General features: G+C 46.4%; 2 protein-coding genes across 3 annotated transcripts; one reads left to right on the top strand and one right to left on the bottom strand.

The window, feature by feature from the left end:
- Positions 1 to 14,666: 14,666 nt before the first annotated feature.
- Positions 14,667 to 62,216, bottom strand: LOC149866513 (tetratricopeptide repeat protein 38-like). 2 transcript variants are annotated; one of them, XM_090043815.1, is made up of 14 exons: positions 62,112 to 62,216; positions 55,654 to 55,731; positions 55,301 to 55,382; positions 50,321 to 50,492; positions 49,695 to 49,868; positions 46,507 to 46,582; positions 43,935 to 44,054; positions 40,522 to 40,578; positions 38,904 to 38,942; positions 37,963 to 38,044; positions 36,754 to 36,919; positions 17,944 to 18,103; positions 17,643 to 17,716; positions 14,667 to 15,692 (listed from the first exon to the last, which is right to left on the bottom strand). In XM_090043815.1, the coding sequence occupies exons 2-14, from the start codon at positions 55,675 to 55,677 to the stop codon at positions 15,599 to 15,601; spliced, it is 1,320 nt and encodes a 439-aa protein (XP_089899941.1). In that variant the 5' UTR covers positions 55,678 to 55,731; positions 62,112 to 62,216; the 3' UTR covers positions 14,667 to 15,598. The 2 variants fall into 2 exon arrangements, with proteins under 2 accessions (XP_089899941.1, XP_089899940.1); XM_090043814.1 differs by lacking the exon at positions 62,112 to 62,216 and adding an exon at positions 61,968 to 62,067.
- Positions 62,217 to 63,050: 834 nt separating this feature from the next.
- On the top strand, positions 63,051 to 71,132 carry PKDREJ (polycystin family receptor for egg jelly). Its single transcript, XM_090041614.1, has one exon. The coding sequence runs from the start codon at positions 63,051 to 63,053 to the stop codon at positions 71,130 to 71,132; it is 8,082 nt and encodes a 2,693-aa protein (XP_089897740.1).
- Positions 71,133 to 71,827: the final 695 nt, after the last annotated feature.

The following is a 71,827-nucleotide window of genomic DNA, read 5'->3' as shown; positions in this document are numbered from 1 at the left end:
TGACCAGGTGTAGCAGTGGATATAGTCTTTCTGGACTTTCCAAAGGCCTTCAACACTGTCTCTTATCCCATTCTCATTAAAAAACTAGGGGACTGTGGTGTCGATACCTACACAGTCAAATGGGTCGCTAACTGGCTAGAGGGCCGCATCCAGAGAGTGGTGGTGGATGGGTCATTTTCGACCTAGAGGGATGAGGGGTTTGGGGTCCCCCAGGGCTCGGTCCTCAGGCCCACACTGTTCAACATCTTCATCAGCAACTTGGACAAGGGGGTAAAAAGCACCCTGTTCAAAACTGTAGATGACTGTGGGGGGATGGGGTGGACTACCTGGCGCTGGTCCCCCGTATCCCCTAAATGGCCCCTGAAGAAGAGGGGGAATCTGCTGTCCGTGTTGCACTTCTGCCGATCTCGCCTGCCACGACTTGATGGAATTTTGGGGGGTTCACCCGTCTGGGGAAGCGGGCAGTCCGGACGCGATCCCCCTACTCTAAAGTCCAGGGGTCCTGAGGGCTCCTCCTCCCCTACACCCTCACCAGGTCCTCCGGGTCTGTCGCCACCGGGGTGGCTCCCCACCGGGGCTAGCCCCTAGTAGTTCACAAGGTCAACGAAACAAGATAATATAAAGTCAGTCCACACGTAGACGCCCACTTCTCTGGGGCGGAGGTTACTTTCCTTCTCCCAATAGCCTTCGGCCCCAGTCGGGCGGGGACCCTGGGTCCCTTAGTCTGTCCACCAGTCCCGCAGTGGGGTTCCATCCTCCCGCTGCAGGACCCTATGAATCCTCACGGTACCTGGCTTAGGCCGGGTGCCATTGCCTCCTGCGGCCCTGGGGTCAACGTACCCCTACCGCCTGTCACTTGTGACCCGGGGGCACGTTGGGGCTTACCTCCAACCCCGCGGGTCTTGTTAAGTGGCCAAATGGCCTGCAGCCGCCGGGGAAGGGTCTTTGCTTCGGGGCTCCTCTTAGCCGGATCCTCCGGATCTGTTGCCACCAGCTCTGCTGCCGCTGGTTCCGCTGCCACCGGCTCCGCCGCCACCGGCTCCGCGGCTCCCGGCTCCGCTGCCACCGGGGTAGGCTCCCGCTGGAGCCTCTCTCTCCTTCTGTTTGGGGTTGGGGGGCTCCTTTTATCTTTCCGGGCTAGTCCTGGCCCGGATCTGTCCGGGTTCCAGGAAGGGAAAGGCTCCCGAGCCCACTTCCGGGTTCGCACCCGGAAGTTAGGCGGAACTCCGCCGTTTTCCACCCGATCCTGGCCCCCCGGGGCCTTGACCCCTTCACAATGACACTAAGATGATGAGAGAAGTGGGCACATTAGAAGAGAGGAATAGGCTGCAATCGGACCTAGACAGGTTACAGGTGTGGGTGGATGAGAATAGGATGGGTTTCAACACTGACAAGTGCAGCGTACTGGACCTGGGGAGGAAGAACCAGCAGCATACCTACAGGCTGGGGAACTCCCTTTTCGTCAGTGCAGAGGCAGAAAAGGATCTTGGAGTCATTATTGATGCCAAAATGAACATGGGCCGACAGTGTGGGGATGCGGTCAGGAAGGCCAACTCTACCTGATGTACTCAAGCACGTCCAAGGTGAGCCTCCCTCACTATGCAACACTTGTCAGGCCGCAGCTGGAGTACTACATCCAGTTCTGGGCGCCACACTTCAGGAGGGATGTGGAGAACATGGTGAGGGTCCAGAGGTGGGCCACTCGTATGATCAGGGGTAGCAGGGCAGGCCCTACGAGGAGAGGCTAAGGGACCTGAACCTGTTCAGCCTCTACAAGAGAAGGCTGACGGGGGATCTAGTGGCTGTTTACAAACTAGTTAGGGGGGACCAGCAGGCACTGGGGAAATCCCTGTTCCCCTGAGCACTGCCAGGAGTGACCAGGAATAACGGTCACAAGCTGGCAGAGGGTAAATTCAGATTAGACATCAGGAGGCGCTACTTCATTGTCAGGGTGGCTGGGATCTGGAAACAACTTCCAAGAGAAGTGGTGCTGGCTCCTTCCCTGGGGGTCTTTAAGAGGAGGCTAGATGAACACTTTGCTGGGGACATTTGACCCCAGGACTCTTTCCTGCCATGGCAGGGAGTTGGACTTGATGATCTGCTCAGGTCCCTTCCGACCCTACCAACTATGAAACTATAGTCAGGCATGATCTACCTGCTACGAACCTGTGCTGGTTTCCCCTCAGCATAATTTTTCCAGCTGGGCTCTCACATATATGAGCCTTAATAATCTTTTCAAAGACTTTACCAAGGATGGAAGTCAGACTGTAGTTGCTTGGATCCCATGTTAAACCATTCATAAATAACTGCATATCCTTATGTGACTTCTTGCTGATGCATGTTCCCTTGATTAAGGAATATTTCTCAGAACAGGCATTCAATGCCTGTCTTGGATTTTGTAAATGTCTCCATAGACTGTCTCCAGTGAAGACTATTGTGGATTCTGCCCTGTTGTTAAAACAGCTACCCAAAGACCGTGTCCTGTGATCAATGCCCCAAGGTATTCTCTTCAGCCAACTAAGACCCACGGCTGGCCTACAGTTTTTTGGGCCCCCTGCAATTTATACTTTTGGGGCCCCCTGATGTGGAGACACTGTCAGTCGCAGGGGGGCAGTGGTGAGTACCTGCAGAAGCTAGTGGTGGTGGCAGGAGGGTTGGGGGGGTGGCGTTGGAGTGTTCATGGCCACAGGGGGGCCCTTGGCTGTGGGGCCCCCTGCAGCCACAGGTTTCACAGGACAGGCTGGCCCTGTCAAGATGCATCCCATTTAATTGAAGAGTAACCTCCAGGCTGGTCAAAAACTTGCAAAAACAAGTTTTACACCTAGATGATCCAAAACAGGATCCAAGCAGTTAGCAATTGTAACGTGATGGTCCCTTCCTACCATGCTTTGTTTGGACTTTAATCGATCAATTATCAAGAAGGAATGCTTTAAAGCTATAAAGTTCAACAGTATAAGACTGAAATAGAGTTGACAGCAACATGTGTACTCCAGGAGAGACAGATAAATCATTCTGCACCCAGCTTATCACTCCTAGGTGATGGATCCATGCTCAGTGAAGGCTGCAAAGACAGAAACCACATCCTGCCTGCACTGGTGAGACATTCCTGATACATGACTTTTGTGATAGATCGTTTACTGAATATTGGGAAAGGAGTCTTTTTCTGTCATTTAGTTTTATACCTTGTATATAATGTATTGTTATTAAAGCCTTTTCGCCATTGATTGAACAAAGTGTTGTGTCAATCCTTAACTGCACTAGGTTTAAATCCAGCTTTTGACTGCAAAAGCGTCACGCAGTTGTACAAAAGGCAAATGCTGTATCAATAGGAACATTAGGTACAAGACACACATGGTGATACTCTTTGCATGGCACTGGTTAGGCCTCTTCTAGAGTACTGCCTACAGTTTTGGGATTCACATTTTAAAAGGTTATGGAGAAGTTAAGAGATAAAGAGCTTGGAAGGTAAGCCACACAGGAAGTTGAAGTAAGCATGTTCAGTTTATGGAGAAGGTGCTGAAGAGGGAACATGATAGCAGATTTCAGATATCTTAAGGGCTGCCATAAAGATGAGGGAAAATACCTTCTCTCTTCAGGTGTAGAGAGAAGGACATGGATGATGGAAACTGTAACAAAGTAGGTTTACAGACTGTCAGGAAGAATTTCTTCATTGTAAGAACAGTGAGGCAGTGGAGTAGACTGCCTAGGGAACCTGTGGAATCTCCAGCATTGGAGAAATTATCCAAGAAGAGGTTGGATAAGCATTAACAGGGATGATCCACTCTAGGAGCAGCTCTGCCTATATTAATCTATGGGTATTTCCCATGCTTGTGGGCTTTGCTAGTTGCTGCATGGGGTCAGGCCAGAATTATTTTTCCCCTCCTGTTGCTACATGTGTCAAGGTTTCTTTTTTTCACCTTAGTCAGAAACATTTGGTGGTGGCTGCAGATTTTAACTGGGGTGTACCCATGCACCTGCTGGGACTAGAACCTGGAGGTTTCTGGTTAGAGGGTCTTGCCCTTCTGCTCAGAGTCAGTCCAATCACCACATTTTGGCTCTGGAAAGAATCTTACCCCATGGTCAGATTGGTATGGACTGTGGGGGTTTTGCTGATGATTATTAGTGAAAGTGAAAAGAAGGGTTTAAGTATCAACTGTAGAAAAACAAAATGCATAGTAATTACAAAGATCATTCCTGTATGCAACATCGAAGTGGAAAAAGAACAGATAAGGCAGGTCAATAAATTTAACTACTTGGGAAGCTGGATAATATCAAATGGGAAATGTGATCATGAAATAAAACAGGGAATTGAGATGGCAAAAGACACATTTCTGAAAATAAAAAAGATACTGACAAATAGTAAAATTTCTATGGCGATGAAGTTAAGAGTTTTGGATTGCTATGTTATACCAGTTATCATGTATGCGTCAGAATGCCGGACAACATCACCAAGTATGGAAAAGAGAATTGAAGCAAGGGAGATGTGATTTCTTAAGGCACATCTTGAAGGTATGTTGGACAAGTCACACTTCAAATGAAGATATTTTGTTAAGAGCAGGCTGCAGGAAGAAGCTGCTGATTAACAACAGAAAGAGACAGTTGGACTTTCTTGGACACATGATGAGGAAAGAGGAATTTGAAAGTTTGGTCATAACTGGAAAGACTGAAGGAAGGAGAGATTGTGAAAGACAGGGGTTGACTCATTTCAAGAGTCTATCTAAATGGATGAATTTATCGACCCTGGAAATTCTGCATGCCTCAGAGATCTGTGGAAGACCATGGTCACCAACATCTTGTTTGGTTATGGTACCTAGAGAGAGAGAGCGCATTATGCAGACAAGCCTTTCATCTGTATTCTGGGTGCCCACAGGAAAAATGCTGGATCCCCTACCTTCCTGCTGAACGTGTGCTCTGGTTATCTATGTGAAAAGGAGAGCTCTCTCATCCCAGCAGTTGGCATAATGAGAGTTCCTTTCAAAACCTGGATACATCTGGGAATGTCTCCTTACTAAAAAGGAGGCTTACACCCAATGGAAAGAAGGGGTCATCACCAGGGAGGACTATTCTGCAGTTGCTCGGAGATGTAAGGGGGTAGTTAGGAAGGCCAAGGCAGAGATGGAACTGGGACTAGCTTCCCAAATTAAGGACAATAAGAAGTCCTTTTTTAAATACATACAGGGTAAAAAGAAGGTCCCGGGTAATGTGGGGCCCTTGCAGGACGCGTTGGGAAATTTGGTCATCACATCAGACGGCAAAGCTAACGTTTAACGATTTCTTTGCCTCCGTCTTCCTAAGTAGAGACCAGAACAGCCACCTCCCTGCTAGGCCTCCCTCAGGCCCCAGGGGAGGCACACCTGGGCCAAGGGTTAGCGAGGATTTAGTTAGGGAGCTTCTGGACGGGCTGGACATATTCAAGTCAGCCAGTCCGGATGATCTCCACCCTAGAGTTCTAAAGGAATTGGCCGAGGTCATTGCAAGACCCCTGGCATGGCTTTATGAGCACTCGTGGTGCTCAGGAGTGGTGCCGGAGGACTGGAAGGCCAACGTGGTTCCCATCTTCAAAAAAGGGAGGAAGGAGGACCCGGGAAGCTATAGGCCAGTTAGTCTTACTTCGATCCTAGGCAAGCTGTTCGAGAAAATTATTCTGGCACACATCCAGGAGGGGCCAGCAGGGGACTGCATGCTTAGGGACAACCAACACGGGTTCATCAGTGGCAGGTCCTGTCAGACCAACCTGGTGGCCTTTTACAATCGGATCACCAGATCATTAGATGCAGGGGTAGCAGTGGATATAGTCTTCCTGGACTTCCGGAAGGCTTTTGACATTGTCTCTCACCCCGTTCTCATTAAGAAACTGGGGGGCTGTGGTGTAGGCACCCACACAGTCAAATGGGTCACCAACTGGCTGGAGGGCCACACCCAGAGGGTGGTAGTGGATGGGTCCTTCTCAACCTGGAAGGATGTGGGCAGTGGGGATCCGCAGGGCTCGGTCCTCGGGCCTGCACTGTTCAACACCTTCATCAGCGATTTGGACGAGGGGGTAAAAAGCACCTTGTTCAAATTTGCTGATGACACTAAGATGTGGAGGGATGTGGGCACACTAGAAGGAAGCAACAGGCTACAATCAGACCTAGACAGGTTACAAGGGTGGGCGGATGAGAATAGGATGGGATTCAACACCGACAAGTGCTTCCGCCACTTGGAGGTCAGGAGCAGGGGGGAGAAGAGGGACACAGGCGCACGTGTGTCCTTCCCACTCGTGTGCCTCCTTTCTGGACCCGGAGCGGAGGAGAGTGCAGCAGTAGCAGCGGCGGCGGCGAGTGGAGCAGCTGAGGGGGCAGCAGCAGCTGATCCCCCTAAGGTAAGTGGGGCTGAGGGACTGAGGGGCCGGCGCAGCTGAGCCGGATCCGGAGGGGAAGCCCCCCGGGTCCCTCTTAGCCGAGCCGGTAGGGAGCCGCGCTCCCGAGCCGCGCGAACAGAGCGCGCCGGTGTTTGCGGCGGCGTTCGCGCCGGCGGGCGAGCAGGCGGGGCCCAGAGGCTGACCCCTGCTCTGCTAGTAAGGGCAGCAACTCCTGCAATGGTGTCGACACGGAGTTCTGCCAGGGCCCCTGCCCGGGGGGCGCGGCCTTCCCGGGGCTTGTCCGAGGCCTCCACCCAGACAGAGCCCTCGGGGGGGCTGCCGTCCTCCAACCCCCTGGCCTGCGGGAACTGCCCGGCAAGGTCTGGGGGGGCAGGGACTGGGGACTCCTGCACCTGTCCTGTAGGTATCCGCCTTAGGACCCTGGAGGAGCGGGTGCAGGAGCTCCTGGAGGAGGTTTGCAGGCTGAGGGGAATCCGTGAGGCAGAGGAGGAAATTGATAGGTATTTTCTTTCTCTGCAGGGTGGTACGACAGAGGAGAGGGCAGCCCGGGATGAGCCCTCCACTGCTGAGTGGCAGACGGTCTCCCGCGCCAGGGCTATTAACCATGTTGCGGCACCAGTTCCTCCTGTCCATCTGGAGAACAGATATGAGGTCCTGGCAGCCCTGGAGGAGGAGGGAGCAGTGGAAGATTCCAGGGAGGAGACTTTGTGCACACAATGTCCTGTGCAGGCGGCGGGAGTCAAGAGGCCTAAGAGGAGGAAGCGTCGCGTCATCGTGATTGGTGACTCCATCCTGAGAGGTACGGAGGGCCCCATCTGTCGCCAGGATCCCTCAGCACGTGAGGTCTACTGCCTGCCCGGAGCGAAGATTCAGGATGTGAAGGGGATGCTCCAGTCCATCATCCAGCCCACCGATTATTACCCCATGGTCCTTGTCCATGTGGGTACTAACGATGCGGCCAGGAGAACCCCTGATCACCTGATGGAGGACTACCATGCTCTGGGAGGCGTGCTGAGGGAGATGGGCGCACAGGCGGTCTTCTCTTCCATCCTGCCAGTGAGCGGTCGAGGCAGACGTCACGAGATGTGCATAGCGGAGACCAACTGGAGGCTACAGGAATGGTGCTTCGAGGCGGGCTTTGGCTTCCTCAGCCATGACCGGCACATCGTGATGAGAGACATGCTGGGATGGGATGGGCTCCACCTTTCCCCTAAAGGTAAGCGTGTGTTCTCTTCCAGGTTGGTGAACCTCCTTCGGCGGGCTTTAAACTAGGCTCGTCGGGGGAGGGGGAAGATGAGGGCGGAGGAGACGATGAACTACCAGGCCCAGCAACAGCCAGCGAGCCCAGACCAATGGTCAAAAGGGAGAAACAGGTAAGCGATGGGGGACGGGGCATTGCTGAGACTAGGGGGTCAGTGGGCACAACCGTTGGAGGCCTCAAATGCCTCTACACGAATGCTCGAAGTATGGGGAAGAAGCAGGAGGAACTCGCCCTCCTCCTAGCTGTCACCAGCCCTGACATAGTAGGGATCACAGAAACGTGGTGGGACTCATCGCATGACTGGGCGGTGAGTGTCAAGGGCTACAGGCTATACAGGAAGGACAGGATAGGAAGGAAAGGTGGAGGAGTAGCACTCTACATCAAGGAGGAATATACTTCCTCGTTAATTAGCAAGGGGGTAGAGGGGGGGCACTCTGAGGTGCTCTGGGTTAGAGTAAAAGGCAGTCCAGGGGAGAGAGACTTAACGGTGGGAGTCTACTATAGACCTCCCAACCAGGGAGAAGAGCTCGACCAGGAATTCTTAGGTCAGCTTACAGAGGCAGTGAGAGCTAAGGATGTGGTCATCATGGGGGACCTGAACTTCCCAGACATCTGCTGGGAGGAGCAGTCAGCCAAGTCTGATCGCTCACGTCGGTTCTTAGCCAGAGTGCAGGACCTCCATCTAACCCAGGAAGTGCACAGTCCCACCAGGGGAGACGCCTTGTTGGACCTGGTGCTGGCCACGGGTGATGACCTGGTGAGGGGGCTGCGGGTGATGGGCCACCTGGGAGACAGTGATCATCGCTTGCTGGAATTCACCATCCAGCGTAAGGTGGCAAAGGGCTGCAGCAAGGCAACAGCCCTAGACTTTAGGGGGGCTGACTTCAACAAGCTAAGGAGGATCGTTGGGGAAGCGCTGAGGACCCAGAGGGGAAGGGAATCAGATGTCGAAGGTGAGTGGTTGCTCCTTAAGGAGACGATCCTCCATGCCCAAAGGGAGGTAATCCCAACAAGGGTCAAAGGGAGCAGGAGGGCACATAAACCCCCATGGCTCACTAAGAGCATCCGGGAATGCCTCCTTGCTAAAAGGGAGGCATATACCCAATGGAGAGATGGGGTCATCACCAAGAAGGACTATGTTACAGTCACCCGAGGATGTAGGGGGGCAGTCAGGAGGGCCAAGGCAGAGTTGGAGATAGGACTAGCTTCCCGGATTAAGGACAATAAGAAGTCCTTCTTCAAATACATAGGGGGTAAAAAGAGGGTCCCGGGTAATGCGGGGCCCCTGCAGGACACGATGGGCAACTTAGTCATCACGCCAGATGACAAAGCTAACATATTTAACGATTTCTTTGCCTCTGTCTTCCTAAGTAGGGACCAGTTCAGCCACCTCCCTGCTGGGCCCCCCTCGGGCCCCGAGACAGACACGCCTGGCCAGGGGTTAGCGAGGAGTTAGTTAGGGTACTTCTGGAGAGGCTGGACATGTTCAAGTCCGCTGGTCCGGACGATCTTCACCCTAGGGTTCTACAGGAACTGGCCGAGGTCATTGCGGGACCCCTGGCGCGGCTCTACGAGCACTCGTGGTGCTCTGGCGAGGTGCCGGAGGACTGGAAGAGGGCCAATGTGGTCCCTATCTTCAAAAAGGGAAAAAAAGAGGACCCGGGAAATTACAGGCCAGTTAGTCTTACCTCAATCCCGGGTAAGCTCTTTGAAAAAATTATCCTGGCACACATCCAGGAGGGCCTTGCGGGGGAATGCATGCTCAGGGGCAACCAACATGGGTTCACCAGTGGCAGGTCTTGTCAGACCAACCTGGTGGCCTTTTACGATCAGGTCACCAAATCATTAGACGCAGGGGTTGCTGTGGATGTAGTCTTTTTGGACTTCCGGAAGGCTTTCGACACTGTCTCTCACCCTGTCCTCATCAAAAAGCTGGGAGACTGTGGTGTCGATGCCCACACGGTCAAATGGGTCGCCAACTGGTTGGAGGGCCGCACCCAGAGGGTGGTAGTGGATGGGTTCTTCTCGACCTGGAAGGACGTGGGCAGTGGGGTTCCGCAGGGCTCGGTCCTCGGGCCCGCACTGTTCAACATCTTCATCAGTGACTTGGATGACGGGGTAGAAAGCGCCCTGTTCAAGTTTGCTGATGACACTAAGATGTGGGGGGATGTGGGTGCACTAGAAGGGTGCAATAGGCTACAAGCTGACCTTGACAGGTTGCAACGGTGGGCGGATGAGAATAGGATGGGGTTTAACACTGATAAGTGCAAGGTGTTGCACATGGGGAGGAAGAACCGGCACCACACTTACAGGTTGGGGAACTCCCCTCTTGCCAGCACGGAGACGGAAAAGGATCTTGGAGTCGTCATTGACTCCACGATGAACATGGGCCGGCAGTGTGGGGAGGCAGTCAAGAAGGCCAACCGTACCCTGTCATGCATCCACAGATGCATCTCGAGCAGGTCCAGGGAGGTGATCCTCCCCCTCTATGCGGCACTGGTCAGGCTGCAGCTGGAGTACTGCGTCCAGTTCTGGGCGCCACACTTCAAGAGGGACGTGGACAATATGGAAAGAGTTCAGAGGAGGGCCACTCGTATGATCAGGGGTCAGCAGGGCAGGCCTTATGAGGAGAGGCTATGGGACCTGAACCTGTTTAGCCTCCACAAGAGAAGGTTAAGGGGGGACCTTGTGGCCTGCTACAAACTGGTCAGAGGGGATCAGCAGGTATTGGGGGAGTCCCTGTTCCCCCGTGCGCTGCCAGGAGTGACCAGGAATAATGGTCACAAACTGGCGGAGGGTAAGTTTAGATTAGATATTAGGAGACGCTACTTCACAGTCAGGGCGGCTAGGGCCTGGAACCAGCTTCCAGGGGAAGTGGTGCAGGCTCCTAGCCTGGGGATTTTTAAAAGGAAGTTAGATGAGCACCTTGCCGGGGTCATCTGACCCCAGTGCTCTTTCCTGCTAAGGCAGGGGGTCGGACTAGATGATCTACCTAGGTCCCTTCCGACTCTAGCTACTATGAAACTATGAAACTATGAAAGGTGATGCACCTGGGGAGGCACAACTGGCACCATACCTACAGGTTGGGGAACTCCCCTCTTGTCAGCACGGAGGCAGAAAAGGATCTTGGAGTCATAATTGACTCCAAGATGAACATGGGCCGGCAGTGTGGGGATGCAGTCAGGAAGGCCAACCGCACCTTGTCATGCATCCGCAGATGCAGCTCGAACAGGTCCAAAGAGGTGATCCTCCCCCTCTATGTGGCACTGGTCAGGCCGCAACTGGAGTACTGCGTCCAGTTCTGGGCGCCGCACTTCAAGAGGGATGTCGACAGCATGGAGAGGGTCTGGAGGAGGGCCACTTGTATGATCAGGGGACAACAGGGCAGGCCCTGTGAGGAGAGGCTACGGGACCTGAACCTGTTCAGCCTCCAAAAGAGAAGGCTGAAGGGGGATCTCGTGGCCTGTTATAAACTAGTCAGGGGGGAACAGCAGGCATTGGGGGAGTCACTGTTCCCCTGAGCACCGCCAGGACTGACCAGGAATAATGGTCACAAGCTGGCAGAGGGTAGGTTTAGGTCAGATATCAGGAGGCGCTACTTCACGGTCAGGGCGGCTAGGGTCTGGAACCAACTTCCAAGAGAAGTGGTGCAGGCTCCTACCCTGGGGGTTAAGAGGAGGTTAGATGAATACCTTGCTGGGGTCGTTTGACCCCAGTACTTTTTCCTGCCATGGCAGGGGGTTGGACTAGATGATCTGCTCAGGTCCCTTCCGACCCTAGAAACTATGAAACAAAAAAAATCGGAAGATTTGTAATGTCCCTCCCCATAAAAAAAACAAAGCACTCTCCTGGAGGGCACAATTGGTCTTGGTTTGTTGAAGGGTAACATGACAGAGTGCTTGATTTAATAGAGACGGTATGTGACAACCAGATTTGGGGCACCTATACATTTGCAGGGGGGCTGCTCCAATGCACTGTAATTACAGTGCATCAGAGCAGCCCCGATTATTCGAATTTGCTCTAGCATGGTAATTACCATGCTCCCACAGACTCCAGCATCATGTGCATCAGTGTTCCCACACTGAAATCTGGCGGCAGGGGATTTTAAACTAAAGTTTATTTGATGAGCTTTAATTCAAAGTGCCCTGCTGCCATTTTTCAGTGTGGCGACGCTGATACACATAATGCTCCAGGCGCTTTTAATTAACATGGCTTTTGGAGCAATGCTAAAGCATGCCCCCTCCCCCAAGCATGTGTATAAATGCCCTTGGGAGTCTATCCTCTAAGCTGTGGCACTGACTCGCAGGCTAGCCCTTGCTAGGCTAAGCTGTTTTACCCACTTTACAGATAAGGAACCAAGGCTGAGAGAAAACTACTTACCATGCAATGGTCTCTTGGAGAATATTGCAAAATGATCACTCTTGGGTTTCTAGCTTGGTGGAAATTAGCTAGAGTACTCAAAGCTAATGGGTTTATTATATATCTGCACTTCTCCAACATGCCAGCAGTTTTAAAAATGGCAACTTTTCGATATTACTTGAGATAATTAGCAGTCTTAGTTGAGAAAGTGAGTAGATAGAAAACTATCATTATGTTTCAAATGAAAAAGTAACATTTTTTGTTTACAGAATCAAAAAATACTTTATCATATTCCCCCAACTTCTCATTCCATTTTCAGAGGGAACATATGGAGCTATAGCACAGCTAAGGATTTTAACAAAATTATTCTTGGACAGACTGAGGGTTGAGGTGGGTTGGGACTCTACTTCAGGAGTAGATTATACAGACTTCCTGATGAAGTCTACACAAATCTCTGGTGTATAGTGAAAGGTTTCCAAACTCAGCATGGATATAGGTGTCAGTATGGATATAGGTCTCAGAAACAAGCCCATGCTGGCTGTCCCTCATGATGTTGCCATCAGCCAGCTTATCAAGAAGGGTCTCTGATAATTTTCTCCAGAATCTTACCGGGGATTGAGGTCAAGCTGATTGGCCTGTAATTTCCGGGATCTACTTTCTGCCTTTTCTTGAAGATGGGTACCACATTGGCCTTCTTCCAGTCTTGAGGTACTTCACCTGAGCGCCACAAGTTTTTGAATATTTTTGCCAATGGTTGGGCTCTGACACCTGCCAGGTCCTTGAGTACTTTAGGGTGTAATCTGTCAGGACCTGCTGACTTGAAGGTGTCCAGCTTCTCAAGGTGTTCCTTTACAAGGTCTACATCAATGCTGGGTATAAATATGCCCTCACACTGGCCGTCCCGTGTCATGCTAGGCAGGACGTTCCCTTTGGGCTGATGAAAGACCGACACGAAATACCCATCAAGCAGGTTGGTTGGCTTTTTCCTGGGTGTCGTTTATCAGTTGTCCCATTTGGTTCATCAGGTCTCAGAAAACATGGAAATAGTCATCAGACATATGGTTGTCTTGTTGACACAATATACAATGGAACCAACATTGGAAGAAACAGATTTTAATGCCTTTGCATGTTTTCAGACTATATGATTCAAATAAAAATTAAGAAGGAGAATCTCCTTCACAGGAGCAAACAGGCTTGGCACACCAACAAATAACTAGGCATATTCAAGCATGCCATCCATAGCACTACAAATTCTCAACTGGGTATATCGACATGTGCATTAATGCACTTTAGTTAAGGCACATGAAATCTAGTACCTCAGGGTGCTTGTACATGAGCATGGAAGCTGCTCCAATGCGCTGTAATTACAGTGCTTCAGAGAGGACTCAATTAATCCCATCTCCTGCAGCATGGTAATTACTGTACTTCAGCCAGCCTCCACATCTTGCAAAACAGTGTTCCCGTGCTTCAAAATGGCAGCAGGGGCACTTGAACTAAAGCTCATTGAATGAGATTTAGAACAAGCAGCCCTGCCACCATTGTGAAGTGCAGGGGCACTGATACATGAGAAGCTCTGGGTGCTTTAAATAGAACAGGTCTCAGAGCCACTCTAATTAAAGCTCCTTCGCCCCACCGCCAGAGTATATGTAAAAATTCCGCCCATTGTGAGGTACTAAGAAAATGCACATTAGCTCGTCTTAACGTGCACTAACTAAAAAGCACGGGGCTCCTATACACATGCAGAGAGGCTGCTCCAACGTGTTGTAATTACATCAAATCACTGAAGCTATATTTATCCATCCCTCTCCCGCTGACTAGTTTAACAGAGCTAGAGTGTTAGGCCCTGCTGCACATCAGTGAAACCCCGCCACCCGTCAAGCACTGTTAGGTTTTTTAAAGCAGCTTGGAAAGTGTTTGTTAAATGCACTAAGTTAAAATTGTTCATTAGTCCATTGGTAGTTTCACTTGTGCTTATACGGCTCACAGTTTCTGCAGAGGGAGAAACGAAGTACTATAATCTATTTATTTATTCTCTTACCTTTCTCCTTCAAGAAAATTAATCTTACAATTTGAACATTAATATTATTAGCACATGACTGTCTAAGTAGCAGCCAATGGTCTGGGTTCATTTGCAGCTCTCCATGTTCTCACCCAACCTCCATTCCCCTTTTTGCTGTGGCTGCAGCAGTAGCTAGGGGCTCTGAGCTTCAAGCTTCTGCTTTGACACCCATCCAATCATGTGGGAGTTCATGGTTTGGTACACTGGGGTGGGAGGGGAGCTGCAGCTAAGCTGATAAAAGTAGCACCCTGCAGTTTACTCTATTTGTGGTGATGAGATCTTAAATAGGTTCTGTCTGCATGGCATGGGTAAATTTGCTGAATATTGCTTCAAGAAAAAAGAATTAATGTGTGCTGTTATTTTCAGAGACAGATACCCACCCACATTGCTTTTCCATTGTTGTTGTCCATTTGCTTGTTGACTGCTTGTTGGTGGCAGACAGGAGTATAAATGACTCTTCTGGGAGGTCTGAGGAGTCTAATGTTGCTGAACTTGGTCCTTACCATTTTAATTCAAAATTCCCTCACCCATGCTGGGTGTATACTTGACTCACCTTGCAGTTTTGCTTAAGAAGCCCCATGCTGAATATTCAAAAACCACACAGTTCAATAAATGTATGTAGTCACTTCTCTGGTAATACACTGAGCACAGGATTAAATTTATTGACAGACTATAGGAGAGCATCAGTCACACCCTGTAAATGAACGGGCAATACAGTTGTAAGAATTTCATTCTTAAATGTATCAGTAATGTATTCAAATCAAGACTTAATTCATTGGCATCAGACTCGTAACTACTGTTCCCCACCATCATTACTCACCGATAGAGCTGTTATAAAAATATGCAGCATTATTAGGATTAAAAAACCCCCTGAATCTTAAACCCTCATTAAAATGCAATAAAAAACCCAAGAAACATCTTTAGAGTAACAGAAGCAAAGAAAATCTTAGATAGACAGCAGTGTAAAATATCTCTGAAAAACTGAAAGCCAAATCTGTGAGGCCAGGAAAAGGGCAAGATTTTGGCCCATAATTTTGTGCTGAGATGTGACTCTGGGCCAATGTCATCTTGTCCATTTCCTAGAACTTTGGCACAACCCAGCCTTCTCTAATATATCCCACACGATGTTGTATTTTGTGAAAAACAGTTCAAATCTCCTCCCTTTCCTATTTACGGACGAGAATAGCAAACGCACTGAATAATTTGACAGCCTGTCTAGAGTACTGTTATCCCACAACCCAAACAGCATAAAACCCATCCACATTTCCAGAAAGCAATAGCTCAGCAGGCTGTAAACAAAGACTGACAGACCTCTACTTTTCCTGCTATTGCTATCTTTTCCCAGGCATAACTAAGCCAACTTCTTGTTAGGACTGGAGCTGCTGCAGGAAGTTAAGCAACAATGTTGAATCACCAACAAGAGCATTCCAAAGTTCAGGCAAGCAGGAGATCTGGCATGGCTTATAAGGCAATAATTCCCTCCAATTTGATTCCTTTAATTCCATGGGAAGCTATTGATTAACAGTGCTAATCATGATTTCATTGGAATGACAGAGACTCAAGTCATTGCATGAACAGCTGATGCTTTCCGAATAAGCCGCTCAGTCAATGGTGAATTTGGTCTCAACGCATCACGTTCCATCAAGAGGCACCTGTAGGTAGAGAGGCAGGAAAAAGAGGCCTTGAGTACAGTGTTCAGAATTACAGAGCAGGCTATTTTTTGTTCCCTTGTTTAGTAGCCATGTGTCATGTATCTAAATGGCTGGTAGATGGTGACCTATTTCAGTAACTTCACTGTCACTCACCAGCATTACCTGACAGCAGTGTTTTTTAAGGTCAGTACTGTATACTTGATCCACAAATATACAACACAGAGCATTCACTAACTGGATGGACTTAGGTTTTCCACACTTCTGCCTCACCATTTAATTCATTTTCATGGTCACGTGGCACTGGAAGTAGCACTGTGCTTGCACAGTGCAGGCTGCCCTTTGCCTAGGAGGTCAGTTCTAAACAAGTCTATTCTCCTCTCACTAAGCCTCCACATTCCTAGCTTGTAATCTAGAGATGGAGGCAAAAGAAATACTCTAACCTGGTTAAGATTCTTCTAGTTCCAGGACTAGTTCACACAAACCTAGCTTGAAGTGAGATTGCATGATGCTACCTTTTGCCATACAGATGTAGCCTGCTCCTCCTATGGACAAGAGGACCACCACAGGCAAGTCTGTCCAGTGAATAGATCCAGATGGGAAAGAGCAAGTGAGGGAGATTCACAGGGTAGGGCTAACAAAGGCAGAAATGCTCATCTAGAAGGCCCTGAAGCAGATGGTTTGAAGGAAAGAATGTGTCATCCTGTCAGTAGTGAAGGAAGCCAAAGGAGAAGTCTCTGCATGCTGTTTCCCATGGTGAACAGAAAAGTTAGCTTATTCTGATATTTTGCCTAACACTTAATTATCTTTTGAAGAGTATATTTTTAAGCTTTTGAAGAGTATATTTTTAAGTATATTTCCTCCCTAAGAAAATACAGTGGTGCACAATTGGAAGGAAAGTCCTTTATAGAGGGACTATAGACTGCCAATCACCTGAAACAGTTAACCAGCCCAGGCTTTGGTAGCCTAATTGCATGCAGTGGAACTAGAACATTTGTTAGCTAATAACACACTTACTTTGCAGCAGGTTACCAAATGAAGAGTGGGTTTCTCAATGCTTTGCTGTGAATTTTACTTCTACTGGCATTTCTCTACTCAGCTGAATCTCATCAGCAATTCCACCCAGCTGATAGGAGAAGAGGCACTCTGACATAATGCCAAAGCAAACAGCTGGAGCACCTCAGCAGGCTCATGCAGCTTTTCTGCAGCTGTATACACCTCCAAGTTGGCTTAAAACCCCTCTTTTTTGCAGGAACTTTAGAGACCTGATCCTGCAAAGAACCCAGGTTCTACTGTATTTGGCCAGTGCTGCAGACTGTGCCCATTATATCAAACGTAACAACATTTAGGTTTGCTTTTGCTTGCTTGAGCATAATTTCATTTGTCATTTATAACATTAAACACTGGTCATTTCAGCTTTCATAAACAGCATTCTTGCTGTTAAATATCACAAGCCAGAACACAATGGCTGTGTTCAGACGAGCATGGACATGCAGTATGTGGTGCCGCAGACCCATCTGTGGTGCCACACAATCCACATGCAAGCATTCCTTGCACTCCTACCTTGTAGCGTGTGAGGGTTTTTTGACCCCAGGAGATTCCAGGGTAAAAAAAAAAAACCCACTCCAAAAGAAAGCAGGGAGCACTGTCCCAAACTGGAGCTTGGCTGGCTAGAGCCATGTTCCAGTTGCTGGCCAGGTTCCCAGCTGTAGAAGCGCTGTAGCTGCAGCAACCTGAAGCCCTCAGGACCCCAGGTAAGGCTGCTGGGCCAGCACAGTCACTGACCCTAGTCTCCCCTCCCAGGGTAATCTGCCATCCACCAGAGCGTGCATGGCACAGGTGTTCCCCAGGGACAAGTAGTAGTGGCACAAGTGTGCTTTTGCTACTTACCCCCAGGGAAACAAAATGTTTACACTCAACTGGACACGACTGATAACTGCAAGTGGCACTCACCTAGCCAGTTTCCGATAAGTTTTAGATTTACAATTCATTGCAGCGTGGATCAACAACTGGTTGAAGATATCTTTCTGGAAAGAGAAAAAAAATACACTATACTATTTGGTAACAAACATTGTAGGTAGCACTTTTTCTTGCTGATGGAACACATTAACCAGCTGAAATGTAGCACTTGCACTTCAAAGAAAATTCAGGAATGGGCTACATTATACTGTAGGAATTGAAAATTAAAAAAGGAATCTTACACATAACATAGCGCCCAGAATCTACTGAAAGACAATTTAATAATGGTACTTACCTGAGCATTGCTGCCACCTATCTGTGGGATCTGATACCGAATTGGATAAAGCAGTTCTACTGCCTTGTCATAATTTCCATTGTCAAATTCTACAAAAGCTTGGCAAAGGGGCAATCCCAGATTCGGAACCAGGCCAAGCTCATAGTCTTCACCAGGATTCCTGTGAAACAACAAGATATTTAACTTCCAACAAGCAGATCTTCAGTAGTTGTTCTTTTTTCAGTACTGTTGTCATGTTCTACTGGTAGGTAGTGTTGCTCTACAGCAGCCCAACGTAGCTGAAGGATTAATCATGAACAATGCCAGACATACAAACATGCTTACAAACATCCATAGCTGCTCTTAACATTTTTTAAAATCTCAGCTGTTTTAATTATATGAGCAAACCGTGTTTTGATGACATTACTACCTTGCTGGACCCAAGAACCAGACAATATTCAGGGTCTTGTGACTTTTTTTTTTCCCCTTAAGAGGGGAAAATAGGATGGATCAGGTATTTCTCTCATGAAGTATTGTTAACTTACATGTAGAAAATCCTATTTCCCCTCACCAAAGGAGGAATCAAACAACAGGATGTATCCTGGCCAAAATCTCTTCTTCTAAGCAAATTCCATGCTTTTGGCCCAGTGTTACAGTACAAGTGCTGCTTTGCCTATTTATTTTGTGCTTGTTTTGTTGCTGTGGTGGTTCCAGTTGCATCTCATATGAACATGCAGCTCCAAAAAAATATCCAGCAAAATATCCAGTTTTATTTAATATCTTTATCAATGACCTGGAAGACGGGATGGAGTGGATCCTCAGCAAGTTTGCTGATGGCATCAAGCTAGGCAGAAGAGTAGATATGCTGGAGGGTAGGGCTAGGATCCAGAGTGACCTAGACAAAAGGAAGGACTGGGCCAAAAGAAACTTCATATGGTTCAATAAGGACAAGTGCAAAGTCCTGCACTTAGGATGGAACAATCCCATGTATCGGTACAGGCTGGGAACCAAGTGACTAAGCAGCAGCTTAGGACCTGGGGGTTATGCTGGACAATAAGCTGAATATGAGCCAACAGTGTGCCCTTGTTGCTGAGAAAGCTAACAACATACTGAGCTGCATTGGTAGGAGCATTGCCAGCAGATCAAGGGAAGTAATTCTTACCCTCTATTCGGCACTGGTGAAGCCACATCTGGAGTACTGTTGTCCAGTTTTGTCCACATCCACTACAAAAAGGACGTGGACAAATCGAAGAGAGTCCAGCAGAAGGCAACAAAAATGGTTAGTGGGTTGGGGCACATGACTTATGAGGAGAGGCTAAGGGAACTGGGCGTATTTCATTTGGAGAAGACTGAGAGGATTTAATAGCAGACTAACTTCCTGAAAGGTAGTTACAAAGAGGATGGAATTAGACTGCTTTCAGAGGTGGCAGATGACAGAAGAAGGGACTATAGTTTAAAGTTGCAGCAAGGGAAGTTTAGGTTAAATATGAGGAAAAACTTTGAGGGTAGTAAAGCACTAGTACAGGTTACCCAGAGAGGTGGTGGAATCCCCATCCTTGGAGGTTAAGACCCAAGTAGACAAAGCCCTGGCTGGGATGATCTAGTTGGGGATGATCCTGCTTTGAGCAGGGGGATGGACTAGATGACCTCCTGAAGTCCCTTCCAACCCTAATTTTCTATGATTCTAAACCTCTCTGTCCACACAGCTCAGCATTGTATATGACCCATGTTTAGGGCAGTAGATACGTATACTTTTAGTCTTGCACTTATTAGTTCAACAAACTTGGCTTCATCCAATCGCAACTCGATGTTACATGATACATTTGCATTTGAGATTATTAGCCATTTGTGGGCAGATTTATCCAACCAAGACAAGGGAAAAGCAAGAAAAAGATGGAAAAACTGGAATTATTTCGACTGAAGAAGAGATGACTAAGTGGAGCTCAGCTAAAGATCTTCCAATGAAGAAAAGATTGTTATAAGAGGATGGCAGTAGATTATTCTATGTCCACAGGGGACAGGACAAGAAGAAATATTATTAATTAATTTTAATGTTAGAATTTAGGTGGTGGCACTGAAGCCATGAAAATAGTTTCAACAAGAATAGTCCATTCTCTGAATAGAGCATTTATCGAGTACAGAAAGTTACAATTTAAGCACAAGACAAAGAAACAACAGAAATGTTGTCCAATTTTTGCCCAAATGAAGAAACAACAGAAACTTTGCCTAAGACAAGAAATGTAAGTCTTGAATAGTCCTGAGGATGGTGCGCCTCTCTGCAGCTGGCTAGGCAAAGTCTCTGGGACCTGCAGTTCTCTTCAGCAAATGGGCCAAGGGCACACAGTTTTCATTTTTGCTTGCTCTTTTAAGGATGGTCTGCACCTGCTTTTCCCTCATGGTTGCTTTGAGAAGGGCACATTTGGTTTTGCCCCCTCTCAAGATGTATAACTGCTGGTTTGCTGCCGTTCTATAAGGTTTTCCTGTTTTCCCTGGCTCTTGTCAGATTTAAATTGCAACAAGGTACTTTCTTACTATGGGGGTGGTTAAGTAGTGGAATAGATTATCTCAAGATGTTTCTGAATTGCCATCACTGGAAGACCTTACCATATTTTTCTCACAGAAGAGACACCCCCAAATAAAACACGTACCTTGTTTTTTGGAAGGCAGAAGGTAAAAAAGATTTTCCCAGAATCATGGCCAACTGTGTGATAAAGTAGGTCTTCTTGGGAACACAGAGAGTCTAGGAAGTATGACTTCCCAGCAGACAGTCTGGAGGCAGCAAAAACTTTTGGTGAAAACTGTCTCATTCAGACCATCTCCTCTGATGCCACACTTCCTGAATGCTATGTTTCCAGGAGGACTGATGTCATACATAGTAAGGCCCCAAGCCCTGGCACGAGCAGTAGCAAAACTGTTAATTCTTTATTGTAAGTAGTTCTTTATAGAAGTTCTTGTAAATAAAATGATTTTTCCACATCACAAGCCCCAACAAGATACTGCCAACCGTTTGCCTGCTGCTTCAGGCACAAGCTACACTGCTTGGGCAATAACTATGGCTGTGAGAGGTTTAATGCGGGACTCTGTCCCTTCAGCTTGGTGAAACAAAAGTGGCAGCCATCTTGGCAACTGCATGGCATGCACAGTGTCTCCAGGTGTGATTCTTTTCAGCAAAGACAGCAGCCACCCTGCTTAAACCACACACCCCAAATGAGGGGGGAGAGCATAGATTGGGGAGAAAGGCAAGTATGTATGTAAGAAAATACGGCAAGAAAACATTAGCCCAAGGGTGCCTAATCTGTGGCACAGATGTCACAAGCGGCAGACACCTCTGTGTGTGGCATGCAGCAAAATGGAGATGGAACAGGCCTTCTTACCGACAGATATGGTGGGGGGTAGAAAGAAGAGCATCAGATTAGACCGGGACAAGAGGGCAGGAAGCAGAAAGCAAAGCAACAGGGCTGTTGCTGTTTGGAGCAGGGGATTGGCCTAGATGACTTTTTGAGGTCCTGTTTTCTATGACAGATGAAGAAACATTGCTATCAAATGAATATCCAACTGTGACAGGGGTCCATCCTGTCATGTCTAGTGTAGGCCAGACCCTCTGTCTCTGGGCTACCTACCATTCTTTCTCACCTGCCATGCCTTGATAGTGTTAGAAATATTATTAAAAATGCATTATCAATAGCAGATTTAGAAAAAAAAAACACAGCTGCTACCCCTCCTTGTCTCCTTAATGGGAGAGGGAAGGGGGGGGTTGGAAATTGAAGGGAAAAACCACCAAAGGCCCTTTGTACTAAGGTATCACTCCCTCTCTGTCCTGCAAATTTACTGTCTCTTTGTTACACTAAATCACACTTTCTTTCATGACCCTCACATTCCTAGGCTAAGATAAGAGCAAATGCCATTTTTGCCTTCAGGTTGAACCTTGAGTAACCTTGGGTCCCATCTACGCACGCGTGATAACCTAATGCATATTAAGCCTACCCGCCCCGCATACTTAAGTAGTTAATTATAATGCACATGGGACGTATGAAGCGACATGTTTACATATATGTTTGTATGAACCGGAAATGAGTTGTAAAAATTCCTCCTTCTGCACACGTGGTCAGGAGAGAGGGGATAAAAGCCTGCTAATGATTGTGCCCGGGGGCAGAGTGATTGATCTTTTGTCTCTCTCTCTGACCCTATTTGCAAATATATACCTTTTGTGTTGCTAATAAAGTGTGTCTGTAGCTGAAAGTTTTTTCCACCTCCCGAGAAACGAACCACGATTTTTTTAATTCAACAATTGGCGCCCAACGTGGGGCTTCTCGAGGACTACCCCGGAATTCAGTGACGGAGCACCTCCGGTACCAGGGATTTGTGCACACCGAGCCGACTTTGGACTCACCCTGGTATTTGAGGTTTAAGTCCAAATATCCGGGAAGTTAAAGGAAGTATCCTATGTAAATTCTGAGTTTCTGGAGAGGCAGACACACTTTGGAATTTGGATTGAGATCTCTGGGGTATCTGAGTGAGTACACAAATTCCCTTTGCCCAATCTGGTGTACGGATCTAAAACAAAGGATGTGTAAGTTTGCTGAGAAATTCTAGGCTTAGCTCTCATTGTAAATCATCTGTTGTTGAGATCTTTTTGGTATTTGGTGTGCATTGGGCGCATTTTTGTGGGCAAATGGGTACGAATAGCTCTCGTGTAGAAAACAATATTGATACCCCTCTAAAAGTCTTATTACGTCATTTTAATAAATTTGCAAGGCCGGCCGATTATGGAATAAAAATGAAAAAAGGTGATTTAACTAAGTTTTGTCAACTCGAGTGGCCAACATTTGGGGTCCACTGGACCCCGAAAGGATCCTTTGTGCTAAAAGAAGTGATAGCTATCCATGAAATTGTTATGCAAAATGGGTATTGGAATCAGTTTCCTTATATTGATTGTTGGTTGTGGGTGGTTCAAAATCAGCCACCTTGGATTAAGAATTACTTAGCAAAGTCTCATGTGATGCTTGTTAAGAAAAAGGCTCGGGGGGGGCCGCCTGTACTTCCTGAGTCTAATGAGGGGGGGGATTCTGAATTGGCTAAGTACCGGACCCGTGCTCCGGTTGCCCTGTCGGGTAGCGAAGATGAGTCAGACGCCTCCTCGGCATCCAGTCCTTCTGCACCACCGCCCCCTCCCTTAGAGAGACCACCACCGACGTACCAATGCATACCTAATGAGTTAGAGCGTGAGCCTCAGCCAAGTGCCTCATCTGAATCAGGAAATAAGGGTTATTATTTGCGCAAGCCTGTAGAGTCACAGCCGGTGTTGAACTGTCCGATGCGAGAGGTTATTGGGGAAGGAGGCACTGCAACTTTTGTCTACACCCCATTTAGCACTTCAGATTTATTTAACTGGAAAAATCAGAGCCCCTCTTTTCGTGAAGACCCTGAAAAGATGAGGGATTTGTTTCGATCTATTGGGCAGACTCATCGACCCACTTGGGCTGATGTCCAGATGATGCTCCAGACCCTCCTAACTCCGGAGGAGAGGAGATTAGTGTTAGGTACAGCAGAGCGTATTGCGGCAGCCAGAGTTGAGTCAGAGGGTGCTGCTGGTCGTACTCTGCGTGATACCTTCCCTGTAGAAGAGCCGAGATGGGACAATCATACTGCAGAGGGCAGAGAGCTGAGTGCACGGTATTTGGGAATTATAGTGGAAGCAATGGGAAAGGCAGTGCCTCGGATTACCAATCTGTCTAAATTGTATGAGGTGAGACAGGGAAGAGAGGAGGATCCCTCAGCTTTCCTTGGGAGGCTGTATGAGGCGTTTCGCAGGTTTTCGGATCTGGATCCAGAAGCCCCAGATAACCAGCGCATGGTAAATCTTATGTTTATTGGTCAATCTGCTGCTGATATCCGTAAGAAGTTACAGAAAACTGAGGGAGGTGCTGGGAAACCGATTTCAGAGCTGGTGGAAATTGCATATAAGGTGTATGGGAATCGTGAGCAAGTGCAGGAGCGCAAGGAGGATAAAAAGGCTCAGCGACAGATGGCAGCACTAGCAGCTGCTATAACTGGAGGGAACCCTGGAAAGACTGGGATACAGAAGAGGAAGGGAGAAAGAGTGGGAGCAGATGTTTGTGCTTATTGCAAGGAGAAAGGACACTGGAAGAGGGAATGCCCAAAGTTGAAGGAGAAGAGAGAGGGGGAACCGAGAGGTCACCTCATGCGGGCAGAAGACAAGGGTGAGGATTCAGAATGAAGGGGACAGGGATCTAAGACCACTACCCTTCGGGTTGGAGCCCGAGAAGATCCCATGGTAACCATTAGGGTTGGTGGCAAAAACTTTGAAGCCTTGGTGGATACTGGGGCTACATTTTCAATGATTCCAGAAAAACCCCCCTGTGCAGGAACTAGTGAACAGCATGTACTTGTAGAAGGGATTGAGGGAATGCAAACTCGACTCCCTGTTTGTAAACCACTCCTCACCAAGGTGGGAGACCATTTGCTCGAGCACTCCTTTGTGTATTCTCCAAGTTGCCTGGTTGCACTCCTTGGGCGGGACTTACTCACAAAATTGCAAGCTGAGATCTTTTTCAGAGACGATCAGATGGTGGTCCAGCTACCTGTCAAGCAGAGCTCGAACTATCAGATGGCTCTCCTGGAGGACCGACGCCCTGCAGTAAGTCCAGAAGATCACATGACTGGAGTAGACCCCTCAGTATGGGCTGATGGAACCCCTGCGCGAGCTAAGTTCGTCTCCCCGGTAAGGATCGTACTCAAGGATGGGGAGGGGCCCGTTCGGGTAAAGCAGTACCCACTCAGCCGAGCGGCCAGAGCTGGACTCAAGCCGTTAATAGAGAAATACAAGAGGTACGGATGGCTAGTGGAAGGGTCTTCACCCTATAACACCCCCATTCTTGGAGTGCCAAAGGCAGATGGGGTCTCATACAGACTGGTCCAAGACTTACGGGCAGTAAATAAGAAGGTCCTTTCAGACCATCCTGTAGTCCCGAACCCTCACACGATTTTGACACAAGTACCGGGGGAAGCTGAAATATTTTCAGTGCTAGATTTGAAAGATGCTTTCTTCTCTATTCTTCTTCACCGAGAGAGTCAAAAATTGTTTGCTTTTGAATGGGAGGATCCAGATACTTTCCATAAAGCCCAACTCATGTGGACAGTTCTTCCACAAGGATTTATAGCAGCCCCCCATATTTTCGGACTTGCCCTTCAGAAGGACTTGGGGGAATGGAAGGGATCACACCCCGCAGTGACTCTCCTCCAGTATGTGGATGACCTGCTAGTTGCAAGCCCAAACTTGCAGCTCTGCGAGGAAGCCACCAGGTCACTCCTAAACACTCTGGGAAAAAAAGGATATAAAGTCTCTAGAGAAAATGCCCAAATATGTCAGCCTGAAGTCACATTTTTGGGATATAAGCTCTCAAAAGGAGTCAGAGCCCTGAGTGCAGATCGCATACAGGCGATTCAAGGTCTAACCCCACCTAAGTCACCCAAGGAGCTGCGAGCATTCCTAGGGCTAACTGGGTTCTGTCGACTATGGATACCAGATTACGGTGGGAAAGCTAGACCACTGTATGAATCCCTGACTAAGGAGAGTCTCACTAAATGGAAATGGAATAAAGAAATGCAGCATGCTTTTGATCTGCTGAAGGCAGCATTAACCCAGCCCCCAGCCTTAGCCATCCCAACAGTAAAAAGCCATATCGACTGTATGTTCATGAGAATCGAGGGGTTGCATCAGGGGTGCTGACACAGCCATCGGGCCCGACCTGGAGACCCGTGGGATATTATTCAAAGGTTCTAGATCCAGTTGCACTCGGGTGGCCAGCCTGTCTTCGGGCTGTGGCAGCCACAGCAGTGGTTGTTGAAGAAGCCCAGAAGATAGTCATGGGTGCGGATATAGAAATACTCACTCCTCATGGAGTTCCCCAGATCCTAAGGACTGAGGGAGGGAAATTTCTTAACCCCTCCAGACAATCACGGTATGAGATATTTTTGCTCTCTAATCCAGGACTTACTTTCAAACATACTACAGCCTTAAACCCTGCAACCTTGCTGCCAGAGCCAGGGCAACCGACGCATGACTGCCTTGAGGTCCTGAATCAGACCACGCAGGTGCGACCTGATCTTGCTGAGGACCCAATTGAAGACCCAGATGTTGAATACTTTGTGGACGGCTCCAGCTCTGTCATCGATGGAAAAAGACGAACAGGATGTGCAGTGGTAACCTTGGATAAGGTAGTATGGAGGGAGTCATTGCCGAGCTCATGGTCGGCACAGACCGCGGAACTCACTGCGCTCACCCGAGCATTACAGCTGGGGACAGACCAGCGAGTTAATATATACACTGACTCTCGCTATGCTTTTTCTACAGTCCATGCGCACAGACTATTGTGGAAAGAAAGGGGTTTCATTACTGCCTCTGGGAATAAGATTGCTAATGGCCCCCAGATTATCAAACTACTAGAGGCACTCCACCAGCCTAAAGAGGTAGCAGTCATTCATGTGCGGGCCCATGGGAAGGCTGCTGAGAAAAAGCATAAGCTTGGAAATGCAAAGGCTGATGCAGCAGCAAAGGAAGCTGCATTTATTGGGGGAGAAGCGGAAGAGGTATCCAAGCAGGCTATGTCCCATGCCATATGGCCATACGTTCAGGATTTAGTCCCACAGTATTCCCCTGAAGAAGATAAATTTGCACAGAAAGCTTGTGCAGAAAAGAACTCCCAGGGGTGGTGGATAGTACCAGGAGGGAAAGTCATGATACCCAGGCCATTGCTTCGGGAGGTGCTGCAACAGCTCCATGCAAGAACCCATATGGGAGGTTTGGCCATGGGTGATCTAATGATCCGCCAAGCAGTAGCCCCAGGGCTATATGTAGAAGCTCAGCGCATTGCTACCAGGTGCATTACATGCCAGAAAGTAAACCCTCGAAGGAAACCCCCTGTGCCAATGGGAGGTAGACCCTGGGCAGCGTACCCTGGACAGGCACGGCAGATTGATTTTGCCGAGCTCCCACGATCCGGACATCACGGGTTTTTACTTGTCATGGTAGACCAGCTCTCTGGTTGGGTCGAGGCTTGGCCCACCAGGACTGCCACTGCAGCTGCAGTAGTGAAGTATTTGTTACAGGAGATCATTCCCTGGTATTCCCTGCCTGAGTCCATCGAGTCGGATCAAGGACAACACTTTGTGGGAAGAGTGGTTCAAGAAGTCGCACAAGCTCTCAAGGTTACTTGGAAACTACACACACCATGGAGACCACAGAGTTCAGGACAAGTGGAACGCATGAATAGAACTTTAAAGACTTTGCTCACCAAAATCTGTATTGAAACACGCCTTAAGTGGCCTCAAGCATTGCCGCTAGCTCTTACTTGCATTCGAAACACTCCCCGACGGGGCCTCAAATTGACCCCATATGAAATTATGTTTGGCAAGCCGCCTCGAGTCTTACCTCCTGGGATGCGAGAGAATGTAACTTTTGAATTAGGTAATAGTGAACTTCATACATATGTTATTGCCTTGCAGTCTGTCTTGTCTTCTCTTCACAGGTATGCAGCCTCCTTTCAGCGTCTGCCTTTAGATGTACCGGTACATGACTTCTCCCTGGGAGACTGGGTCTTGGTGCAGCGGTGGAAAAAGAAGCCTTTGACTGAGAGGTGGAGTGGCCCTTTCCAGGTACTTCTAACAACCCACACCGCTGTAAAGATTACTGGCCATGATTGTTGGATACACCATACCCGTGTGAAACGACATCCACAAGCGTCAGAGGACAACATCTCCCAAGACGAACTCACTCCGGAAGCTGAGTCGTCTTCGGAACAAGAAGCCAGCAAGTGGAGCTGTGAACCTACTGGTGATCTCCAAGTGCGCCTGAGACGGCTTAATCAAAGCTCAGAAAATTAGACAAGAAAGTAAAAGGGAAAATATGGTGGGAATCTTAATGTGCCTTGTTGTTATCTGCATAATGAAAGAAGCAGAATTGAGCAGCCTTAACCGCTGGCTCACACCCTCGCTTTCCCAAATTGCTCCCCCAGGGACAAATTTGTATGTTGATATGATGGAAAGAATTGCAGGTACTTTTAATCTTACCAACTGCTGGGCCTGTGGGGGGCTTCGGGAGGCCAGAGGCCAGTGGCCTTGGAGGGCTTTTCCTTTGGCCCCGAAATGGCTAGTAAGTAGTAAGGCAGATGTTAAAAGTACTAGTCAAAAATGGGATGAGAACCACAGTTGGGAACTTTCCCAAGTGGCGTTAGGAGAGTATTGCATCAGTAATAATGGTACAGGAAAAAGGTTGGGACACAGCCGTTGCATATGGACTTTAAAAGTAAGGTGGATGAACCTTACAAGATTAGAACGGCTTTATTATCCTAATAGCCCAGGGTATAATCGGCTAGTGTGGCAGCATCCCAATGGAACAATTGTGTGGTTTAATAAGTATTGGAGTGCCACAAATCAAAGTGATGATCGGACAGATTGTACAGACAAGAACCAGGATGGGCTATGGGAATGTTCCATGAAAGGAGGCCACGCAGTTGCTGGTCCTTTGGGTCCAGAAGGAGGCTTGGGGTTTCCCGAGATGCCCTATGGTTGGGCCCCTCCAAATGCCACCAATAGAGAAAATAGGGCCTTAAGAGGATACTATTGGGTTTGCGGACGACGGGCCTATACAATACTACCACAGGGGTGGACAGGAACTTGCTATATGGGAGTAATTGTACCAGCTTTCTTTTTGTTACCGTCTGAGGTTGGAAATAAGCTGGGAGTCTCTTTGTATGATGATTGGAAAAGGGCCAAGAGAAGTATTGATGTAAGTTTGACACAGGGTAGCTCCCAAAAGTGGAAGAAGGATGAGTGGCCTCCTCAGAGGATTATTGAGTATTATGGACCAACTACATGGGCTAATGATGGGAGTTGGGGATACCGGACACCAATATATATGCTGAATAGAATCATCCGGTTGCAGGCAGTCTTGGAAGTAATTACTAACCAGACCGCCACTGCTCTCGAGTTATTGGCCCGACAAAGTTCTCAGATGAGAGCAGCCATATACCAAAATCGGATGGCCTTAGACTATTTACTTGCAGAGGAAGGCGGAGTCTGCGGAAAGCTCAACCTTTCTAATTGTTGCCTCCAAATAGATGACAACGGGAAAGCAGTCTTAGAGATTGCCAAAGAGATTAGAAAAATAGCCCATGTACCAATACAAACGTGGGAAACCACATGGAATAAGGACTGGTGGTTTCAATTATTTGGAGGACCCTGGTGGAAAAAGGTAGGGTTTGTGCTTTTGTGTGCTCTAACTGGTTTGATTTTTATCCCTTGCCTTATTCCTTGTCTCACTAGATTGATAACCACCACAGTAGAAGGAATGCAGGTCGCAGCAGTCCCTCTAAAAGCACAGACTGCTGCAAAGGTCATGGTCCTCAGAAAAATTCCTCGTAATTATCTTGATATGCCCGAATGAAGTAAAGATCAGAAAGCATCTCGAGGGGGGATATTGTTAGAAATATTATTAAAAATGCATTATCAATAGCAGATTTAGAAAAAAAAAACACAGCTGCTACCCCTCCTTGTCTCCTTAATGGGAGAGGGAAGGGGGGGGTTGGAAATTGAAGGGAAAAACCACCAAAGGCCCTTTGTACTAAGGTATCACTCCCTCTCTGTCCTGCAAATTTACTGTCTCTTTGTTACACTAAATCACACTTTCTTTCATGACCCTCACATTCCTAGGCTAAGATAAGAGCAAATGCCATTTTTGCCTTCAGGTTGAACCTTGAGTAACCTTGGGTCCCATCTACGCACGCGTGATAACCTAATGCATATTAAGCCTACCCGCCCCGCATACTTAAGTAGTTAATTATAATGCACATGGGACGTATGAAGCGACATGTTTACATATATGTTTGTATGAACCGGAAATGAGTTGTAAAAATTCCTCCTTCTGCACACGTGGTCAGGAGAGAGGGGATAAAAGCCTGCTAATGATTGTGCCCGGGGGCAGAGTGATTGATCTTTTGTCTCTCTCTCTGACCCTATTTGCAAATATATACCTTTTGTGTTGCTAATAAAGTGTGTCTGTAGCTGAAAGTTTTTTCCACCTCCCGAGAAACGAACCACGATTTTTTTAATTCAACAATAGAACCATAATTATGATGTTACTCAGGTGGGAGACTGCTCATTTAATACCCTGACGCTAGGGGTCACTATCCACTGCTCCAAACTTCGCCTACAGGGTGGCCAATGCCTTGTAGATGTTATATAAAAATGTTGACTTGCGCCTTTGGGTGATGGCCGTGGGGCATGCTCACTCCCTGTTGCCGCTCCCCCGGGCACTGCGCCTCCCGGTGCTGGGGTCTGCCTACCCCCATCACTGTGCCACTTGGCATTGGGGCCTGCCCTCCATCTCTGAGCCTCCTGGTGCTGTGCCCTGGTCTGATCATCCCCTGTCATTGCACCCCCTTGCACTGGGGTCTGATCACCACCCTGGTGCTGTGTCCCCTGGTGCTTTGCACAGTAGTGTGCCTCAATAAGGGCTCCTCTTCCCCCAATATCCTCAGCTTACTCCACCAGATAAAACAACAACATAAATATGAACCCCTGAGCTCATAACTTGACATAATGCAAGTCCTATGAGCCACACTCTGGCTCCTTAAAAACCCCGAACTACTCCTTGAATATTGAGTACCTCCCAGCTTTGGGTACCTTGTAGACTTCTGGAGCCTCAATAGCCACAGCGTTCCTGGGTAGTTCTGCCATACAGGGGGTCTCTTTCCCTGGCCACTTGCCAAAGACCCCTCCTGCCAGCCTCGGCCTGGGGTTTATATGTGCCCAGAGGCCTATCCCTTTCCTGTCAGCTGACCAGCCTGGGTGGTTGGGAAATTAACCCCTAGCCTCCTGGTGCTTGGTGTTCCTAAAGACTTGGGTCTTAAAGGGGCAGCCCTGCCTCCTAGTAACAGGGCTAGGGTTCCCTGTTACACCAGCCATAATAGATTAGAAATCCACTTTGTTGTAATTTCTCACTATAACACAAGAAAACAAAACTGAGCTCTTTCTAACACAAAAGAATGTAGTGCACAGCTGTTGTAGCCTGCAGTTTCTTAATTCTATATTTGTTAGTTTATCATGATTAGAAATCTAGACAGTATAAATAGAGGGCTAAAAGTGCACTACCAACTTGCATCAAATACCCGAGTTACCACTTCAAAAACACCACTGAAAGTTTGTGTAAAATGGATATGATAAAGATATAATATGCATTATATAGCTATAAGCATGCAAGCATGTGCAAATAAACCTAAATTTTGAAATACATTCTGCAGCTGTTTTGGGAGACAATCTTTGAAAAAAAGAGAGTATAATGAGTGTGTGTGTATACTTCCCAATGATATCTTTGAATTACTCATGTTAAGCATCAAAACTCATAAGGCAGTAACAGCAAAATAAATTACCACATTGTTCTAAACAGCTTCAAAGTGCTCAGCTTGGGCCTAAAGTTGTTCTGCCATGGGAGGCAATGCTATAAGACTTCTTGTTTTCTCTAGAGTCAGACGTAAAGCAAAGCAGGGCGCTTTTGAAAATATCATCTTAAGAGTTTTTTGATGAATCAGTTCCAAACAAAGCCCAGAGGAGAGTTAAAGGTGTAGACTTAATTTTAAAACAGTAAATAGTATTAGGGATAACTGGTGCTAAATGCAAAACTTTCTGCATTTAAACACATTTCACAACCCTCATGTTTCCCAAAACAACCATAGATAAAAGAGACTGTATTTAATTATGTCCAATTCATCTTGGAAGGGCTGATTTATCTAAGAACTACATTAAAGGGAAATCAGAGTTTCAGTCCATGAAAATAGGTGTCAAAACAGATAATACCTGAAAAAAATTTCTCAAAGTCCAAAGGCTAAAAAAACCAGTGTCATGAAAATATTGCACTGGCTACTGGTCAAGTGGGATTTTATGGCTACTGTTTAAAAATAATACATTACCTATTCTAGACATGTTTTAATTAGCTTTTATTCTTGATGTGTGTTCCTTTACTATCTTTTGGCATGGTAAATGCTGGGTTTAATGTGATATATCTAGTTTTCCAAATGTGTCTATTCATATCCTGGTCTGTTATCTAAAGTGAATTAAAGTAAAAGTTTTACTTTTTTACTGTCCAAGCCCCCAAGGTCTGGAACAGTCTGCCAGCGGAGGTGGTTCAAGCACCTACATTGAACACCTTCAAGAGTAAATTGGATGCTTATCTTGCTGGGATCCTATGAACCCAGCTGACTTCCTGCCCTTTGGGCAGGGGGCTGGACTCGATGATCTCCCGAGGTCCCTTCCAGCCCTAATGTCTATGAAATCTATGAAATCTATGAAAGAAAACTCGTGGCGTGTGACTGTGTGTGTTAAGGTGCAGCGGGATGAAACCAGCAGGGATGGCAGCCTTTTCACAGACAAGCCTATGAACTTCACTTTATCAACCTCCTAGATACAGAAACTCATGGACTTAATATAGACATTGGATTTATGACACAATATAACCTAGCTGACATCTGACTCCCCAGGTACCTCTCCACTTTTACCTGCTACATTCCCCTTCCCCACCCCTCTGCTCCCAACCTGTCCCTCACCCCGTGACACCTTAATTTACATTTTCACTGACTGGCTTTCTTATCTGCATTGCATGCCAGCTTCTGGTTTCTTCACTATTCATTCCATTCAGGAATAGCAGGGGACCTTCCCAGCGCAGGTGAGATCTCAGCCCGCTCACCTGTTTCTGGACCAACCACCCGCCCCTCTTTCGCCTGCTACACCTTGAAGGAAAACTAATTCAAATGTTCCCCAAGCAGGAGGCTGCCCACTTGGGCCCCTGATGTCTAGGGTGACATGCATCCATTCTGCAGCTCCATACCTTCCCTACACTACAGCCCATGCCTCACAGATGGTATCCCAGGCAGCTAAGCTCACCTGGAGCCTCACAACTCCACTGCAACCAGTAAGCCTCAGGCCTCTCAAAGATCTTACAGGTCTGGGCTTTCCCTAGCTAGGACTGTGCATGCATGTGGTGGCTGGAGGTTATAAGATGCCTCCTACGTGCCTTTCACCAGGCAGGTTTGCAGTCCTGGCATTTCTTGGGGGCTGCCATGCCACCGGCAGTTCCACCAGGCCTCCTCACCCTGGCTGGGTGCAGTTTTAGGTCACGCCCAGGACCTGGGGCCTCCTCCTTCTCCATAGCCCCACCCTATACCTCCCAGTCCATCCTGAAATGGGAGCTCAGCCGGGAGATGTTCTTCCCCTGTTGTCTGGTGATAGTAAGTGCCACCTCCAGCTCTGAGAGCGGGGCATTAAATGGTTTAAATTTTTTTTTTTTTTTTTTTAAAAGAAATAGGTGTGGACAGAGTGAGGAGGGTGGCACTCACTTTGTCTGCATGTGGAACTTGGGGAACTCCAGCAGCAGGAAGTTCACCTTGAGGAACATCAGCTGCTCCACCAAATTAGGATCCAAGGAGGTATGGTGGGGTGTCATAATATCCCCAGCAATACTGAACACCCTCTCGCTTGGAACACTGGTCAGTGGACAGGACAGTTGTTTCCAGGCAACTGTGGCCAGATCCTGCCAAATCCGGCCACGGGTTGCTCAACAGGCCAAGGGGTCACAGTCCAGTGGCTCTACATCCTCGGTGAGATAGGTAGCCACAAAAGCCTCCATGCCACCTGCCCGAAGCCGAGATCTGGTACCTGTGGACTCCACCATCGAAGCCATGTCCTTGGCCCACCTTGGCAGTGGCTGCCGTGGAAGAGATTGGCTCGTAGCTGAAGTGCTGGCACGGGAAAATGGGTCTCCCTCGTCCACATCCCCGCTTCTGTCTCCTTGACTCTGTTTACCAGCACCTCTGTCCAGTGATTGAGGGTTTTGTTGGTGCACACGCTCCCCTTCATTCTTGGGTCGTACATGGCTCCAGCATGTGGACCATACTGGACTGCAACAGATCCAGCCATTTTCTGATGCCCTCTTTCAGCCACTCCACCAGTGCCTGCACCTCTGGTGAAAGTGGCTTGCCCCAGCCAGGAACACTGATGCCCTGGAACTTCTCCATTTGATTCTCAAGCTCCCTCACTACAGGGATTACCTGGCTAAGGATGGCATTGACAGCGCTGAGGATCTTGGTGGCCTTGAGGAATGGCTTGAGGACCACTAAGATCTGGGAGATTATCACTCGGTTTTGTTAAGGGGGCCGCTGATCCCAATCTCCCCAACTAAGGCCATCTCATGGATGCCTTCTGTTGCTTGACCAGCCTTTGCAGCATCAGATATGTGGAATTCCACCAAGTCTCCACATCCTGCATGATTTTGTGCTGTGGGATGCTCAGCTCTACCTGTTTGTCCCACAGCATCTTGACCCCCTTGATGCTTTGGTGGAAGTATCCCGACACCTTCCTACATCTTGAAATGAACTGGCTGGTCTTGACTATGCTGTCAACAGCAGCTCTGTCCCCCTCCAAGGTGTCCCTGACTAAGAGGTGGAACGTGCGTGCCACACAAGGAATTCCAACAAAGTTGGCATCATGAACTGCCTTGACCATATTGGCCCCAGTGTCAGTGACCATGAACCCGCGGGTGATTTCACCCTGCCCAACAAGCAACCATGCACCATGTGGTTCATGGCCATCATGATTTCCCTTGCCATGTGGGACTTATCCATCAACTGTGCTTGAAAGAGAACCCACTGACTGATCGCATCAGTAACTTGTGAGGGAAAGGTAGGCAAGATCCTCCCCCCCGGATGCTCCAGATGTCTGAGGTGAAGTGCAAGGCTACCTGCGGACCTGTCTTGTGCAGGTCCTCCCTCAAGTACTCCCTGCAGGAGTTCTTACTTCATACAGGGAGGTCTGATAAAGGTGGTATGTGCGGGCACTCAGTATGATGGGGCCACGAGCACCATGAGCTGCCTGAACCCTGGTCTCTCAACTAAACAGAAGGGCTGGCTATCCAGAGCAAGCATCTCCCCAGTGCTCTGGGTGACCTTGTTCGCCCTTGCAACACCCCCCCCACTTCGTCTATGGCTTTCCCCCACCACTCCAGGGTGGCCTGTTTCTGCTTTGTTGGGACAGGGGCTTTGGAGTGAGAGGGGGATTTCCCTTTGGGCACACTCCCTCTGGTGCCAGGCTGAGGAGGAGCAAGGGAAAGGGGTGCTGCTTCCTGCAATATAGCAGCATCGCCGTGGTAGTGAAATGTTTCACCTCCTTGCCCTGGCTGATCTGTCTTTGGCAGTGCTATTTGGTAGCATACCTGGGATCATCTGCTAACTCAAAATAATCCCACTCTGCACTACCCCCCGCTTCTGGGTTAAGGGTGGAGATCTTGCCTTATCCCCCTCCTCTGCAGGCAGAGGCACAACAACAGGGGAAGCTGAGCCATCTGCCCCCACAACCTCCTCCGAAGTGCCTTCCAGAAGAGAACTGCCTGTAGAGGAACTTTGAGGGTTGTGCAGCACAAATTCATATCCCCTCTCCTTCCCTACAGTTTCCCTGGCTATGGCACTGAGCTTCCCTGGTTCCAGATCCAGCTCCTCCTCTGGCATTGGGAGGCTCATGCTGGGAGTGAGCTGAAATTGGGGTGGAGGAGACTGTCATGCTGGTGCTGGTGGCTATTTCTGGTATTACTGGAGGTGGTGCAGGTGCAGGAACAGGTACTGCTCCCACCTCCTTGCTCGCACCAGCAGCAGAAATCTCATGGCTGCTAGGGAAAAGGGTGTGTCTAAGTTTGGGCAGGGGAAAACTTGCAGCTCTCCCACACTAGCCCCTCTTGCTTCTCTGCCAGAAGACCTGGCACCTGTCTTTCCAGCGTGCTTCATAATGTTTGTGTGCTGGAAAAGTGTGTGTGTGTGTGTGTGTGTGTGTGTGTGTGTGTGTGTGAGATACATCTTCTATCTGCTTACTATATCTTCTTCTATCTGCTTACTATATCTTCTTCTATCTGCTTACTAGATACAGAGACTAGCAAAAGAGTGAAGAAACTGACTAGGAAGCCAGCCGCTGCAGCCAGTACCTTTCACATGCGGACAGACAAACAGCTCACAAAAGGGATGGAAAGGTTTCACACAGAGCCTTATATGCTGTTTCTATGTCCCTTCCCCTGAGCACTGTGATTGGAAGGGAACTGAGGGAAAGATCAGTCACTGGCCAGCTACAGATGTCAATATCAGAGCAGTCTTTCCCCTCCCTCCTCCCCCCTGCCCCCCAATCTCTTCTCAGTTTGTTTCCCCACAAGTCCACCTTTTCTGAATCGCCAAATCTTTTCCCGAATCTTTTCCAAATTGATTTGCATGCTTCAAAATCGATTCAGAGCTTTTTGTGAGTCTCCAGATTCAATTTGGATTCAATGATTCAACCGCCAAATCTTCTCCAAATCGAATCGGTAACTGAAGCTTCGTACACCCCTAACGTACAGGACATATCTGTGTTCAGTTACAAAAAGTCATATCCCAAATATAGACCCATGGTAAGGAACCTAACTAACCAAAAAACTAATGGTTTAGTTACATGCCATGAACACCTGAATTATATGATTACGTTGCTACCTGCCAGTATTAAAGACTTACCCCATACATGAACACAATCATCATTTAAAAAAAAACAACCAAAAGTAAAATAAAAAGAGGATGGCTTTCCTAACTGGATAGCTTCAGAGCCATCAACCTGCTAAATCAGTCTGGTTATGACACTGGGCAAAATTTACATTTAAAACAACAATTTTTTACTTGGCAAATTCCTGAAGATTCACCTCAACTTGTGATGGGACAACAGTTATATTCAGAACAGTATTTTAAATCAGTTACTTACTTGGCAAGTTCCTGGAGAGTTGTTAAGAGCTCACTGGTGGATTTATGATCTTTAGCTCCTAACGTAGACATCAAAATGTGGACATCACTGAAAAGTAGAACGTGATCTTTGGTGTGCTTTTTTGTCAGCTGGAGAACTTCATTCCACCTATTTTCCAACTTTAACCCTAGGAGTCAAATACATGATTTAAAACAATTCCACATAAATCACATGGCATATGCTTTATAATTAACTGCATAAACCTTGACTGCAGGTTTAAAAAAAAAAAATCAGAACAATTCTACATCCAGCAGAATTCTCAGTGTGACGCTCCAACTTTAGTAAACAATTAAATGATTATCTATAAATTATCACCAATATCTTAAACAAGATTAGCAGGGATTATGGCCTATCAGCAGATAGATCACCTTCTCCTTAACCCATATAACAGGATGAGCTCTTATCATTGTTCTCAATTCATGTGACATTTGATTACCAATTCAAAATACATATGCAGATGAGTTCATCATGACCTGATGTAGCAGAGTTCCATGAAAATTAAACAAACTGGGAAGCGAATAAGTAATTTTTCCAGAGCTCTAGCTTAAAAAGTTAAAGTGAAGCTTTTTGGCTGTTTAGATTGTCTCATGAAACTCTCTAAATGACTGATACGGTACATTCATAAACCTTTTATTTCAATCATTATGAATGTTAAGAATTAAATATTGGAGTTGATTGGATCTTCCCAGCACGAGAAGCCAGACAGGCATCTAATAGCACTTGGTTTGCACTACTACAGCTTGTTGTATGGACCCCACCCCCCCTGCCACCTCTCCACAGGTTACAGAGGGCATGACCCCTTGCCACTTAGAAATTGGGCAGTTTTGCTTTACGTTGTTTTTTCAACTTCTTGTTGTCCAGGGACAAAGAAAGTGAAATTAATTGATAAAGAAAAGCATGGATTTATATTTGACTAGCTGAATGGAATACTGTACTGGCCAGATTACAAAAATAAGCTCAGGGGAGAAATAAAGGTAAGGAACATGAATATAAACTTAACATTCACCTCCCAAGGAAAGCATCAGTTTAAAGAGTTGGCTCCTGTAACAGCAAATCATTCAGCTTTGCTCTGCATATTGTCTCTATTACTGTTCCTCCAGCATGCTGGAAGAGTGATGCTTTGCTCCTCACCCTTTAAAGAAGAATGATACAGAAATAGCATTTCTTTACCTTCTAGCTGAAGCCGGTACAGCATAGAGCAGTTATCAACCACATCTAGCAGAGTTCCACTTGTCCTACACCTGGGACCAATCTGCAATCAGAAGGCATTTTTAAATTGCCTGACCCATGTAGAAGTGGAAAGTTAACTTGAGAGTCAAAATTTATCTTGACAATGCAAAAGTCTACTCTTCCAGATACAGTTATCTTGCAAGAACACAAATTTCACCTTTTCACAAATACTTCAGTCTACAAAGGATATGATTCTTTGATTTTTTTGGAACGACAAACAACAAGATACATTGCAACAGTATTAGGCAGGACAAGGTATCATTGTACCATTTAAAAACAATGCAGGCATAGAAATGTCTTATGCAGACTCCTAATTCATTGCCTGGGTATCGTTCCAAAAGATTTTCCTGAAATCCAGTCAAAGACCTTTAACATATCACCTAGAAATGAGGGGAAAAACAGGACTAAAATGTTCTGTCATCTAACTTTTGACCTCAGACCTCTCTCAAGACACCTTGGATTTACCAAGAATGCATTTTATATCACATTAGATATTTACATTTTTTTCCCCAGTCTCTCTATGGTCTGTACAGAGCAGTCAGTGCAGTCTGGCTAAAGCCAGAGGGACTGAAAAATGAATTGGTGAAAATATTTTTAAAAGATTCAGGCATAAAATTTAAAATAGTTTCTAAAATATGGAGTAAACAAAATACAAATATGATGGCATAAGAAACTTTTGGGCATTTTAGGATGACCTCTAACGCACATGTATTTTTACCAGTTGAGTAACAGCTGACCTAAACTGACAATTAAACATTTATAAATAAAACAGAAGTCTGTATCACACCATGATTCCCTTTACATTAAATACAGAAAGAAATATGTAAACACAATACCACGTACAATATATTTTCACTAAGGAAGAAGTCATTCCTACTCACATGATTATCATAAATCGTCAAAGCAGCCTCATAGTCGCCCTGTAAAAGCAAAGCACCATGGGATGACGGTCTTTAGAATGCAGCGTCCCAAAGTAACTGGCAGAGTGTGGTAACAACAGATTTTTAGAAAAAGGTTATTTATCATATTGGTATGTAGTATCTGTATAAATTAAATCTCTTATTCTGGAGGCCAGATCATGGGGGTTTGTAGCTCACCCATGTCAAAAATTTCAATTACAGTCTACAAGAGACGAAAGCAGATGGAAACAATGGTCTGAAAGATTCTGAAGTTGGAACAGGCAATGATGCATAAACCATAAAGTGAAGCTGATGATTATGACAAAAAGTTATAAAAATTTTTTAAAAATCAATTAATCTTCTGCATCAAAGCACAGGTTCAACTAGTATAGATATATTATAATAATTCTTATAATTCATATTTATATGCATATTCAACTCCCCTTGATTAGATACAGGGCAGGAGAGTAGGTCCGAGTCTGATTAATAAGCATCCCAAGTCATCCTCTATAAACAGCCTTTTTACGTAAAAATAAATCAGCTTTCGACAGCTTTTAATCCAAAGCTCCAGCTTGAAAGAGCTTTAAAGACTTAAAGGAAATTTCAGTTGGAATTGCACCAGGATTTACCAGGCAAATTATCCCTGAAGTCTTTGGGTCTAATTCAGCGGTGATATCAAAGTGATGTATGTTACACTTCTGGTAAAATCATGCAAGGAAGTGTATTTTGTCTTAGCATTCCTTTCACAGTAGATGTGTAAAACAAGCACAATGTATAAAGCCTGACAAGAAGTGCACTGGCAGGCAGAAGCGGGGTCTGCAAGAAGAAAATCAAGGAGGCAGCAAGGAAGTAAAAAAAGGACTTCTTTTAAAGTTACTGTCTCCAGGTTCAGGCATTTTGAGAGTTGCACACATTTTGTATTAACCTCATGCCAAGCTGGGGCAAAGTACACTCTTTGCTAACAACTTGAGTTTTTTGATTAACTTACATTGCTTTACATACATGTCAACTGTTATCTCACTGCTGAGTTTTGCCCCAAACAAAAGCCATAACTACTAAGCATTATTTAAACCAAACAAAACGTTTTTCTGCACAGTAGGTCGAGTATAAATATTTTAATTAAGGATTTCAAAACATCTTAAATACTTCTAAGAACATGCAGCATTTCAGATCATGTGATATCAATTTTCTTTTTCACAGTAGCTATTTGGGTCTCCTGGGTAATTCATGCAAAGTGTCTTCAACATCCTTTGTGCCACCACTATTTGTATTGAAGTTAATGGGAATTTTACCTTTTTCAGGACTACAGAACTGGGTTGCATCACTGTATCAAAACATTTGTGCAGAACGTGCAATAACTATGAGTACTTAATGGCTTGACATGAACTTCTCTACATTTTAACTCATTTTAAAATTTTATACCTTGAAAAATGAAATAATTTGAAAATATCTGAATAAAAGTAGCAACAACACAAATGCTATTACACTACTTTTGGAAACACTGCAACATATTTAAAAGGGAGGAAGGCAGATCGATCAAACCTATATGTCAGACTGTCCACCTGTAATGTGCAGCACAGATATAAAATCATCTCCATACCTTTTCAATAAAATACAGAGCCCAGTGCCAATAATTATGACCAGCAACCATAGCGTCCTGAGAAGAGAGAGAGAAAGAATGAATTCAGCAAATGTATAAACTCAGTTTAAAATCAATTCAGTTATTTTAGAGGTCAGCCTTCTCCTGCAGTAAATGTAAATTTCTAAGTCATGAGCAGATAAAAAAGCCAACAATCTAGAACTGCAGTTCCCCTCTGAATACTGACTGCGGCACTTTTTTTTACTGAATGGATTCCTCTTTAAGGCTATTCAGGGCAAAAACGTTCTGAAATCTTAAAAGTAAAGTTTTATAGAGTTTTGGTAGTGGTAGAATGATGATGTAGCCATGACAGTCCAGAAAATGTGAGAAGCAAAGGCTTTGGTGGTTATATTTTATTGAACCAACTGCCTGGCTGGAATAGACTTAGCCAAGCTACTGAATGTAGCAGTACTTCAAGTCTGGAGGCCCTCGTCTCTCAGTCTTACAGTCATTTTTCAGAATGGAAATGCATTTTGACTCATGCTCTCAATGAGTATCATTTGATAGCACAATTAAAAAAAACTCTCCATTGACTTTCTTTCCACCCAAAAGCTGACAACATAAAGAGTTCAAATGTGCCCTTCCATTACTTTGTCAGATATCCTCTGGCAACAAACAGAAGCCTGTCTGGACAACACCCTTGTGACAGAGGAAAGAAAGGACATATCTGACAAAGAATCTTAAACCCCCCATTCTCGTTTATGCAGTTTCAGGAATAGGTTAGACAAGAACTTGTAGGGCATGCTCTGGGTATGGATGACCCTGCCTCAGTAAGAAGGCTAGAGTAGGCAACAAACTGAGGCCCCTTCCAGCTCTGCTGTTCCATGACTTTATAATTCAGTGCTCAGTAGCGTAGTTAAAGTTAACTGCCTCACACAAGGGCAAACTGTGTTCACTGCCATAGTAGCTACTGCAATATCAGATTTTGAGAAGTCACGAAGTCCTTGGCAATATCAGTATTTTATGTCATCTAGATAAACCAAAAGGTTATCATTCTTTGTTTAAGATTATTACACTACAAAACGACTCTAACAAGACAGGTGATAAAGTGTTTGACAGAAAGGTGATATTACCAGGTTTGCTCTACACAGCCATCTATTATAAAAGTTGAGAGTAAAATTATTGGATTCCCTTCCCAGGGATAAAACAGTTGATGGGGGCTGCCAATGTAAAGTTTTGTGTAAGATTAATGTCTAATTGCCAGAGCAGAGCTGTCCTGGGAGCTAGTGAAATGCAGCTAAAGTTGACAAACGGGTTTCTGACATCCCTGAGTCAGCCAGGGAAAAAATAAAGAAACAGACTTTTCTGGACCAAGAGCAACACTAACAGGAGTCTAAGATCCAGTTCCAAAAGTAACCCAGGATACAGGGGCCTGGGTCACTTAGGAGCTTAAAAAGATTCTACCCATATTGTCTGTATTGTTCATTACATTTTTTGTTAAAGTAGAATTTCTAAGGGCTCTGAGATATGATATGCCTGATTTGATCCTGAAGTGAAGGCTTGAACACTCTCTACCCATAAGCTCAATCATTAAAGTCAAGCACAAAAGCACAAAAGGGCACTTCTTTGAGACTTGATTTTACTAATATAACACCATGTTGCACAGAAGAACAAACTAAAGAACCACATGAGAGATGTAACGCATGTTGTTTAATGAACTGCTACAAACTATTCCTATATTTTGAGTGACAGAGGCAACTTAAGATCTTGAATAAGCTAGAAATAGACTCAAGTACCATTTCTATTTTCTTTACAACTAAACTTTTAACACCCTTTCCTCTAGAAATTAACACAGGTGTCTCCAGAGCTTCTTTACAATCTGGCTTCGATTGGGTCTGCAATACATTCTAAATTCATTAACTTTTTCATGAAGTTGGGTTTTTTTGCCAAGCTCCCTATCAACCTTTAAAATGTAGTTTAAGAAGAAAGCCTGTAAATTTCCCTTTACCACGTGCAATAAAACATGGGGTAAACAGTTACAGCAGATAAAAGCACTATAGGCGAATATTTGTTGCTAAAAAGCTAAATTGCAAGTAGCATTTAAAACAGTTCACCTACCAACACCATCCATGTCTTTTGGAGACTTGTGCTGATGAATAGCAAAATATTTTTTATGCAAAGACACAGACAATGAAATATTTACCATAGCATTATTAGGAGAAATAGCACATGCTGAGGAGAAGATAGCATTTTGGATGCAATCCAGACCCACTAACTTCTCTTTAAATCAAGATAAGGAACACAACTCCAAAAAAGGTCAACCTTATAATTTAGAAGTTAAAAAAAAATAGACATGATCACCTTATACATTATGTTATGATTTTTAGTTAAGAATTTAAAACAAAAAACTAGAATTACCAACAAGTTAAAATGCCCCACTGTGTAAAGAGGCTTGTCTCCAACTGCACCTAAAGAAAATAAATTCATTTATGGTTGAAGTAATGGACTTGGACTCAAGAGAGTGAGGTTCAGTTCCTGTGGAAAAACTGAGCAAGTTACAATCCATGAAATCAGGATAACAACAGTTCCTTATCTCAGAGTGGCAATGTAATAATAAATTAATTAGTATTGGGTAATATTTTGGCCCTGTGGGCTATCCAAGTGCATAGAAAGACAAAGGAAATTTTGCTTCTCATGCAAACCACCATACATTTGGAATAACTTAACTGAAACAACAGATGTTTACTAAACATAGATTTACACTTGTGTAATGGAGTAGAATTTGGACCATTTTCTGCAATGCTTCATTTCAGGGCAAATCCTGAATGGCTAAATGAAATCTCAGTCTCCTTGAGCACATCCTTATGATGGAAACCCAGCTGCTTTCACTTTGATGCAATAAGCAGCTTTTGTTTCTGTCACTGCACCATTGACAAGATTCTCAGTGTTCCCTGCCACTAACTGGTTGCATCTAATAGCTAATCCAGGAACGATAAGAAGAAAAGTTATAAGTAAATAATGTTCCCATCTGTCAGTTGGAATTTCTGATTCCTCTGACACCAATGGCAAAACTTGCCTCAAGAGTCTTTATGTGGTCATTCAAATAGACATAAAAAGGAGGAGAGTTGTTGACATTAAAACAAACCTGTGTATTACCGATCACAGCCATAAGCACTCAAGCTATATTTTAAAAGATTAATGCCCAGAATGGTATTCTGAATTATTGATCAGTTGCTAAATTTTCTGTCTGTTGAATCTTAGGTAGCATGTTCAAAGATTTCTGCCTTGAAGCAAGGGCTTCTTCTGTTTAACTATGTAACTTGTAATATATCTGATAAAAAGGTATGTAAACAGGACTCAACAGCATTGAGTTGAATGGAAAGAAAGAACCACACATAAGGAGCCATTTTGGAGGCATTGTTAAGGACATTTACCTTCCAGTTGTTTTCAGTTTGCTTCATAAACGCCAGTCCATCATTCAGGTTTACTTTCATTTCATTTATATGTGCTATGGTATGGACAGACCATGCATCCGTCTGATTTATAGCTAAAGCCTGATGATAGGAAGAAAGAAAAAAAAGACAATGCTTAGTGGAACATTTTAAATAAATACTTATCTACTAGGGCTGTGCAAAGCTTTGGACCCTGATTCGATTTGGCAGAGATTCATAGATTACAGAGTCAGAAGGGACCCAATGCATCATTGTGTCCAACCCCCTGCCCCTGGCAGGAAAGAGGACTGAGGTCAGATGACCCCAGCCAAGTGATTGGCAAGCCTCCACTTAAAGACCTCCAAGTTAGGTGACAGCACCAGCTCTTTTGGAAGCCCCTTCCAGACTCTGGCCACTCTGATGTCTAACCTAAATCTACTCTCCACTAATTTGCACCCATTATTCCTAGTTACTCCATGAGGCACTCTGGTAAACAGCGCATCCCCAAAACCCTGCTGTCCTCCCCTGATAAATTTATAGGTGGCTACAAGGTCACCCCTCAGCTGTCTTTTGTATAGGCTGAAGAGATCCAGATCTCTCAACCTCTCCTTGTAGGGTCTCTCATGGAGACCACTAATCATGTGGGTGGCCCTCCTCTGAACCCTTTCCAGATCTTCCATGTCCCTCTTGAAGTGCAGAGCCCAAAACTGGACACAGTACTCCAACTGCAGACTGACTAGTGTTGCATAGAGGGGGAGTATCACCTCCCTCGATCTGTTGGTCATGAACCTGCTAATACACGACAAGGTGTGACTGGCTTTGTTGATAGCCTTGTTGCACTGCCAGCTCATGTTCATCTTGGAGTCAACTATGACTTCAAAATCTCTCTCAGCCTCTGAGCTGCTGAGGAGGACATCCCCCAACCTGTAGGTGTGCTGGGGATTCCTCCTTCCTAGGTGGAGTACCTTACATTTATTTTTGTTGAATTGCATCCTATTACGTTCTGCCCATTGATCTAACCTGTCTAGGTCAGCCTGTAACTGCTCCCTGCCCTCTGGTGTATTAACTTTGCCCCATAATTTGGTATCATCTGCGAACTTGGAGAGGGTGCTCAACACACCCTCATCCAAATAACTGATGAAGATATTAAATAATACTGCCCAAGGACCGAACCCTGTGGGACCCCACTGCCCACCTCCTTCCAGGTTGAAAATGGCCAGCCAACCACCACTCTCTGGGTGCAGTCTCTAAGCCACTTAGCCACCCACCTAACTGTGTAGGCATCCACTCCACAGCCCGTTAGCTTCCCTATGAGAATGGCCAAATTCAGTGGCCGAATTCAGATTCAGTGGCCAAATCTCTGAATCCGAATCGAAGCAGACCTTTTAACTTCTCTGAATTGAATTAGAACCCTCCAAATCTATTCAGAGAGATTCGGAAAGATTCAGCGATTCGGACGCAGACACAACTTTAAATGTTTTTTCTACATACCTCTAGGTACCAGGTGGCTTGTGAACGCTGTGATGGTGGGTCAGATGGCGTGTCCCACACGAGCACAGGGGGCTCTCCAGCGCGCTTGGCAGCAGACCCAGAAGTGGACCAGAACTGCTTCTGGTCCACTTCTGGGTCCCCCGGGGAGTGCGCTGGGGGCCCCCATGCTCCCTGGCAACTGGAGCTTCCTGGGTCTGGGGGGCCACCTGGGGTCCCTCTGCAGCCAAATCGCTGAGCCGGGGGGAGTGCAGGGGAACTCCCCCTGTGCACTTGGCAGCAGACCCAGACATGGACCGGAAGTACTTCTGGTTCACTTCCAGGTTTGCTGCTAAGCACACAGGGGGGCCCTCCCGCGCTCCTGTGGGATTCTCCATCTGTCCTACCATCACAGTGTTCACAAGCCACTCCTGGTACCTCGAGGTATGTAGAAAAAATATTTAAAGCTGTGTCTATGGCCGAATTGCTGATTTTCCAAATCGGCATTGAATCTTAAGATTCAGATTTGGCCGAATCGAATTAGGGACAGCAATCTGAATCAACAAATTGAATCACTGCCCCTGATTCAGGCTGAATCCTAATCGAATATGGCTCACTTCGCACACCCCTATTAGCTACTGCTAACATAGAAACTGACAGCTAAGTCTCATATATGATGCAACTTTAGGTGACACAAAGTCCAGCTCTCTGCGAGACGACGGAAATAGACTTTTCTCTGTGACTGCAGGGGGGCAGGATTAGGAGCAAGGCCTCAAGCTGCAGCAAGGGAAAATTAGGTAGGAGATTGGGAAGAACTTTCTAACTATGAGGGTAGTAAAGCACTGGATCAGGCTACCTAGAGAAATTATGGAATATCCACCTGGGTAAGTTTTCAAGAAAATGTTGAACAGAAACTCAGCTGGGATGGTTTAGTCAGGGATGATCCAGCCTTGAGCACGAGGCTGGACTAGATGACCCTGTGAGGTCCCTCCCAGCCCTGTTTCTATGATCCAATTAAATCTTATTTCTCAAATGAACATATGCAATATGGAATATTGACCATGATTACAAGTTCCAAGGCTTTTAGCACCCGTAGTGGCCTGCTTACCTCATTTGCAAGCTTTTCAGCGCGATCAAACATGTTAGTTTCCAGCAGTCCAAAAGAGAAAATGCCTTTTACATAGCTAAACAAAAGGAAAGAAAAATCATTTAGAACTAGGATGACACTTATATTGTAAAACGTTAGAAGTATGTACGACAAAAAATTTAATTCATGGCAAGTTGTAACACTCAACAATAAAGAGAGAAAGAACTCAGAAGCTGATTTTCCTATAAAAATTAGAAATCCACCAAATGGCCACCTCACTCTTTCCCTTTCACTGTACACTTTTTAGGAAAAATCATGTTTTCCATATGCTCTGTTAAACTCACAGAAAACTGATAATGACGTAGAGCAGGCTTGTTCAACATACGGCCCGCGGGCCAGCATGCAGCCCGCCAAGCCATTTTCTGAGGTCTGCGGTGTTGCGATGGGAAATGAAAGTAAACACTGTTTATTTTCGTTCCCACCCCTTGTCCCTCCCCCAGCCCCTCAGCAGCTTCTTAATGGCTGCTGAAGGGTTGGAGAAGAGACAAGTTTCCCACACGCACCATGTCAGCTTGACGTTGCCGACACGGTGCGTGTGGGAAGAGGAGTAGCCCATTTGCCTCTCGGGACAGGATGAGCCCAGCCAAAGCAGCAGGAGCTCAGCTGCACTTTCCCCTACCTGCACTGGTCAGTCCCAAGCGGCACACGGCTCTGCCACCACTTCTGCTGGCTGGTGCCGACCTGGGCGGGTCTGTCCCATCAGGAGCAGCACGCAGCTTGAAGCCAGCTTCCCACGTACTGCTGGGGACAGGAGGAGCCTGGCCAGCACAGCACTGGCCAGCAGAAGTGGCGGCGAAGCCGTGTGCTGCTCGGGGTCTGACCGGCGCAGGCAGGGGGAAAATGCAGCTGAGCCTCTGCCGCTCCAGCCAGGCTCATCCCATCTCAAGCAGCACACTGCTCTGCCGCCACTTCTGCTGGCTGGTGCAGACCCGGCCGGGCTCCTCCCGTCCCCAGTAGCACATGGGAAGCCGGCTTCAGCTGTGTGCTGCTCCAGATGGGACAGACCCGCCCAGGTCAGCATCAGCCAGTAGAAGTGGCGGCGGAGCCGTGTGCCGCTTGGGACTGACCAGCGCAGGTAGGGGGAAAAGTGCTGCTGAGCCCCTGCTGCTCTGGCTGGGCTCATCCTGAGGTTCATTTAATGTTTGTAAAATGCTTGGACAGCCCCACATAGATGCACTGCATAGAAATGCAAAATATATTTTGACTTATTTGGTTGGCACTTTGGGCTGAGATTTTCAAAACTGAGTCAAAAGGCCAACTTCCATTAAAATTAATGGGAGTTAGAGGGCTCCAAATCTTTTATGACAACTTCGTAACATGCCTATCTACCCCATTTTGCAAATCTCAGCCATAGTTTGGAAGTTCAGCCAAAGAATATAAGAGCTTCTCAACATAAGAGCATAAAAAGTGCCATGCTTGGTCAGCCCCATGGTCCATCTAGCTCAGTATCCTGTCCCGAACAGTGGCAGAGGTGGATGCTATAGAGACGGAGAGTTTTGAGCTAGTTAGACCCATTTCATTGTCACTTCTTGCAACTTCATTGATGTCAAAGGTCACGTGACATCACTTCCTGATGTGATACCACTTCCTGTGAGGTCTTTGAATATAGCTTGCTGGCTCACTGGGTGATAAAAAGTTCATGATCCAGCCCCACATTCAAAAAGGTTGGACACCCCGATGTAGAGTATTATTTTAAACCAAATGACATTTTTTGCAGTCTATGAAAACAACGTATGCAAAACGTACAAGACGCAATGCATATATTCCCGAACATGATAATGCATGCAACATTATACTATTTTACTAATTAAATTTTGAAGTGAAATAAATTTAGAGATGGAAAAGCACTTTTTACGATGGATACTTACGCGAGACCAAAAAAGGAAACATTAAGGGTACGTCTAACTCTAAGATATCTACAAGCTCTGAGCTCAAGGACAAGCTAGCCACTTCTCCCTCATCTACCTGTTTTGATTTTAGGTGTGTCAAGCCTGGGTTACTCATGTCTGCCCTGTGCTGCCTTTGACTTCAATACAGTGGTAGGATTTATGGGGGTATACCCCAAACTTTGTACAGAGTGGAGTCGTTCCAGGCATTGGTCTGAAGTACTCTTCAGAACTGCTGGGCTTTTCTTAATATTGCTTGAACTACAGCAAGGCAGATTTAGATTAAATCTCTGGGAAGAAAGACTGAAAGAACACAAGATAACAACTATGGATCTTTTGGAGAGGTAAGAGAGGACAGAAAGCCTTTTGGCCATGACAGAAACATACAAAGGTGTTAGATACGATGGACTGAAGGAAGCATGCAAGACACGCTGGCCCAACATAATGAACATTACGATTACTGCCCTGCCCGTTCATATACACAGGGATGGTAAATATATGCTCTATATCTTCACTCTCTAAAGGAACCAACAAATATGTTAACTACACAGGAAATTAACTCTATGCTTTGGTAAGGGCTGGTTAACTACAGGGTTAGGTTCATCAACATACTGTAGGAATCACAGGCAAGGTTCATGATGCAACAGTTCTGAGAAAATCAGGCATTGGCATGCTTGGATAAAGTTGGATCTTTCCCAACACCACCACTATTGATGGCTTGTGGATACTTCCGTTATTTGGAGACTGGTAGGGGCCTTCTTATCCTTTCAGTCTAGATCCCAATGTTTGTAGGTGACTGATTGTCAAAGGCTCCTTACAATCATCCACTCCATCCCCTCATGCACCATGGTCACAAGAATCCCATGATTTTAAAAAAATAAGCTAAACCAAAAAACTATGATGTGTTACAGGTAACAAGAGGGAAAGCATTTTTCATATATGACTTTTGCCAGAGATGTCAGTACAGCCAGGATTTTACCCTATGTCATTTATGACACATGAAAGCTATTAAAAAACATGCTCCATTTGGGCAAAATTTCACTTAGAAAAAAATAAGCAGTGTATCAGTAGGAACACAGAATAAATGTTCATGATTTTATATACTGGTAGTTAAGTTTACCTCATCCATATGCTTGGATGGGGCTGTAGGGATAATCAGCACATGTACACAGCCCCAAATAACGCTGCTGACCAGATGACCAAAGCACAGGCACACCAGATGTAGGTACTCCAATCAATAATTGAACACAACCTACTACATACCTGCTCAGAGGAATATCAGGTGTCCAGTGAGGATAAACCCGGGCAACAGAGTCTCGCATTTGTATATGATGGCCCAAGTAAAAATAAGTGCCCTGGGAGAATTTGAGTGCTAGCATGTCAGTTGGATGGTCCTGGAGAATCTGATCCCATACTGTACAAGCTTGGGGAAGATGCCTGGAGATGAGAAACCATATTTATATTAACCATCAATAGAGCCAATGAGATTCAAGTGCCTCCTCCTAATATTATTTCTAAACCTATATTACTCTGGCAAGAAGGAAACCCAATGACAAATGTCAGTCTTCTCCCTTGCAGTAATTTCTTAGTTTTTAGACGTACAAGAACATTAGTTATGCTGTCTTCAACATACGCCTTATTCTAAACCAGGAATGTCAAAGATAAGGCCCACAGACCATATCTACCAGGCAGAGCTGTGTTACCTGGCCTGTGGGGCTCCTGAAGGGGTGGGATGAGCCCACAGGAACTTGGGGGTGGGATAAGCAGTGATAGGGTGGGTCCTGACCCAGCCCACAAGGAGGTAGGCCTGCATGTGATAAGTCACAGAGGTTGAATGATAAAACCAAGCCATGCCTCCCTTTTCATCCCACTAAAAAACAACTACTTACCCACGGACATACAAATCTAATGCAGACACATGTAGTTTCTCCCTTTCGGTCAACAACTGTGATTTTGAAAGAGCCATCATCTTCTTTACTGCACTGTCCAGGTCTTTGTCTAACCGCACTGAACTCCCAGTGCCAACCAAAGCCAAGCCATTAGCAATCACATGTCCCATTGCTGAAGAAAGCAACAGATACAAACTTCAGATATGCAGAATTGCAGATAGTTTAGCAAGTACAATAAATGATGGCCAAACTACTGATGTCATACCAGCAAACAGTAGTGCCAAAACTGGTTACAGTCTAACATAAAGCCCAAATCACACACTGAGTTACTAGCAGGAACCTGAAATTTTCCTCATCCGAAAACTGGTTATTTTCAAATTCTCCTTAAACATTTCTACAACCCTCCTCTGTCCCCAAATACCAACTTTAGTATTAGTAATGGTACTAGGCGCCAATGCTTTTTTAAGCCTACTGTAGAACAGAACTTTTGTAGAACAGTTTCCCTCTGCTTCATAATAGCCCATGCGCAAAAATGACAATGAAATGCAGATCACAGTGACTACAGAGGCACTGTACTCAGGGGCAGCAACAGCTAAGAAGTTAGAGAGGACTTAATACCAGGTTGTCAGTACAGGGACTGAGAACATGCAAGGATAAAGATGGGGATGGATGGAGAACATGTAAGACACTAAGAGTCACAATGGGATGTAACCTCACTGGCAGTGAGAGAGAGAGAAAGCATGAGAGCAACATATTTAGAATAACATAACAGGTACACAGAGGATCAGGACTCGTGGGCTGTTCATTTTATTGGCTGTGATACACATCACAGAGGAGCAACACGTTCCTCTCAGACTGCCTCTACTCCGTGCTTGCTGTCTGCAGTGTAAAGTTCCTTTCCAATGGGAAATTTTCCTCCCGCAGGGTTTTCTGGGGATAGACATATTAAATTTGGCAGAGTTAAACAGCTGCAGCATGATAGTTACTATTTCATAACAGCCAAACAGTTAGCAACGCCCCTGCTTCCCAGTTGTTTAACTCTTGTTTTTGTTCCCTTGTTATTTACAAGATACTCAGATACTGCTCTTCTGATGCTGGTCATCACAAAACTTGATCTTGTCCACCTCACAGTGCCTTGGTCCATCTGCAAGATGACTCTGCCAACAAGAGCAGCATTCTGCACTCCTTTCCCAGACATCCACAGAGATTTCAAATTGTGCTAAGACATCTTTGCAAGCATCCTGAAATCTGCACAGCAGATTCTTTCCTCTTTTTTCCCAGGGGAGGAAAGACTCTGCTGTTTGGATTCAGAGCACTGTGGTGCATGGATGCATCCTACCTGTGCACAGGACTGTCATTAGCCCATTGGACTCAGGAGCCAAAGTAATCATCGGTGCATACATCATGCTCTGTAAAGAGCGATGGTGCTAATTGAGATACTGTTCCATGCAGCAAGGTCAGAGGAGCCAGTATAAAATGTTTGCCCAGTGGGCAGCTCTAGTCTCTGCTACGGGTAAAATTATCCTCAAAATACAAGCTAATTCAAGAATGGAATGGATACTAAAGACTTTTTAATACCTTTGTCCTGTCTATCTACAGAACTGCCTCAAAAATTGTAAAGATGTTTTCTTTGTTGAGTGTATACCTTTAAATGCATTTTAAAATGAATTTATTTTACTTAGCCGACCAAACAAGTAAGCCTACAATTCCCAACTTTCATTTCACGGTACTTTCCACCCATCAAAATATACTCCACCATGCCACAAGAGGATTGCTATTTTCTTTATGTATAAATCTGTCCTTTACATACACTATTATTCATAACTGCTACCATGTTCATCTTCTAGCAGGAGAGGTTTACACAGTACTGTATCCTTCTGATGGCCTAATCCAGGGATGTTCAACAGGTAGTCCATGGGCTGCATGCGACTCCTGAGAGGATTACCTGTAGCCCTTAGGCTTCCTATCCAGGCACCATTCCCCACCATCACTCTCTAATCCCTAATCACCACCACTCTCTAATCTCTAATCTGATCCCTGATCAAACTGGGATCAGAGGATGGACAAGCAGAGATGCTGTAAATTAGGATCCAAGGGGGTCGGGGTGAAAGGGACCTGATGGTGAGGGTCTACTACAGGCCTCCTCACCAGGTGGTAGACGGGGAATTTTCCAGGCAGCTCTCAGAGGCTGTGCGGTCTAGAGACATGATAGTCATGGGGGACCTTAACTACCCAGACATATGCTGGGAGGAACAGTCAGCTAGATCTAACTGCTCACACAGGTTCTTAACCTGTATTCAGGACCTCCACCTCACACAGGAGGCAAGGCATCCCACCGGGGGTAATGCCTTGCTTGACTTGGTGTTGGCCACAGGGGATGACCTGGTGGGGGACCTGCAGATTCAAGGCAACTTAGGGGACAGCGATCATCAAATGATGAAATTTACTATCCAGATAAGAGTGGGCACTATACCTAGCAGGATACAGGTGCTAAACTTTAAAAGGGATGACTTTAATAGGCTCAGGGGATTGGTTAGCATGGTACTAGAAACCAAGAGCCTAGATGCTTTGGGGGTCCAGGAGGGGTGGTCATTCCTCAAGGATACCATTCTTTGGGCTCAGAGAGAGACAATCCCATGGCAGAGGAAAGGGGGCAAAGGGACTAAGAAGCCCCTTTGGCTAACCAGGGTCCAGGATACCTTAAGGGCAAAAAAAGTAGCATAAAGAAAGTGGAAGCAGGGGGTAGCTAGCAAGGAGGAGTACACTTCCTTGGCCCACACCTGTAAGGAGACAGGAAGGCCAAGGCAGCTCTAGAACTCAGGCTAGCAGCAGGGATTAAGGATAATAAAAAATCCTTCTTTAGGTATGCTGGGAGCAAAAAGAGGGTGCAGGGTAGCATAGGACTCCCTACAGGACAGACAGGGGGGCTTAGTGACGGATAGCAAGGACAAGGCAGAGTTCTTCAATGAGGTTTTTGTCTCTGTCTTCTTAAACAGGAATCTAGACAAACACTCAGTATGTATCACGGACATCAACAAGGGGAACATTAGCTGACAAACAGTCAGTGCTAACACGGTAAAAGGACACTTGGAGGGACTGGGTGTGTTCAAATCACCAAGACCAGAGGGACTCCGCCCATGGGTAATGAAGGAATTAGCAAGTGTCATAGCTGAACCACTAGCAACAATATATGAGCACTCATGGTGCTCGGGTCAGGTCCCAGAGGACTGGAAGAAGGCCAATGTCATCCCAATCTTTAAGAAAGGGAAGGAGGAGGATCCAGGGAACTATAGACCGGTCAGCCTTACCTCTATCCCAGGGAAAATCCTCGAAAAAATTATCAAGGAACACATCTGTGGGAGCTAATGTGATGCAGAAGGGTAACCACATGGGTTTACAGCAGGCAGGTCCTGGCTGATTAACTGAGTTTTGCCTACAGTAAAATGGGTAGCAAACTGGCTCAGGGGTCGCACTCAGAGGGTGGTGGTGGATGGGTCAGTGTCAACCTGGAAAGATGTGTGCAGCAGAGCCTCTCAGGCCTCAGTTCTGGGGCCGCTGCAGTTCAACATCTTCATCAGGGATCTGGATGTGGGGGTGGAAAGCACCCTGTCCAAACTTGCAGACAACACAAAAATATGGGGTGAAGCTAACACCCTGGAGAGAAGAAACCAGATCCAGGCTGACCTCAACAGGATGGGGAAGTGGGAAGAGAGCAACAGGATGCAATTCAATAAGGACAAGTGCAAGGTGCTACATCTCGGGAGAAAAAACTGCCATCTTAACTATAGGCTGTGGTGGGGGGGGACCTTCTTAGTACCACTGGGGCAGAAAGAGATCTTTGAGTCACTGTCGACTCCAGGATGACCAAGAGTCATCAACATGATGAAGTAGCTGGCAGAGCCAATCGCACCTTGTCGTGCATTCATAGGCGCTTCACAAACAGGTCCAGGGAGGTGATTCTTCCTCTATGTGGCACTGGCCAGGCCACAGCTGGAGTACTGTGTCCAGTTCTGGATGCCGCAGTTCAAGCAGGATACAGACAACCTGGAGAAGGTCCAAAGAAGAGCCACTCATCTGACTGGAGGCCTGCAGGGAAAACCCTACGAGGAAAGGCTAAGGGACCTTAACCTCTTCAGCTTCTCCTAGAGAAAGCTGAGAGAAGACCTTGTGGCAGCGTACAAATTCATAAGGGGAGAGCAACACGAAGTAGGCAATGAGCTCTTTACCAGGGCACCCCCTGGAACAACAAGGAACAATGGCCATAAGCTACTGGAGAGTAGGTTTAGACTGGATATTAGAAAAAAGTTCTTCACGGTCAGGGTTGCCAGGATCTGGAATAGGTTTTCAAGGGAGGTAGTGTTCGCCCCATCCTTGGGGGTCTTCAAGAGGAAACTGGACAGGCATCTGGCTGGGATCACATGATCCCAGGTTTGGTGACCCTTTTCTTGCCTGCCAGGGGCAGGGGCTCGGACTAGATGGCCTGCTGAGGTCTCTTCCGACCCTAGAATCTATGAATCTCTAACTGTTACCGCTTTCTGCCCTTATCCCTGGATGTAGGACATCGTGGCACAGCCTGCAGAGCCAAGGGGTCTGCAGCCAGAAGTCTTGGAGAGACTTAGGGATACTGCACAGTGTGGAGGTGGCTGCCATGCACCAGGAGGGTCTCATTTAACATGACATGATGAAATGTGACAAGTTCTCTTTCTGCATACCACAAATTAATGATTTTTCTTTTTCCTTGTTACATTCTATTATCTTTTTTTATTAACCTATTTACCATTTCTCCTGTTTGCTACTGAAAAGAGAAGTAAAACACAGATAAAAGATACTATAGAGAAGAAAATGTGCTAGAGAAGGCAAAAAGGATGTCCAAAACCAAAAATGTTATCCTAATCCAACAGATCCCCTGAGAAATAAGCAGATAAAACCATGACACTACATGTCCAGCAACAATACAAACAATCAAAAGGTTATACTTACTAAAATTTGGATCTGCTGCTTTTAACTTGGTGAGACATCCCTCAATGCCTCCCAGGCTCATATCATTGGTCCATGTTGCATACTGCAACAGAAAAGGACACCAACTAGACACAAGTGGAACTGAGTTTCTTTCATTGCCCTAGCTGAAACTCAAGTCATATAAAGGTTAAAAAAGAAGACTGAATAGATATTAGATTCAGAAAGAACATTAAATCAGTAATCCTATAGGTCGGGGACTCTGCTTCTTGGAACTATGGTTTTATCCTGACTGTTCTTTCAGGCTGGAATTTGGAAATCAACTGAAACAACACAATCCTCTGAATACCCACTTAACCCAAACCCTTCTGTCATACCTGAGTCAGTATGGCATCAAACATCTTGCAGGCCTCATTACTAGTCGTGGATAGAGCAAGTCCAGCATCCTTCCAGGCCTGAAAAAACATGAAAATGTGAAACTGTTTACTCATCATACACTGATCTCTTAGATGCTGTATTTGTTGAGACATAGGAATTGAAGTAACAGGTTTCCAGCAATGTCTTTCACCTGCCAAAAAAAAAAAAAAAAAGCCTGACAGGACAGTTTGAATACCCACACACCCCTTTTACTCAAGCAAACACACCTCTGAAAGGGGGTAGTGAGGGAGGAATAATAATGATGGAAGAAAGGGTAAAATAAATTGTACAGTAGAGTGTCCTCTGTGGTCTTGTAACTCTAGGTTAGTTTCCCAGGTAGGAAAATATATACCATTGGTGGTATGTGGCAAATGCCCAGAAAGTACACAGAAAAAAGAATGGGAAAGAATAAAAGCAAAATTCAGAAATGAAAAACACTCTTATTCATAGTGTGGTTGTACTGACATAGAGAGTATTGGGACCTTGTTACACATTACATCAGGGACGGGCAATTATTTTGGGCGGAGGGCCGCTTACCCAGTTTAGGCAGGCTGTCCAGGGCTGCATAGATAGCCCAGCCCCTTGACAGGTGCCCCACCCCCTGGTCACCATCTTGGGAAAATTTGTCCCAGGGCCAGCACTAGTGGGGCCCAAAGCGGAGCGCAGGCTGGCAGGGGTCTGTGGACCCAGGTTAGGCTGCACCAGCAGAAGAGTGGGAGCTGGCCTGGCTCCATAGATCCCCTGCCAGCTGGGACCCTGCAGTCCTGCCATCCTCCTCTGGGCCCCACTGGCACTGGCCCCAGGACACCGGTGTAGGCTGTCTTCCCGCTGGCTCCCCGCCCACTCACACCCAGTATGCCCCAGCCCTCCGGTACAGGTGAGTGGCAGCACACAGCCCCAATCCCCTGCTTGCTGGCAAGGAAGAAGCTGGTGCTGAGTACGGGGAAGTGGCACCTCACCCGCCCCATGGCCAGCACTCCCTGCTGCAGGTGCTTGCAGCCTGTGTGGGGCTGTCTGGAGCAGGCACAAGTGGCTGCAAGTGGCTACACCGGAGGGCGCTGGCCACGGGTCGAGCAAGGGGCTGCTTTTCCCCATGCTCAGCACCAGTCGTAACCTGCCCCAGAGCTTGCGCGCTGAGCAGCCCACAGGCAGCAGTGGCAGACACTACCCAGCACGGCAAGCGGGGGGCTGCAGGTGCCGTCACCACGCACAGCCCCGATGGGCTAGCCTGGAGCCCAGGCTGGCAATGGGGCTGGGTTACAAGGTGGTGCTGAGCGCGTGGGGGAAAGCAGCCCCTCCCTGCCCCATGGCCGGCACCCCACACTGCAGCCACTCGCAGCCCGCCTGGGGCTGCCTGTGCCAGCTCTGGATATCCCCATGCGGGCTGTGAGCAGCTGCAGCAGGGAGCGCCAACCATGGGGCAGGCGAGGGGCCGCTTTCCTCCACGCTGGGAAGGAGCAAGGAAGGAGCCCAGGGAAAAGCTCTGAGTGCTGGGGGGAAAAGCGGCTCCTCTCCTGCCCCATGGCTGGTGCTCCTTGCTGCAGGCGCTCACGGCCTGCACGGGGCTGTCCACAGCAGGCCACAGGCAGCCCCAGGCAGGCTGTGAGCAGCTACAGCATGTGGCTTTTGGATGGGGGAGCAGGGCAGGGCTGGGCAGGCCCTGCTGCTGTGAGAGCCTGCCAGGCTTCCCCTGGGTCCTACTGCCCTTGGTTCCTGTTATTTTTTACAGGAACCAAGGGCAGACAAATATTAATCTTCTATATTTTTAGGGGCCCTGTAGACTAGATAGAATGGCTTCGCAAGCTGGATCTGGTCCTCAGGCCGTATTTTGCCCACCCCTGTATTACACTGTGCATGGCACAAATGTTTATGGGTGCTAGTTCTCTCTCAAATTTGAAGCAATCACACCTTCAAGCCAGCAGCAGGGCCTGGAGGACTGAAAGGTAGAATCTCCACCCCCCACCTCCAGCCCCATTCTGGACTTCCCCCCAGCCCCTTGTGGTTCTCCCAGTTCCCCCCACAAGCCCTCTGGGCTCTGCAGAGAGCTGCAGCAATTCAGCAGTGGTCAGGCAATCAGGTTACCCCTTCCCTGCCTGCACCCCCCCAGTAGCCACAATTACAGGGTGGGGATGGGGGGGAAGGCAAAGGGGCAGTGAGCGGGGATCTGGGGTGCTAAGGAGGGCCAAGGTGGGGCAGTGGGCCTGATCAGGGCCAGCGCAGGAGAGAAGGCCGGTGGGGTGGTTACACTAAGGTGTAACTTAGAATGTCTACCCCTTAGTGTAACAAGCTGCATACAGGGATCAGAGATAATCCTACCACTGAGTGGCCTAATTTTGAGCCACATAACAAGTGCTTATAACCACCTTCGGGTTTTAATGCATGGACAACCCAGAGGTTAAGAGCTCCAGGAGCCACCCAAAATTACCACGCAACAAAGTCCTTTGTATTTTATTGTCTGTAACCCAGAATCACAGGGTACACAGAAGCATAATAAACTTACAAGTACATGACCCAAAAAAGTTTGAGTGCCAGTGCTATCTAACCATTCGCTCTTTAAACTTCAATTATTAGCTAGCATCATCAACTTCAGAGTGCCCTTCTGAAAACTACAGGGCACCAAAATTCTGCGCTTTGCTATACAGAGAAGCAGTTCCACCATTTGCCAAAACAGGTTTCCCTCAATTTATGCAGTACATGCATTCCCGGAGAACGGCGCATAAATTGAATTTGCATAAAGTGAACCCATTTTACAATGCAAAAATAGAGATAGGTTCCCATGGCGGGGAGGGAGGGAGGGAGGCTGGGACTAGGGAAGGGGTTGAGGGAGGAGTGCTGCTCCCAGCGCTGTACAAGGCAGCAAAAGAGGGAACAGAGTGGCACTCACCCCAGCCCCTGCTCCAACACCCTGGGAGTGGCTGGCGCCAGCTGCTGGGCTGCATCATGCTTTGCCTCTCCCCACCGCGCCTGAGCTCCACTCATCTACACTCACCTCTGCTCCTGGGCTGCACTGTGCCCTGGTGCAGGCAGCTGGTGTCGGCTGCTCCCGGGGCAGCTCCAGCACACAGCTGACACCAGCTGCCTGCACCAGAGCATGGTGCAGCCCAGGAACAAAGTTAAGCGTGGACAAGCGGAGCCCAGGCATGGGGGATAAAGGGGGGCAGGGGGGAGGCAGAGCACTGTGCATCCCAATGGCTGCATGCAGCTGGCACAGGCTGCTCCTGGGGTCGCCACAGCTGCGGTGGGGAAGAGTTGGGCCATGGCCTCCCCCAAAGGACTTACCTGCTTGAGCGGAGATGGGGGGAGTGTCTACGCTGATCACATAAGAGAGAATTTACCTTGCATATAATGAATTATGGGTCTAAATATGCTCATTGCATAAGAGCGAATTCTCGCATAAATTGAGGGAAACCTGTACTTGCCATATCCCTCATTTGAGTGGAGCTGTCAGGAGAGAATACGCAAAAGAACTCACAGGGCCACCAGGTAACACAAGGCAATACAGAAACACCAAAAGAATTCAGCCGTACAAAATTTAGTGACGCTATATTACACCCTCATTGGATAAACTGTCCAACAAAAACTGAGGTTTTGCATCTTCCATGGTAATTTATAACCAGGAAATCTAACAGAAAACCTCATTCACTAACTGGGTTAGACGATGTAAGCTTTATACAATGGGGTAGTTGGCAAACTTTCATGGTTGTCTTCATGACCATTCCTAAAAGAGACCCACTACTCTGATAAAAAAACCAACAATCATTCTGAAAAACACCTAATTTAGTATAAAAATGATCTGTACAACTATAATTATTCTCCTTTATGCATAGGCAAATGGTTTTTAATAGCATGCTCTATTTGTCTGACAGGACAGCTACACAAGGGGTTAGAACTTAAGTGGCATGGGAGATCTTAATGTCAGTCCCTAAACTCTCTGGAGTTTACCTTTAAAATCTAAGCAGCATTCTTTTGATGTCATCTTTTTCATAAGTAATCTAAAACTACATTGACCACTTTTCTTTGTGTTTCTGTATTGAAGCTTATAAATGCTTTTCAGATCAACCTCCTCAGGGAACAGACTCACATCTAATACTTTTTATCCACTGGATAATCCTAACGATATTTAAAGAGCTACACAAAGGATGACAGTTGAAACGAATCTTCCTCTCTTACACAGATTTTATAGAACATACATATGAAATAATTGGGTAGCCACCTAATCTCTTCTCTACTAATGGACAATTATTTCTGGTACCTTTACAGTATTTGTCTAGACTCAGTTTCCATTTTAAAATACTTTTTAATATGAACTCGACCGTGAACATCTGAAGCAACTAATCAGTGACAACATGTGTTTTAGAAATCTCAAGAATTTCTTCACAGTGATTCACAGAACCATAGAAAATGAGGGTTGGAAGGGACTTCAGGAGGTCATCTAGTCCAACCCCCTGCTCAGAGCAGGACCAGCTAGATCATCTCAGGTAAGGCTTGGTCTACCTGGATCATAAAAACTTCTAAGGATGGAGTTTCCACCACCTCTTTGGGAAGCCTGTTTCAGTGCTTTCCTACCTTCTTTTGTACCAGTGCCACATACAGACAGTTGCAAGTACACACCCAGATGGAAATGTGTGTACTTCCAACTCCGTTGTTGCAGCTGACCACAACACACAACAGTTGGAAGTACCTGTATGCATGGGCGGATCCAGGATTTTGAAAAGGAGGGTGCAAATGGTGGGGAACATCTTCACATAGAACAGAACAGACATCCTTCTCCAGTTAAAGAAAAGCTCAATGCTTTACTAATACACTATAGGGCAGGGACTATGGGCATTTATATACATTTTTCTGTCCTGCAATGCGCCAGAGATTCGCTGCTTTGGAGCAGACTCAATTAATTGAGTCTGCTTCACACATGAGCTGAGGCAAACTGCACTACGCCATATGCAGTTGTATAAGTGACAACATGCAGAAAATGGCAGTGGTGCGCTTTTGAACTAAAGCACCTCCGATATGTTTCAGTTCAAAAGCGCGCCGGCGCCATTTTCTCACCGCTGATGAGCATTTTGCCACTTATACAACTGCAAGCATCGCAGTGCTGGGTCCTTTTCAAAATGCCTGGTGCATAGTAAAAACAGTCAAAAGATGCTGTGATGTCAGTCCTGGGTTGTATTTATTTATTTCTAATTTTATGTCTCAGGCCAAAACAGTCAAATTATTTCTGAATTTCATTCACTGGGCAGAGAGCCCAGGCATTCAGGTCCACCACGGGCATGTATGTTCCCTCCCAGACCCTTCAGTTTGAGGTTTTAGACGCTTCCAAATCCATGGCAGGCATCTGGCATACAGGAACCAAGCCCAGAGGTCTTGGGGTTCGGATGCCCCTGAATCCTATTTGCTCTTAGCCAAGAGACCAAAGAAGCAAGATAGGGGGAAATCCCCCTTGTGAGATCCTTCCAGTGGGAGGCTAGACTCTGGTAGGGGGGCGCTATCCACAGTGCATCATTTGGACAGGTCTCAAGCCTTCACTACATGATTGCATTCAAGGTGACCTGACCTCCCCAGGAAAACCTGAAGCCATTACAGTGAAAGGCAAATCTCTTCTTCAGAGTCATAGATGTAAACCTAGCCTTCTCCAGCATCTTGGCAATGCCTCCCACATGCCACTGCCAGTCATTGCAACACCAGAGTTAATATAACCACACCTGAGTTAGGGTTTTTAGCTGGGGCTAAGCTTTAGTCTACAGCAGCGTTTCTCAGCCCGCGAGTTGTGACCCAAAAGTGAGTCACAAGAATATATGGAAGGGTTGCAAAGAAACTTTTAAAAAAGGTTCTCCTTTACACGGCAAAAAACGTGGGAAACGGTGGGCTTTCCCCTTGCCGGCTGGCACAGCTCCAGCCCGCGAGGGGTTGCTTGAGGTCCCCGTGCCCCACGCACTGGGGCTGGCGGCAGCGGGTGAGGAGTATGGGGTCAGGACTGGCCATCGATGTTTACAGATAGGTCCTGGTCCAAAAATGGTGAGAAGCACGGCTCTACGGGGCTGGGAAATGAGCTACCAGAGTAGGGAGAGAGGCTAGTGGGAATCCAAGCGCGGGAAGCGGAGCTCCTCAGCTCTGCCTGAGGCCGCGGGAGCCCCGCCATAGCCCTGGCCGAGGGTGACTGACAGGGCGGCCCCGGCCGGGCACACTGAGGGCGAGGCGAGGGGACGCGCGGGCCCGGCTCTCGCCTCGCTGCAGCGCGGGGAACCAGCTGTCCGGCGCCCGCCCCCCTCCTCCGCACCTGGCAGTCCCGCAGCGGCGCCATGATCCAGCTCCGGATCCAGCCCCGCGCCGCGCCGCGCCGCGCCCGCCCCAGTGCGGCCCAGTACTGCCGGCCTCGGGGCGGGGCCGAGGAGGAGGAGCAAACCCCCCCGCAAGGTCTTACCACGACCCGCCTCCAAATAAAGACACTTGAACGTCGCTGACCCCTTCTCACTCACTCACTGCCAAGGTGCAGTGAGCAGTGTACAGGAAGCACGGGCAGGCCCTGCAGCCTCTCCCCGCATTCGTGGGGCTTTTGGCCCGCTGATATGTCCTCCACAGGAGGTTCATATTGAGCAGATTCTTTTTGGTATTGGTTGGTGGAACCGGAGCGTGCTCCGTCCACTCCATGCATTGACCTGGTATTGCAGTGCTTCCAGGACCGGTGCAAAAAAAAAAAAACCAAAAAAAAAAATGTGTACAGCAAGGAAGAAGACTTGTTTCCGTAGTTATGTAATGCTTCTTGGCATAATTGTCTAGAGCACGGCGGTTTTTCAGCAGACAGGATCATTTTGAGCTTCCAACAGGATCATTTTATATTTAAAACGCGGCAGCACCTCGCTCTGGGCAGGCGGCAGCGCAGCCAGGCCCCAGTTCCCGGAGCAGATCCCACTCTAAATCCCAGCGCCCCCTGGATCCCAGTCAGGATCTCACTGTGGATCCCCACCCCCCCCGGACCCCACTGCGGGTCCCACTGGTCCGGCTCCGGACTTCACAGTAGAACCAACCCCCTGGTGGGATCCCAATGTGGACCCCGCTCCACCGAGATCCTACCCCCTGCCTGGACCCCGCTCCGGGTCGCACTCCCCGCTGGCTCTCAGCCCCCCGGGCCCTGCAGGACGGGGGCTGACCGCCTCAGATCCCATGCGAGCCGCCTCCTGCCGCCCCCCACTGCCCCCCCGGGGGCCCTTTTGCACCAGACCAGGGCCAGAGGCAGCCAGGGGGAAACTGGGCTTGGTCCCGTGGGGGCCTGGGGAGGAGGGGGCAGGGTGAGGGTGTGGCAGGGGAGTCAGGTTGTGGGAACAACCAGAGGGACGCTGGTGCGGGGTGCCATGGGGAGGCCATGGTGCATGTGCAGGATGATGAGGAGGTTCTGGGCTGCATGCGGCTGTCCCTTGGCAGTTGGAGCAGTTGGGCAACAACTGGTGTTCCTAGCCCAGGGGTCTGCGCCTCTCACCTTCTCATTGCCATGCACAGACCACTGCTCCCCAGCCTCCTCCTGCACCTCCTGAGCTTCCGCTGCCCCACCGCAGCAGCCTTTGCGCCTCCCAGCTTCCAGCCCTTGCCACTGCTGGTCTCTTGCTCTGACCCCCACGGACGTGTCTATCGGCGCCAGGACAACGAGCTCTGGGTCTCCTGCCTGTGGGATGGTGCCATCCAGCTGCGCTACAGACCAGCCCCTGGAGCTATAGCCACAAGCAGGGAGGGGCAGACTGAGCTGTTGCCCCCACCACGGTGCCGCTGGTATCGGGATACGGCCTGGGTGCAGGACACCTCTCGCTGGTCAGGATGGGTGGTGCTGGGTCCAGGCCTGGCTCGGGGGAGCCCAGCTCCACCCTGGGCCTCAAGCCGCATCACAGTACAGTGCGTGTCAGCCTCATGCACCGCACCAACATGCCTCCACCGCAATCTGAGCATTGAAGTTTCTGGACAAGATGTGAGGCTCTTCCTGCTTTGGCCTCAGGGACTCCCCATTCAGGAATGGCAGCCAGTGCAGCTGGGCTGGTGTGCACGCCTGAAAAGCTCCCGCTGGCATTATCGCTTCAGTAGCCATGGGAGCAGCCCCCCTGCACTTCTCATCCCCAGCAACCAGCATCATGAGCCACCCCCAGCTTCTGCCTACCCCAGAGTGGAGATGCACCAGGCCTGTGCCTCCTACTACAGCTACCACCTGACTGTGCGCTATCATCGCCCTGGCCTCTACATTGTCTCAGTCAGCATTGAGCAGGGGCCTCCCATTCGACTCAGTCTGTCCCTGAGGGTGGAGCCTGCCTTGCTCCACGTGCTCAGCATCCACTCTAAGATGCTCAGTGTCTCTCAGCAGCCCCTCAGCCTGTCCTGGGAACTCCAGACCCTTGGTCCCAGGACACTGGCTTATAGCCTGCTGGATCTGCAAGGTACAGGGAACTGGTCTACGTCCTACAATCCTTTTGCCTGGCAGAGCAACTTCTGTGCTCTCCCCACATCCCGGAAGCTTGGTGAGATGCTCATAGCGAGCATATACTTCCATGTGGATGGAGACTGGCTGGGGGAGATGGAAGGGGAGCTGAGTTTGTCTGGTGCTGCACTGAGCCTGAAAACAAGCAGCCAGACTCCTGTGTACATCACACTGAAACCCAAGAAGACCAAAATGGGCATTTACATTTTCAGCCAGGCCCACGGACTCTATTATATAACCCAAGAAAATGAGGCTGGTGCTCCCAGTAATGGTTCCAGCATCCACTATGTACTCTTTCAACAGCAGAACCTCTCCTACCTACTCACAGTTGAATTTGTCAAGTTGCAGTGGTACAAGTTCAACATGCACCTTTATCTGAACCGGCAAGGAGCCCTCTTCAGATCTCTGTTAGACAGAGATATCGAAGTCCATGTTTTCAACAGCACCCATTCTTTTTTGCAGACTTCAGTTTACATTGTTTGGTTTATCCCTGTGCAACATCCCATGCTGCAGTGTGAGTGGACCTTCAATCTGCAGGTGTTTGGGTCAAAGAAAGAGCAGCTCATCCAGAACAGTACTTATACTTACAGTGACCATGTGAAAAATGCAGCACACTTTGTCCAGCGTTCTGTTTTACCTTTTAATCCTGCCCAATACACAGGGTTTGTGGCAAGAGTGGACTGCATCAGAAGTGGACTTACACCTGCTGTGTTAAAAGTCACAGTCAACAATTATGCTTCCAAAGTCATAGAGTCATTGGTCTCTTGTCAGCGAAGAACCTGTTCCCTACAGACTGTTCAGATCAAGAAACCTGATCTCCCTGATCCTGTTATACGGGGTAGAAGGGAGGTGCTTCTTACTTTGTTTATCATCCTTCAGACGAACTGCACTGGAGGTTTAGCTAGAAACCCACGCTGGCAAATTTATGCTGTTCCAGACATGACAACTGAACCAGACTTGACAGCTCCTTTAGATACACCTATGATCCGGAATAAAAACATGGTCTTTTTACCAATACCCAAGCATAGTTTAGATATTGGCTTATATCTGATTATTTTCTCTATTAATATAACTTCAATAGTTACTTCACAAGTTCTGAGTGGATCAGACAGAGCTTACCTTCGAATGGAGTCAGGTGACCTGGTGGCAAACATTAGAGGAGGCAGTTTCCGAACAGTGGGGTATTCAGATGAGTGGACTCTGGATGGATCTTCTTCCCAGGATCCCGATTCATCAACAGGATTAGAGGGAATCACATTTACTTGGTATTGCAGCAAACATGCAGTAGACTATGTAAACATGCAATTGAGTGAAACCGGAGCCTGTCATCCGGATCAGGTGGATTTGAAGTGGATAAACTCCTCTGGTCCTATTCAGACCGTTTTGCCAGAAACCCTTCCAGGGAATGCCAGGTATCATTTTCGTCTTGTAATTGAAAAAGGTGGCAGAAACAGTTCTGTGGACCAAACTGTTAGTGTGCAGTCTGGACGCCCACCACGCCTGAATGTTGTATGCTTAGAAAACTGTGGTCGAATTGTAATTCCAACTGATAGATTTACTTTATCTGGGAAATGCCTGAACTGTAGAACTACTAGTCAACTAGTCTATCGCTGGTCCCTTTTATCAGAAAGACTCACTGAAAAAAGATTTGATTGGGCTTCCAAAACATCAACAGGGAGGTTTACTGCATACTTGTCTATAAATGCTTTAAGTTTTGTAAATATTGCAGACCAGTCATATACACTTGTCCTAAAAATAACGACTGGGAGTGGTGCATCATCAGTCTCCAGGTATTCTTTTTATGTCAATTCTGCCCCTAGAATTGGAAGGTGCACAATCAATCCAACTGAGGGTATTGCATTCCAGACCACCTTCATCGTTCAATGTAGTGGATTTTCAGACAGGAATTTACCTCTCACATATAAAGTAATAGCAGCTTCAGATTCATTAAAAACAAGTAAAATCACTACTCTGCAGGAAAATTCATTTGGGACAATAGTCTATTTTGGTTATGAACCAAAATCCCCTCCTTCTTTTCTCCCTATTGGCATACCATTCAAGAACTATGCTCTTACAATCTATATCCAAATCTCTGATTCACTTGGAGCATTTTCTCAAGTAAGTTTGCAGGCAACAGTGCAGGATCCAACTGAAAATAAACCACCAGAAGTGGTGCTAAATGAACTGTTGGCTTTAACCAGTGGGTCAGATGCACCAATGACATCTTTTCTTCAAACTGGAGATTTTTTTAATGCAGGCTATTTGGTTTATATGGTGGCCTCCCTTTTAAATGATGTTGAAGATGCACTAGATCTCCAGGTCTCTAAGGCTGAATTTCGGGAAAGCCTTCTTAACATATCTATAGGAATTTCTACTGCCAGTATAATGGAAGTTAATCAAGTGACCGCTTGCATTTCTCAGATTACAGAGGAAATTAGCGAAGTCAATGTTGAATCACAACGTATTTCTGTTAATAAACTGTCAGAAGTGGGTGAGGCACTGAAAAGACATAGAAAAGGAAACCTTGGGTCTGAAGAAGCAGAGCTGCTGACTGCTGGGGTACTAACAGGCTTATCCAATGTCTTGAGAGCTTCTATTAATGATGTCAATGTGAATGTAGTGAAACAAAGCTTCTCCATCATGGAAGATTTAGCAGACGTTGTCTTACAGGGCAAAGTCCCTGGAAAAACTGAAACGCTCATGGAGTCCCAAACCTGGAATATGACTCTAAAAAAAGATGAAAAGTGGGATGTTGCAAGTGCTTTCTCTGCCAGGAAAGATTGCCAGAACTGTTTTTACCCGACACTGAAACAGGAAGATCATTCAGAATTGCCAATAGATGCTGTTATTTCCACAGTTCTTTATGAATTTGAAGAGAACCCCTTCCCTTGGTTGGGTCACCCTTCCGATATTACAACAATGGTCACTGGGTTCAAAATGATGGGAGCTAAGGCTAATGGTGACACCATAGGGATCGTTCCTGAAGTAGCAGAGATGATGATTGCTAGAAAAGATAAAGATTCTGCAGCTTTTCAGCTGACAATTGGACCTGATAAGACACTCCCTCAAACAACTGGAAGATTTGCTTTTGAAGTGAACAGAAACGCCAGTAGTATATATATCCAGATTTTGACCCGATTAAAAGTTTCTTTTGAGGTACTTCTATATGCAGATCTTAATGTCAGCCATGATTCTCCAATAGCTTCTTTTACTGCATCTCCCAAATTTCCTACAAGTGGGAATAATTCAAGGATCACTGATTGTGTGATTCAGACTCCTAACATTATCTGTCTGTCACCAGCATTGCTAAGAGAGACAGCCCCAGGCAGCGGGGCCAATAGATGGAATGTCTCTGTTGTCTTGCAAACAAGCTCCATTATAAGGAAGCAAAACAGTGACTTGGTGAAAATAGCCCTGTTTAATGCTGAGTGTCTAGACCTAGATGGAGTGCAGAGTCAGTGGGAAGGAGACTCATGCACAATTGGCCCTAAAACCAACTGGGAAAGAGTGCACTGCATCTGCAAGATGAAACCAGGCATCCAGGCAGTAGGAAGCCGCATGATCCCAGGGTCTTTGAAAGACAATATCAAATTCCTGGCTGCCAAAGTGTTAGTCATTCCCAACATAGTAGATCTGGAAAGGTCTCTTTTAGAAAACATACCCAGGAATCCAGTGACCCTTCTAACTGTGGCTTTCATTTTTTTGGTTTATTGTCTCTTGGCAATCTGGGCCATGAGAAAAGACAGGGCTGATAAACTCAGCAGAGACAGAGTTATAGTTTTGCCTGACAATGATCCTTTTGATAAAGTATGCTTCTTAGTCACTTTATACACAGGCAGTCGCTTTGGGGCTGGAACCACAGCAGATGTTTTTCTTCAACTTATAGGCCAACGTGGCGTCAGTGATGTGCATTGCTTACAGCACCCAAATTATCCATCTTTGCTTCGTGGAGGTACAGATACTGTTTTGCTAACTACCAAGAATTATTTGGGAGACATTTATGCTTTGCGGGTCTGGCATAACAATGCAGGTTCTTCTCCAGATTGGTTTTTAAGCCGAGTGAAAGTTGAAAATATGTACACTAGAGAATTTTGGTTGTTCATTTGCAGAAAATGGCTTGCTCTTGGCAAAGAGGATCATTTACTGGACAGGACATTTGTTGTTACAAATCAAAAAGTACCTTTATTAAAAAAGGACTATTTCTTGATAAATTTTGCAAATGACTTGATAGATAATCACATATGGTTTTCTGTTTTTTCTCAAGTTGTCACCGGCTCTTTCAACAGGCTCCAAAGATTGTCTTGCTGTTTGGCAGGATTGTTATTGACTCTGCTCATAAACATTATGTTTTTTAATGTTGAGAAGAATGAAGACTATTCAATAGAAATACGGTATTTGAGATCAATAGCCACTGGAATTGAAAGTGCTTTGGTTATCATACCAGTGCAAATAATTATAACTGCATTGTTTAAGTACTCCCAGAAGGAGCCACCTTCACAGAGAACAGAGCAGAAGCCCACAGAAGAAAGTTCACCCTTCATGTCTGAAAACCTGAGGAACTGGAGGGAGCGCCTGCAAAAATGGTACCTTTCAGAAACTTCAGCACGATCTGCGAGTCCCAGGTCTTTGGAGAACCCATCCCATTCTGGAAGTCCCTACAGTTCACAAGATATTAGGAAGGAAAAAAAACAAAGAAAATCAAATAACTGGAGTAACTGTGCCATTTCTGAGGGTGCTGCAAATGCTATTGCAGCAGAGGAGGAGCAAGTACCAGCTGAATCAACTCGAGAGCCAAAAACCCGACAGAATCTATCACCAAACACCAATTTCAGCAATAATTATGCAGAACAAAAGGGCAATGGCAATAGGAAAGAAAGGAGGCCACTAAACATTCCCTACTTGCGCTTTCGCAAGAGGCCAGAGATAATTTTTTCTTGGTGGTGCATCTATGTTTCTTGGGCATTGATCATAGCAGTGGTTGGGGTGTCATCATTTTTCATCGTATTATATGGTTTGTCCTATGGCTACCAGACCTCACTGGAATGGCTTGTAGCCTCCATAACATCTTTTCTTGAGAGTGTGCTGCTTTTTCAAACCCTCAAAATTGTCCTTCTTTCTGCCCTAAGTGCAATTAGACCAAAGTACTGTGTACACATCCCATGGTCAACCCGGGAAAATTATCTTGAGATTAAGTTGGATGAGGTTACTATGGATGCAGATGAGATGAGAGAAATGCACTATAAGCTTGTGAAAGCCCGAGGCAGTAAGCAGTATCAGCCTTTAGAAGAAGACGAGATTGCAATCATGTTGAAAAGAGAGATGATAAAAAACAAAGCTTTCATTTTCCTAAAGGACACCATCAGTCACTTTATCTTTTTAACCCTTGTGCTGAATATTGCTTACTCTGAAGAAAACACCAACAGTTTTTACTACAACCAGGTTACCCATAAACAGTTTTCTCTTCAGCTCTCCAATGTGGCGCAACTAGAACACATTTACTTGTGGGTGAACAATGTTTTTCTGCCTTTGATCCACAATGACAACCAACCAACCTTTCTTTCAGACAGCTGGTCTAAAATCCTTGGTTTACCTAGGATGCGGCAAGTAAGGGCTAAAAGCAGTAAAAAAAAATGCTTCCACCCTGACAGCTTTGTAAATAAATTTGTGATAAGTGAAAGCCATTGTCTTCCCATATATGGCAGTGACCCCGAAGAGAAAGGTGACCATGTTAGGTCCTGGACAGAGGCTACCAACAAATCTGTTTCCAGTGATGCCAGCAGCTATGCAGGATTTACTTACCAGTCAAACACAAATCAATGGACTTATTTTTCCTATGGAGAGTTACATACATATGGACCAGGGGGGTACACTTTTTATTTTTTTCCTGAAGAACAACGGCCTAATTCAACCAAAAGGCTGGAAGCTTTACAAAATAGCAGTTGGCTTGATGAAGAGACATGGGCTGTGATTGTTGAACTCACTACATTCAATCCAGATATACATTTGTTTTGCAGTATCTCCATTATATTTGAAGTTTCTTATTTTGGGCTCCTCAATACAAGCTTGTCCGTACATTCCTTTACACTTCCCATTTTCCGCCATCTAACTAAAATCCAAATGTTGGGCTTCTTGGCTGTCCCTGGTTTTCTCTTCATTTATATTGCAGATGAGATTCACATGATATACCAAAAAAGGAAAGATTATATAAAAAATGTTTCTAATTTGATCAACTTTAGCCTGAAATCAGTGCTTTTTGTCTTTGTTGCTCTACAAATTATCAAATTTATGATGGCAGAAGACATAGTCAAGTTTTACTTGCTTCACCCATACAATTTCATTCCATTCCATGCAGTGTCTCATGTAGATCAGACCTTGAGGATAACTCTGGGCTTTCTGGCATTTCTCATTGTTTTGAAAACTCTCAGGTATTCCAGATTCTTTTATGATGTTCGCCTGGCACAAAGATCAATCTTGGCAGCTCTTCCTGGCATCTGCTCCATGGCACTTGTGGTGGCAGTGTACTTTTTTGTTTACATGGCATTTGGGTACCTAGCATTTGGCCAGCACGAATGGAATTACAATAATATGATTCATTCAGCTCAGACTATATTCTCCTATTGTGTTTCAGCTTTTGAGGATACGGAATTTACATCCAACCGCTTACTGGGCGGTCTTTTTCTAGCCTCTTTTATGCTGGTGATGATCTGTGTCTTGATTAATTTGTTCCAAGCTGTGATTATGTCTGCCTATGAAGATATGAAACAGCCGGTATATGAAGAACCATCTGATGAGGCAGAAGTGGTTACCTTTTTAGTTCATAAGATGAGAAGGATATGGTATTACATCACCTGTAGGACACCTTCCACAAGTGATCCCGATCTTTTTCATAGTATACTGTATGGACAACCTGAGAGGAGGAACTATCGACATTTAGGGCTCAAAACCAAAAAAATAAATGGAAAGAAAATGGTTTATCTTGTCATATAGATAATACAGAGTTTTATATGCAGTAAGAGCAACTTCAAAGATTGTTCAACTATTACAGAGAAAACAAATTAATTTGCCAGGTGAACACCCAGAACATTTTCTAAAACAATGTGAGAGAATTCTCAACATTTAACCACTCATGACAAGTTCTCCTATGTATCCCAAAATCCTATGGCCCAATTTCCATGATACTTTAAAACAGCCATCAATTTCTGCAATAATTCGTAGGTTGCAGGTGAGGGATCAGTTCTGTAGTTTTCAGGTCATTCTTCCCTCTAATGACAATACAATTGCAAATTGGGGCTGATCAAATTTGCTTTGAACAGAGGACTCAGAATGTACCAAGAGGTTCTTGACCCACAATTTGATGGCAACCCTTAACAAACTGCAATCTGAAAATATAAGAAAAAATAGAACACCTTTTAGTAAGTCCACTTAGCAATTTAAAATACTACTTCAAGCCTAAATTTCCCTACCAAAGGAATTTAACAATGGTACAGTCAAGTTCTCAAGAAAATTGGTATTGAACAAAAACTCTAAAATTTAATATTTTTTGCATCTTTTCAGTACAATTTTGTATTTTTCTACTCCACCTGAATATTAGTTAATGTTACCTTTTGCTAAGTGAAGACTATAAGACCCCATCTATATGTTACACTTCAAGTGTGATTAACCATTTAATTATGCTGTAAGTT

The sequence above is a fragment of the Crocodylus siamensis genome, chromosome 4 (assembly GCF_052110815.1).
Source record: "Crocodylus siamensis isolate JL-2025a chromosome 4, ASM5211081v1, whole genome shotgun sequence".
Lineage (NCBI taxonomy): Eukaryota > Metazoa > Chordata > Crocodylia > Crocodylidae > Crocodylus > Crocodylus siamensis.
Note: the sequence above shows the minus strand (reverse complement) of the source record. Positions and strands in the feature narration are given on the sequence as shown.

What these genes read in the sequence shown, in the direction of transcription:
- LOC149866513 (XM_090043814.1), bottom strand. Translation starts at nt 61,991, where the DNA reads ATGGCGCCGCTGCGGGACTGCCAG. An exon ending in CGCCGCTGCGGGACTGCCAG is followed by an intron (nt 55,732 to 61,967) that starts GTGCGGAGGAGG and finishes ATGTTTTTTCAG; the next exon opens with GCCTGGAAGGATGCTGGACT. An exon ending in ACTCTCCAGGAACTTGCCAA is followed by an intron (nt 18,104 to 36,753) that starts GTAAGTAACTGA and finishes GTTGTTTCACAG; the next exon opens with GAATCCTGGTGAAGACTATG.
- PKDREJ (XM_090041614.1), top strand. Translation starts at nt 63,051, where the DNA reads ATGGTGCATGTGCAGGATGATGAGGAGGTTCTGGGCTGCATGCGGCTG.